The sequence below is a fragment of the Bactrocera tryoni genome, chromosome 1, assembly GCF_016617805.1.
Source record: "Bactrocera tryoni isolate S06 chromosome 1, CSIRO_BtryS06_freeze2, whole genome shotgun sequence".
Classification (NCBI taxonomy): domain Eukaryota; kingdom Metazoa; phylum Arthropoda; class Insecta; order Diptera; family Tephritidae; genus Bactrocera; species Bactrocera tryoni.
The window spans coordinates 75,714,577-75,786,665 of record NC_052499.1 but is presented as its reverse complement, the minus strand read 5'-3'; the positions used below and the strand labels follow the sequence as shown (position 1 = coordinate 75,786,665).

The window sequence follows — 72,089 nt, the reverse complement described above, 5'->3', positions numbered from 1 at the left end:
CAGCTCAACAACAGCAAATAGTTGCCCGGCGGTGAAGATGTTCATGTCGATATCTTGTATTTACAAAAAGTAGGTGTAAAATACGTCCCACAGCAAACATAAATAATAAAGTATAAAGTGAGAAGCAATAAAATAATAAGATGAGTCAGAAAAAATACTGAAAGTTGCAAAACATCAAAAATGTTGTATGAAAAGCTGTGCAAGAATCGCATGCAACATGAAAAATGTATCAGGCACTAAACTCATCACTGCGTACAAAGTTCCATCCTGCTCACGCATACGCCATAGCATGCTCCGCTGTTTCTCTGTCAAGCTGAAAATCGATTCTGCTTTTATTTACAGACTTACTATGCTTCGAATATTCGCTACTCCTGACTGCCTTCGCGCAATTAAGCTGAGCATTGTACTTAAATTTGCAAGGCTAATGAATTATTTATGTCCCTCAACGAGCAATGCTGCAAGCACTAGGATTGTTGCTGAAGCAACAACTTTTAGGGAATGCCCTGAATGGATCGAACACGTCGCGTCATCAGCAAAAATGTGTTTGAAGAATGTAGGAACCTCACATTGATGCTAAAGTCCTTTCCGGTCACGCCACACGACCTTCACTGAAAACTTTGTAAAAATCATTGAACTGGTGATATAAAAACCTTTAAAATCTAGACTTAAATAAAATCCTTAGAAAGTTTTATTGCACACTAGGTTTCCAAGGCAAGAAATTACCTTTGCTCCTACAACTGACTTCTTTAAATTTGGTTGCCTTATTAGCCTTAAATAATTTATACAATAAGCATTAAACTGTGTATACCAACATCAAAATTTCAACACTTGCCTTTAACTCTGAAAGAATTAACCCTATCGAAGCCAAATAGTCTATTAAGCATTTCACCCACATACACACCTCTCATATACGAACTCATGTGCAGAGCAGTTCCGCTCGCGTATTTAATGCAATTACATACATGATAAATGTCAATGTAGGCGCCTGCCAGTGCAACATAGTTACAACAACATCACTTGTCGCTACTGGTCATGCTCGTGGCATTCCGCTGGCATTCGCCAACACAATGGTGCATCCTAGTTGAATTCTATGTACTCCGTGTCTGACTGTGAACGCAGAAAAAACACGCAAAGGCAATTAAAATTATTTAATTGACATTAGTGCACTAGCAACTCCAACAACCACAAAGCGTGCAAAAATAACAAAAAAAACATTTAAAATAAAAGAAATCGCATTTAGGAACATACAGACCGAGTGAAGCCGGATTTGCGATGAGATTATATCGATGCATGCAAGTGGCTGTAAAATGAAGAAGTGCAACCGCTTTGCTGAGCGTACAGACTGTGGTGTAATGGGTTACAACAACGCGGAAAATGTCTAAGACCAACATCGTTGCCTTGGGCAGTGCGAGGCGAGCTGTTATGTGAGGGCGGATTGTATGCGAGTTGTATGTTATCCATTAATTTATATATGTCTGTAAGCAGCAAGTGCGTCTGGGTAGAATTGTTCATAGTTAACTTAAAGGAGGATTTGTTCAAGGAAAGATGTTCTAGACCTATTTTTAATACATCTTTTTTTTTAATAAAGCTCTGTTCTTTTGTTAAGAAATTTTTATACATAAATTAATCTACATCTTGATTCAAATTATCGACTTTACAGCCATTTAGGAGCCATTAGTGCTATTGCATGTGCCCGCTTTTAATGGCTTTTCTTTCTTTAATCTTGCGAAATAATCAATATGTTGTTGTGTTATTGATGGGTTGTAGTGACTGCGACGCTAAGCTATAATTTAGTCAATTAATCGCACATATAGCCACAATTGTATGCCTTTCTAATGTTTCGGTGGAATCTGTAAATGCTAAAACTCCGTAAATATATATACAAATATACTTTTTGCTTTTCTACCACTGGTAGTATACTTCCACCACACATCTATAAAATATTGCCATATTGTATTTGAAGAGACTTTAATTTGCGAACAAAAAAAAACACACATACATATGAACATGCCACTATACTAAATTTTTAACTTAAGGGGTTAAATACCAGTCTGTCGGCGATAAATAAAACTATAAAATTTGCGTAATATACGTCTGATTGCTTTTGCCTGGATGTCCATTACCTGAGTGAATGCTACGGAGTTGAATTGATCCATAAGAAATTTTTCACAACAAAATACAATATTGCTTGAAAACCCAATTTCTTACGACATGACAGTTCTAAATTATCTATTCCTATATTTAAGATAAAAAAAGTAGAAGACCTTCCAAAATATATATTAATAACTGAAATTATTTCTTTGCTTTGTGTTTCAAATACAAACACATATTTAAGCAGGTGATTATATATAAGAAAAATGCATCCAAATTTTTATTTTCGTACAGATTTTACTAAATATAATTACTTAACGAAACTCTCACTTCCTCATTTCGCACTAAATATGCAACTCTGGACTATCAAATACATTGGCTTGCTATAATGTACGGCAGTACTTTTTATCTTACAACATTGTCAAAACAAAGGACTTAAGCGACAAACTCGTTATCCCATATCTATTTTTAAACACCAGATATACAAAGCTCTCTTATACATTTGTATTTTACATTTTTTACAAACAATTGCCAACGCAATTGGATATCATCCTTTCTTATCCATTTACGACTATCGAATCTTCCGGAAATTTTGCACACAATTCTAAAGCATAAAAGGCGCACACCACATTGAGAAATGGACTAAGTGGGGAGCACAATGGACAGCCGACGGCCTGCTAAACGTCATATGCGTGCAATGCGTCACGCATAATAAAATCAAGTAAATATGTGTGGATGTACGTGTGTGGTTTTTACTTTTTAAAATTTTCTGCACTTACATTGATCTGCGGCGTCGATAAACTTGATAAGATCTGTCGCTACGCGTGCAAACTGGCTTCCTGTTGTTATTCGCAGATATTTGTAAATCTGCGTATGTATGTATACATATAAATATTTGTATATGGCTGCGACATTATGCTATCTTATGTGGGTATCTGATGTGTCTTGAAAGTGCGTGCGCATAGCGCTGTACATACACACCTCCCATATATACATTTGATTTCAATTAACAAACAAAGCATGCGAATGTCAATTGCCTGACCTACAAGCACTTCTGCGATCCATGTGAATTATTCAAAATTCCCTTCTATTGGAAGTGCAAGCTGACTGCTTGATTTTTTCTTTGATTATTTTTTTCATTTTTGCAAATTGTGCTTTGAATTACGTCTATTGAAAGAAGACTTTACTTATCTTGCACTTCACTTAGGCTGGAAAATTGTTGATCGCTACTAAATTTATCACAGTTGTTCTGTGCAGATTTTAGGCAATACGCTTGGCAAAGCGTCAAATAATACTAATAATTAAATTAATTATAATTAAAGGAGTTTTGATGTAAAAAGCTCATAAGTAACTTTGGTTTCATTGGAGTCAGTTTAGTTCATATTAAAGTGATCAAAAAGAATAATTAAAATAGATAATATATTTAAATTATATCTCTTATTCTAAATTTATAAGGGAATAAATATTAGAGATACAACTCAACTAAAATATTTTTAGTAATAATAAACCTACGTCTTGCCATTATCAGTTTGTATAAATGTTTATCTTAGAGATTTAATTACTTCAGTCATTGCTTGTTCTCTTGAGATAATTAGAAAGTAATTTTGAAATATCCGTAATAATTATTGACAAAAATAATCACGAAAAGCTTAAAATACTCCACAAAATTATTATAATTGAAAAATATTGGAAACAAATTTTTAATATAAAGCCCTTGGTTAAGAACGAGCCCAGCTATTACGAATACTTACTCCAAAAAAGTAGTGAGCTCACATTTCTCTAAGAAAATTACAGTTTACCATAAAGTTTTGGATAAATACCACTATATGTACACCTGGAATCAGATGGTTATGCTGATTTCCTATGTCTGATAGTAGATATTTAATTGAACTGTCCTTAAACGTAAATACAGTTCCTTGGCATCTTGAGATATTCCTGGACTATAATATTTTACGTACGTGAAATCTGTGAATCAGATCAGAGTTTACTTCTTTTTAGACTTATTAAGTGCAAAAGTATCAACGGCAAGTAAAAGAAATACATGCGTGCATAATAATTGATGGGGTATTTAACCCGAATAACTGATAAAAATTGTAAGATTTTCAAAGGAAAAATTAACTTTCTAAGAGATATCTCCATTCAATGATCATGTCATTGAAGGCGAACAAGTCATCCTAGCCACAACTCCAAAATAATAGAAAGTGAAGAAGTCACAGACGGGCTAGGCTGCGCCCACTATAGTATGTATATGATTTATGCTGGCATAAGTGAGGCCACAGTTAAGAGGAAACCCATCTGAAGGACTATTATATCTCTACGGCTCTAAAGGTACTGATTCTTACCTTCAAAGAAAACAGGTTTATGTAAATTTCTTTATTTCGATGAAATTTATTTTCATTCTCCAATGTCCCTTTAGCTTTTTTAAACCATATTTAAGGAGAATATATGTACTCGTAAAAGACGCTTCTAAAATTTTTTAGACTTTTAACTCTATAGATCATTTATAGATCCTTCATATGAACAGCCTAATATTTGCCCAGTAAGATGACTTCTCTGGTGCCATTGATATTATTTATGTTTCTTGTCATTTGCGTAATATTTTCCCTACTAAATCTTTGCAATAACAAATGTAATAGCACATACATACAAGTGTAATAATTTATGCCTTAAACAGCAGTTACAGCAGGTAACTTTGCTTGTATGATTATTGAATATTTGTGACCTAGTTCTTCGGTACCGTTACATTTTGCACAATAATTTACCGCATGAGAAGTCACAGCAGCCGCCTTACGTCAGCGCAACAACAACAATAATATATTGAAAAATTGATAATCCACACGAGCCGAAGCGAGTGCTACGTGCATTCGTATAAATAAATCGTACGTGCAATATATGCAACATATGCAACTAATTGCGGCATTCATTCATATGCAACCTACGCTGTTTTGCACATATTTCACACTTCTAATGCATGTAAAGCAACAAAAATAAGCAAAAAAGCTCAAGTACAAAAGCACAACAAAGTGGACAAAAAGAAAGAATGAAATGAAAGAGGACAAAAAACAAACATAAGTTCAACTAATCCACACACGACAAAGAACGTCGTGGCATGTTGCAAATGTTACATGTTGCATGCATGCTTATGTTAAGTTTTTCAACCTTTGCTGGATTGCAGAGCATCCCTGTGAATGTATATGTGTGTTTCTGTGTGGTTAGTGATGGCCGCATAACGAATATTTGGCGCCTATTGCAACCAGGCCTTACGCGTTGCTTTAAAGTCATAAGCTTACCGTATACATACAAATATGTATATTCATAAGCTTGTGCCTGCATGCACTTACCTATGCTTGTATGTATGTGTGATAATGGCGGCAGCAAGTGTGAACATAAATCGTTTTGACACGAGCTCTTACTCGCAGCTGTGCAACGTGCAATTCACATAACGCGTTCCTCAGACCTCCCTCTATCTGTTCCCATATCTGCATGTAAGCTGACACGTAGTGTGTACCGTTGTTCATGCAAAGACATGTATGCAATGTTTTCATACTCTGAAGTGGTATTTAAACGCTGGCTATAATTTACACGCTATGAGTGATGTTTCGGTGCTTCATATTAGTTGCCGAAAACGCGTATTTAATAATGTTTAACCATAGATTTTACAGAAAAACGACATTTTAAATGATTTTGTGTATTGCAGCAGTTTGAGAAAACATAATATTTATTGTGCAAAACATACGGTTTTAAAATTTCAAATAAACGGTAAAATTTTTGCGCTAATGTATATGTATAACTATGTACTAACACACACGATATTAGAAGAAAAAGTGTAAGATGTTTTAGTAATGTTTATATTAAGTGTTTGGTTTAAAACTCATTTCTACTGTCAAGTCAAGATGGATTGCAAAAAATAGTAAAAATATTTCCAATACTCGATGTTCCAATAAACATTATAGTAATTGGATCATTCGTCTCCGAGTAATCAATCAATTTTGAGAAATGTAATGTTGAACTGAGCGGCTACACTTCAGAACCCTGTAGCTATCTTAACTAGTTAATTTCACTTTAGGTGTGTTGCTTGAATATATTTTCTATAAATATATGGATACATTTATTTTTGATTTGACTAAAAACAGCAAAACGATAGGTCAGTTTCGTGGCCATCATTACTCAATTGTGATTCTTAGTTTATATTTATTCATATAATATAAAAAAATTCAACAATATTTTACATATGTTTTTGTAATAATGGATTACATTTAATAAAATTATCTTTGGGTGATGAGCAAAAATAAAACGTTCAAATCAACAGAAGCATTAAGCCGCGATCGAACATTTAATCGAATGACACATGTATGGACTACATGTTAGGTTCGATTAGAAATTAAAAGAAAACATTTTTAATATCAAAACTAAAAGAAATCATTATCTAAATAGCACAATGTGGAGGAGTTGAAGTAGTGAACATGTCAAATTCATTACTGCAACGCGAAGAGTTCAAGCTCGTTAATCTTTTAAACAGATTTCTTATACGTCCTTTTTGCAACAATTTTATTTGAAAATGAAAAATAGGCATTTAGTTTTCAGCGTAACCTAATTCCTGAATAGTTAAACTATAGCTCCTCATTGTACTACCAACAATTCATAGGTATATAAATACATATACGTATTTCTACATATCTATATCCATGTACTAACTATTTCAAGGAGCAAGCCAAAACAGTTACTTAAATAATTTGTGTGATTATCTATGGTAAGTAATTTTATCGACTGCAATGGCAGTGTCTTACTTTCGTCGAAAGCAAAATTTACCTGCCAAATGGTTAATGGAATTGCCAAAGCATTGCACCAGTTCCGCACCTACAACAACAAGAAGTATGCGCTATGTATACACACCCACAACTACCTTCCCAACCAGCCAACCGAACGCTATACCGAATGCCATAAAAGGATATTTACGCTCAAGTTATTGTACAAATCTTCAAGCTGCTTTATAGCTGTTGTTGCTGCACTTTGTGGCTCACTTTAACTATTTGCCACAGCTGATAGTCGCAGATAAATTGCTGCCCAATCGCCATATTAGCTACTGTATAATTTTAAAACGCCACACATAAATTCATATATAGTATACCATAGAAAAGCGCATGCGCGTGGTTCGTCGTTGGCGTGGCAAAGTTTCGTAGCCGCACAGTGCTTTGCTGCCAATAAATTTATGTGACAAAATCATTTTCGAACGAGTTTGATTGGTAGTCTTATAGCGCTTGCAGTTAACCTTTTCGCCTTCAGCGGTATTGATGGATGTTTACGTATATATGTTTTTGCGTCGGTGGACCTTATTGCTCTCATTTGTTGCAAGCTGATTACATTGTTAGCAATTAGATTTTAAGTGCACCCACAAGTGTAGCAGCGAACGCTGGTGGGAGATGACATAAGTAATAATGATAGAAGAAGAAATAATTTTTTAACGAAATTATTTTCATAAAATAAGATTGTGTTTACTTGTTTAGTCTTGTATGCACCTGTCTAAGATTGAAAACCATACATAACAATCTTTAGGTTTAGAGTTGAAGCTCCAAACGACCCACACATAACAAGGAGAAATGACAGAAATTATTACATAACATCAGATTTAATAAGTGATAACATTTAGAACACCACTTCCATGTATAATGTTATTGTCTCGTTTAATATTTTTAACCCTTACTTCGACAACAATGCAAGCATATCCTCAAATTAGTGTTCTTAGTACCAAAAAATGATACAGATTTGGAAAGAGTTGTGTAGCAACATCGGTAATTACTTAAAGAATTACGGATATGTATTTATGAACATGTAGTAATTGCATAACAGACAAAAGCAGTTTAAAATGTGGTTTCATTAAGATGACGCCATTCATTAATGAAATCGTAAAACAAAATCATAATCGTTCTTAAAAGACATGTCCAACTTATCAGAATTTTAATTAATTGTTCTAAAGTATTAGATTAAATTCGCACCGTGCCACTAATTCGTATTTATTAGTCTTGTTATGCCTGTAATACAATATAACTTTATATAGCATTGACTGGCAGTTCACTAAGTTCAGGATTTATTAAACACCTCAATTGCCTGCAAGCAAAAGTCCTTAGACTTGAGTTTTTAGATTTTCATTTACAAGATTTTGAGCACTTTATGAAATTTTAATCTATCTCCATCTATCTCGATCGAGTACATTTTGCTTACCAAACCACTTTAATAAAGGTTATTATGATGATTATATGCCCCACGATTCTTATATTGCTTCTGACGGAGTTCGATGGCATTCGATCATCTCAAGGCGCTTTCTGTAATTGGAAACTCAAAATTAAGGCTATATGATTATGATTATATGATTTTAAAATATTTTCAGTAACGCCATGTGGTATTTGTTAAAACAAATACTTTTGTTATATATTGGTAAGTCGTTTCGTATTTCTAATCAAACTTCAACTTATTTTTTATGCATTCTTCCCTTTATTATTTTCACTAATTTTTGAACGCTATAACTTTTTTTTCCACTTCCCCGAACTTAACCTTTATTTTTGGGTAAATGAAGCTTAAAATCTCACCTTTTCAATACTATATGATATGATACAATGTGATCGGCACCACTGCAACGACAACCATTGACGAAATACGAAGAGACTTTTTCGACTATCTTTTTTCAATAAATGAACCAATTTAATTCACGTAAGTGTTTATTTTCTTTTTCAAAAACTTCGCATTGATGCATTTTCACTGTGACGTCGCACAAGTTGACTGCAACACGCGTAGCATGTTTTACGATCATTTATATTTTTCTCACTCAACATAAATTATAGAAAACATTAAAAATCATGTGATTTAAGTTGTTGCTGCAGACATTGGGCGTGGCTTGGGAAAGAAGGGCAGAAGATAGCATAGTAACATCGTTCGAGTGTGAATATAGTTGTGAAAAGTGTGGGAAAATTTAAGTGTATGAGGTCAGAAAGTTTTTGTTGTAATATAAAATATTCTCTAATAGGTCCGTAGTAAAAATAAGTAAATGTACACAGAGTGCTGGTAAACTTATTTTTGAAAAAACAAAGATAGTTTTATAAGTGCTATACAATTTCAGAACTATTTGTTTCACTGATAACTAAATGATTTTGGAATACTTTTTTTTCTTAGTTCAACAACTGTAAGTCAATTAGTGTTCGGAGTTCAAATGGCGCCTTATGTAGACTTTATATGGATTACACTTGCCAACTTTTCAGCACAGATGGCTTTATCTTGCCGAGGCCAGCTCTAACACTTTTGATTATTGATCATTTTATTTCTTAAACAGAAAGACCAGTCTATGATTTTTACAAAACTTAAAGGTAAGATTAATATAAAATTATATATTTTCGATATGGCCAACTCTGAATATTTTTATATATGTATGTATATCCTAAAAATACTGCAAAAATTGTTAAATCTACGAGAAGCCTCCGATCAAGCTGTTATAAGGTGATGTAAATTTAAGCAGAAATAGGGGGAATTTCAAAACAATTTTCTTCAATTATAACTATTTACATTTTGGGTACTTGTAGCGTTTTTTTTATATTATAATCGTATGCTCTTTTCTCAAAATATTTGTTTCCTTCTTGAGAATATAGAATGTTTAATGCGGTCAGACCTCGCTGTAAAATTGCACATAAAATTAACATTAATGAATTGGGCAGAAATTATGAATCAATAAATATGTATACCTCATAAATAAATACAACTGATAAATAAATATCATCACATAAACAACTGTTGAAAATCAGCAAAGCCATATTTTATTTTGTGAGTAAATAAACACAACCATTATACTAATATTTTTTCATATAAGCACATATTTATGTGCGTAATATTTTTCTAGTCTCCGACTTAGTAACAAATCACAGCAGTTTACAGCTTCAACATTTTATGAGTGATTTAGTTTTCAACAGACCCTCGCCTGCAACCTAAGCAACAGACGAAAGACTTACGCTACAAACTTGATGTGATTAATTTATTAAAATGCGCAAACGCTTGCGTTGTCTTACGTTGCACTGCGCAATAATATTATGAGAAAACAACAAAAGCAAGTGTCAGTAAATTTCATACGTAATACAAACCGGTTTCGTTGGCCCCTCAGATGTGTGCCGTACAGATGAGACAACTTGAGCCCCAACACCGTCAACGTAGCATTCTGCATGGACTGGCGTCACATTGTCTCCGCTGCCATCATAATCTCGTCGGCGTCTTGCAAAAAGTCCCACAAACGCAAGAAACTACAGTGCTACGGCCCAACCGCATCTATGTGCTTTTGTGTATGTGTGCGATGTGTCTGCCTTCTAAATTGTATCTGATGTTTGAGTGCCGCTCGTATCAGACGGATTGGCTTGATTTAAGCATAGCTGAAAATGTTGTTTAAAATAAAGAGGGATTCATTACTTATCATAAAGTATATACCATATTCATACCAATTCAGAGTTCCGTTCATATTATGTAAGCAAACGTACATACTTTAAGTTTTATCACATATTTAGTAACCACGATTCGGTTAAGTTTTATAGTGACTCTAAAATAGCCTCCTTCTTAAATTTAATTTCCATCAAAGGGATATTATTATTTTAACAAACAAATAAGTGTGAATAAGGCTGCAAGTATCTACTCAATCTCAGGCATATTTAGCCTTAGCACCGTCGGCATACATTGTCTTGAAGAAAGGGCGCTTTTTTACGATGAATGGGACTATTTTTTCTGACATTCGCATTCGAAACGTCCCCAACATTTTGATAAAAGTACAGATAGTTCAACATACCTCATAAATCTTAGAAAACCATAAGCGTATGGTGGTCACCGGACCGTACCGTAGTAGTGGGTATAGTTTTCTCTAAAAATCACGGGTGTGCCTACATCCACATGTGATCAAAACAAAACTAGTACGCTTTAACCAACATAGAGAGTTGAGTTTTACAGAACTCCGATTTGCTGTTATTCATTTTCGATAGCTTGCCTTATTAGTTCGCATAACCAAATTTCTAAAAAAATTACTTTTTCAACCAGTTGATCGTTTTCAGCATAATTGATATAAAATTCTTATGCATTATAGATAACAATAAAAATCGGGGCATAAACTATTAAATTTGAACAAAATTGTTAGTAACGACTTTTATAGTTAAATTGTTAACAGTTTTCTATCTTGCCAACGAGTTTTCTGTAAATTATCGATAAACACATAATCGATCTTTTAGCTACAGCACATTGTGTTTAAAGTCTATCTGCGCATTCTTTGTAAATTTATTTTGGTTCACCTGTCAGCAGCCCACGCATTTGCATATTTGCACAACAATGCGCCAAAATCGAAAACAAACGGAAAACTGAGCACCGTGTGTAACGTGTCTAAAGGTGTAATGTTGTTGCAATCGCCCATGTTGTCACCTCATTGTTTTCATTACGCAGATTTTCCTAGCTTTTTTGTTTATATCAACTGTTAACGTTAAAAACTGCAGACCGCAACCCCTCCACTGCCTCTGAACAGCGATTGGGCCGAATAGCTGACGAACTGTTGTTTTCACGAAATTTTCCAATTAAGCTAACTTGCACCTGCATAATCATAATTCAAGAGATAAATGAACTCAAATTAGGTAATAATTCGCAGCTATTGACTGTCGACAAAGAAATACTCAGGTATATAAGAGTGTGTATACGAGAGTGGTCAGATAAGTGCTGTGCTTGCAAGAAGGAAAAGTACATTTTTGGAAAAATGTTGATTTATTTCTGAACATAATTTCCATTTAGCGCGGCACAGGTGACCGAGCGATGTTCCAAATTATTTAAGCCGTCCAAGAAATATATTTTCTGATGAACTAAGAAGCTGACCTCCGTGATAAAAGGCGAGTGACTTTTTCACTTTGTAAACAGAAAGAATACGTAAGTGGCTGAATGTAAGGTATACGATGGATATGTCAGCCGTTATGGGACGGTAAGAGTCCGAGCCATACATTGGACTAATCATATTCTGAACAACATTTGAGCGTTTTTCTCTTTTCCAGATAGACGATGCAGAGCAATTCCAGAAATTGTTGTTTCATTACATTTCCAACTGACACAATTCTCTTCCCTTCTTCGAAGAAGGTTTACCGAACGAGTTCCCTGTTCCTTGGACTCTACTGTATACTATTGGTTCAATGTTTCATCGGCGGTTACTAAACGATAAAAGAGCTCAATTTGGATTGAGCTTAAAATCGCTCAAACACTCTTGCAAAGCGTTCTCAGGTATGCGCTTTTGTCCGGGGTAAGCGAACGGAACATCCAACGCGCGACAGCTTCCTCTGGCCCATTATATTATGCAGGATAGGTCAGACGTGAACTCTTGAGTTGCCTAAAATCTCAGCAATCTTGGCCATTTTCAATTGGCGGTCTTATGTATGATACGAAATCATGGGCTCATATCATCATGTCCTTTCTCTCTTTTCCTAAAATCCGCTGTCAAAAATGTAGCTAATCCGATTTGACAAAAACTTTGTCAGCAGCCATCAGCGAAATTATATTATGCGCTGGTAAATTTCCATTGCAATAGTGGTGCCATCGAGCTTTGCAGCTAAGTCATTATCCTCTCGAACCGCCCTCGTGTGGAAATATGTGTTGAGCAGCGCGACACTGCGTCAATTCACTTGCATTACGTATACGTTCCCAGTTATATACTTGAACTGCTGATTGTCAGCGGCTGAAAAAGTCGCGGCGTGTGCAGTTTCTCGTACAATCGTATCGAATGTTTGCTCACAAGGCGCTGACTACCTGTCGTGGTGGTGCGCACGCGTGCAACTTGGGCGCCCTCTGTTGCCGATGTTGATTAGATAAACAACACTCTAGCAAGTGCGCCGATAAAACCAACAACAGCTCGTACCACAAATAATATAAAGCTCATTCAGACACACACACATACGAAATCGTATACGTGCAGCCATTCACAAATTCCACAAACGTTTAGTTGTTTATGGTGATCAAAGATAGAGCCGTGAATTGATTGTAACTTGTACTTGTTTGTTGACGCCACAGCCATGCAACCGTGTCGGTGGTTAGCCCAAGGGGATGGGTGGCGTGCCACGCGTTTCGGATTCCGCTTTACGCGAAATATAATTCTGCTGGTGTAATATTTCCTTATGCCGTTGAATGTGACTACGTGTTTCTCCGCCGTTCCGACTAACTGCATGTGCGACTATTTATTTCCCGCTATTTTGGTATTTCTGCAGTTTTATTGTTGTTGTTTTAGTGATCGCTATTATTTTTTATTGGCGCACGGGGCAATTCATTTGTGTCAACAAATCTTGTCGCATTCACGCCATTTTCGCCGCGAGCGTTGCAGCGAAATCAGTGCACGCAGAATGAAGTTGTTGTCATGTTGCAAGTATTAGTTTCACATTTCTACATATTCTCGCATATATGTGTGCTGACGTTGAAGAAGTGGCGTTAATGGATTTCGCTTTCATTTGGATGTGGTTTCGCTTTGAATGAATGAATTTATTGGCGTATCAATTGTATTTGAATGCTGAGAAATTTGCTTCCATTTATTTGTTTCGCAACGAAAATTTATGAGATGTTGCAAGTAATATATGTAAGTGTTAGTTTTCGTTGGTAATATATGGTGTGAAACTTAGAGTAAAAGGCACCAAAGTGAATTAAAGTAGGTTGCAGAGAGCGACTAGCCTAAGCACAGTAATTATCTCTCCTGCTTAATAAATCCAGCTACTTGATAACACTAAAGCAATCTCTGTTCGTTTCTTCCATTCGTTTCTAATCCATATTCAAATGTGCAGTCTTCGATTGGTATCATACATTTTGAGATTGATTTAATTATTAAAATTTATATTTATCTTATTTTTCGACAATGTCCATTATTTACTACAGAATCACCTTTGGTTAGACGGTTATTTACGATCAAACTTAATTTTATATCGATGCCTACAATTTGTTACTCAAATAAAGTGCCAACCACAAAAGAGAGGTCGGTGTCAAATTCTACTTTTTGATCATTATTTTCTTACATTATCTTGAGCCCTGAGGATGGAGGAGATTTGTGTTAGGATCATATTCTAAGAAACCATTGAATGAGAAACAAAGTCAGAGTTTCAACTTATGCTATTTTAACATCGTTTCATTGATTTGAAAGCTTTTTGCAAAGCTTTTACATTTATTTTATTTCCATAACGACACGATGAACTCATTCTTTTGATGTCCCTTAAGTGACGGCCATACCTAAACTTACAAAAATGCATTATTTGTTTGAGTAACTTTAAGTTAGATTTTACAGATAGGTTCTACAGATTCATATATCATATCATATATATATATATACCATTATTACTTATTTCTATATTCACCCTATCTGTTGACATTTTGATTTTTCACATACTTTCTTGTACGGTAATGTGCATATTTTGACATCTATTTAGTTTTTAAGCTTTCAACTGCTGGGTGTTTGTCAGCTACTCGTACTAGCATTTCTCAATCGGCAGGTTATTCTGGTTCGAGATAAACATAAGTAAGCCCAAAAAGCTCCCCGTTTTCATCTAAACTTGTTTTAAGAACGGCGAAGTATAACCAGTTCTTCTTTTTTGACTTCTCCACATTTACTGGAGTTATGCTGAAGCACGATAGATCTCACACTTAAGTTCATGAAGGTAAAGTAGCATAAAATATATAATACTAAAATGCACACCTGATTCAAGGTAATCTCATCCAAGTGGACATCTCTTTTGCAATACACAAATTCATTTTGGACAAAATTTTGAGCCACCTCTGCAACCGCCACCAAAACTAAATTACAAATTTTTTCTAAAATCCTAATTATTTAGTTTGACAATAATATTTCATAATTAAACAAACTTCTAGTTAACTTAATTTAACACTTATAGGAATAATTTTTTTTAAATCCTTTCAAAAGAAAATTATTAACCACCCAGCACACCTCCAACCGCTGGCATACTTTGCGGAATATGACCTACAGGTGTGAGAACGCCTTGCGCGACGCCGCCGACTACAGGCAAACCCCCGGCGGCACCTGTCAAAGTGCCGGTTGCAGCGTCAAGCGGTAGACCCCCTGGAAGGGGTAATTGTGGTCTACAGTCGCCATGATCGAAAAGCACTAAAAAGGATGCAGAAATTTACAAGGATAGTACTAAGTTATAACGGTTAAGAAATTTATATTATTATTGTATCAGCTTTCTTGTTGGTAACAATAATGCAAAAACTATAGTGCTGCTCCGGAACATGTCTCGCAATTGATTTCTAAAACAAGAATTAGCTAACTAATGTTTCATCATATTTATAGCGAAATTTTATTGACAAAATTTAACAGAAAACAATAATATGCTAACTGCTAGAAAGTCATAACTAGAAAATATTTGGTTTACCATTTAGGCAAATTAGTTATGTATTGAAATGAAAAATTTACTTAAACAAAGCATTGAAGTTATTTCAGTCTTCCGGTAAAGCAAGTACGCATTGCTTTGAAAAGCGCATTTAGGCACGTATATGTGTACCTATGTAATTTGGAGCGTGAAAAAATTACTTTTTTTATTTATACGCAAATTTTTTTTTAAATAGCAATAAACACGCTCCAGTAATTCTGCATCAACCTATGTGGGTCGTAAAACAAATATAGAATCCCACCAACACTCGTTCAAAATTTTCTCAGTATATTTTTGAAAAAATTCTCAAATCAGTTGCCAATTGACATCCATTGACTTCTATACGTGGCATACCTATCCGAAAGATGTACTTTCCAAGCTTAGGGGGGAAATAATTTTGAATTTACCGTTTCCCGAGCGGACGCAAAATCGTTGCTCTAATTGAATTAAAATCTCTTTCAATTGTTCAATTTGACCTGGACTGACAGAACAAAAACAACATTTTTACATATTTTAGCGCACTTCATTATTTTTGTTTTCAAAGTGGACTCCTGTGCCAACACAACGCGGTTAATGCCGTTGGCCATACACCTGTTATAAGCCCTGACTAGTATGGCCTTCAGTGTCTTTAGCGAATTTTGTTTTCGGTCTCGGTTAATATTTTGAGCGCCATTGCCTAGATTGTTTGACAGCTTTAAGGTCATACTCATAAGCTCACGTATTGTTACCTGTTGTCATGTGCTTACTGAACGTGGAATCTTAGCTACGTTGTCAAACATCTTTTTTGCGACTTCTACTCCACTGCACTTTTGCAAAAACTGCAGAAAAGACTCTAGCAATGACACGCCTTATACAAAGAGTGTATAGTGCAGTGATGTTGAGATCTTGCTCACTCTCTGATATCAACACGAATATTTTCAATTATCGTAATTCAAAGAGATGAAAGGTAGAATAACAGAACCAAGTTTTTGATGAATTCGAAAATACTTATGCTCGTAATATAGTAGGCTCCCTAATACATATATATATGCACCGTATTTAACGGTTCTGTAGCTGTAGCTCCAATGAAAAATAAAATTTTTTGTAAATGGTAAAACCGCTTCACAAACAAACAGTTGCCAAACACATTAATATAACCAAACTCTTCACAAGCACAAAAAAGGTTGTGCAAATCGGTTTGCGTGTCGAATCCTAATAGAACAGTTTGAACCGGATTTGATCAGTAGAAAACTCAACACTTCTTAAACTCTGCTAGAAGTTGTTAGTACCACATGCAATAATTTCTTATCGAATACACTCTGACTGTAAATACCATAGGTCCTTGGCGTTGGGCGTAAAATCGTCTCTCGATATTTATATGTATCATTTCCAACTTCATTCAGATCTTCGAAGATATTCTGCGTTTTCAAAAGGAAAACATTTTCGTAATACCTTTTGTTTAAACACCATAAAATATGCACCTCAGAGAGTTTAATTAGATCACTTCAGAAAAGTAAAACGATAAGTGAAGAAATGCTGACTTTCGATGTTTATTTGTGCATTAAATAAAAAAGCCGACGTAATATCATAAAGTAAAAAATCATTTGTTTTAATAAAGATGAGATAGTCATCTGAGAGCCTAAAAATCAGCCACGTCGAACAAAATGATCATTTACAGAACCATTCCTACAACTTAATTAGACCAAAGTATTTTTTACTGATATCCTAGGGAATCCCTCTGTTTTTCAATGAAGACATCTGTGTTGTATCCTTTACATTAAAAGGCGTGAATTTGACTTAAGTATTTGGGCGGTTTTTGAATATTTTAATGATTCTAAAACATATACAAGTGACCACATTGGTATCTAAGTCCAAAAACTTAAAAGTAAATCTTCTGCAGTAACGTAAGCAGTAAATGGTTCCTACAGGTCAGCTTGTAGGCGACTCGAACAGTAAATTGCATGATTTGAATGATTAATCAAGATTCACAAAAGGAAATAAAACAGAAAAAGAACAATTATCAGTGAACAATTGAGACTAGGAATACAGTGACTGTGGAAATGATACACACGTGTGTACATATGAATGTATAGCCAATTATCGTCGTTTAATTGCATTTGATTGCAAGTTGCTGATAATCGAAAAATAATACAGGCTAGTTGACGGTCCAATGCACAAACAAAAACACAAGAAACACATCCGAGTATATTTGCATACATTCACGAAAATAGCCAATGATGCGAAAGCGTAGCGCCGATACAAACGCAGGTGACTATATCACCAGCATTGAATTGATTATTTTCCACAAAGTGCTGGTGGCACTGTGGTGCACCACCCATGGTTTATAAAGCAATTGCTAAACTTTTTAGTCTTCAAATATTTTATTTTGTGCGGTGTTGTGATCACAGACTGCAACATTTCCACTTTCGTGTTTTTCGTTTTTGAGACTGTGTTTTGTCCTTCTCACTCTCAGTTGGCTATCTAATTAATGCACAACATGTTGCCGTTTCGCTTAAATAAGGGCTTAAAGATACTTACTAGCACCAATAGTCCCAGCAACAAAGTATTTAAGTGCCACTTGAAACTTGTGGAATTAACAGCGGCGACAGTGACGGCGACTTCTTCTATCTATAAACATACTACATAATTGAAATTTTTGATTTCCTATTTTTATACTTTTGCAACCAGTTGCTGCAGAGTATTATAGATTTATTCACATAACCGTTACACGTATCACCTTAAGCTAATCGAAATAGATATAGGGTTATATATAAATAAATGAGCGGGATGCCGAGAAAAGTTGAAATCCGGTTGACTGTCCGGACAAAATTCTGCCAGCACGAATATTACAAAAACTACTACCGATTCTGAAAACCCCGTTAACTCCTCATATAACGGTTTTGTTAAAAACAACTAAAAGCACGATAAATCAATAATTAAATGCACTAACTAAATTTGCCGTCGGGATAGTATGACAAGGCTTTTTAGGAGCCGGGGTAAAAATTGGACGATGGGCGTGGCACTGCCCGCTTTTTGGTGAAATCCCATATCTCGGGACCCGACTGAACGATTTCGACAAAATTTGGAACGTGATAGTTTTTTGTACCGCCTATATCGTCCAATATGTATCACATCAGGAAGACACTTATCTGTCGGACAACTCAGGCTTGAATCTGCCATGCAAACTGAACGATCGAACTCAAGTCCTTGTCTGACAAACTTTTTGCGCTTTTTGTTTTCTAATAAAAAATTACAAATGTATTCAAAACTCGTTGATTTCGATTCTAATTTTTGTCAGATTTATGAGACCGGAATCGGATTCGTTTTTATGCTCACTCAAAAACTTTATCCTACTTGGATTCTACAAAATTGTTTCAATCTACTGATACAAGAATACATGTTTTCTTTATCACTCAAATCACTTCTTTCAAATCAAGTTTCATATATAGATATTTCTTTAGACAATATAGTGGTCATTTGAGTCTTATGTTAGCATTGGTTTTTACTCACCTTTTCTTAATTTTTCATTTTCATCCATAAAAAATCAAATAACAACAAAATATATTTTTAAGTAGTTTTAAAGGTTTTTTATTAAATATTATTGAAATGTAGAACGTACAGATTGTAATAGTTAAAAATGGTAAGCCTTAGCAGTGAAACACCTAAAAAATACTTACCTTCTTACATGAGCTCGTATCAATCGACGAAGAAGAATGCTGAGCTGCTAATAACACCAGAAACCAAGAGATGACGGGGCCGTTGATGGTGCGTTGAATATTTGAGTTATGTGAATAGCATGCTCACAACTGTCAATTGTGGTAGCGCTGGCGCTGTTAGGACCATTTGCGCTTCTGCTGCTCCAGCCGCCGCCACACATTGCTGACCGGCATCTACCTCATCAATGGGCCATTGCATTGCTTAGGGTTTCAGCTGTAAATACATAAATGAAAAAAGGTAACTTAACAATTTTCTCTTCAAACATTTCAACAAATTAATGGAGTAGAAAAAGTTTTAAAATAAAATCAGCGTCTGTGCTTTTCCTAATATTCTGCCATTAGTAAAGTTTCAATTCTTTTAAATTTAATTAAGTTAAGCCTGAATGGTGCCAATAACACAATACTTGATTAAACGTTGACGTTTATGACTGAATGTGTTATATATTTTACAAAGAACACTCACTTTGGCAAATAGTAGTTTAGCTGCGATCAGAAGTAAAAAAAAATACATAAGAACATATTTATGTGTAAAAAGTTAAAATTTACAAAAGGCAAACCATAGAACCAATTCTAAGAAAAATCACTTCACACTTATAATAGGAACATATGTATGTTTGTGTGTATATTTCATCATGTGCACCTGCACTTCACACAATTGAAAGCCATCGCCAACACGCATTTGTCAGTCTTACCTTAATGATGCTGCCGCGCTCCTTGGTGGCCGTCACTATATGTGGCTCTGAAGATTAGACAGGTCGCTTCAGTCATTTGCGCTTTTGAAAGCTCTTATAAATGAGCTTGTGGCGAATAGACAGGTGGCGGATGTGGCATTTACTCATTTATAGTCATATATATTTATATGTACTATATGTATATATATTTTTATTTATTTATATATACGCGAGTGCTGTTCTCATGTTTGCATTGTATTGTTTTAATTTCTGAAATTTTTATCTCATTTAAAGCCTTTTCTGTGAGACATGTACATGTGTGTATTCTTGCTTTCTTTATTCACTGCCATACAGGTTTGTGTCTGAAGTCTTTAGAATTTTGTGCTTGACTAGTTTAATGGACACGCGAAACGTGTAATGGTAATGTTATTGTAATAAGAATTGTTTATTAAATATTTTTAATATAATTTTGTAGAGGTTTAAGAACTGCTGAATCAAGATTGTCGATTTTTTCTACATAGATAGCAACAATTGACTGCAGCTGGAGCATTAAACAAGTTAAGTAGATGGTTAAGTGTGGAGCTTGTGTTGCCATTTTTGCAGTTTTGTTCGGTTCTAATATTAAGTAACATTTTGCATTAGTTGCACGAGTTTTTAATGAAAATGAGTAGCTTTTCATGTCAAAAGAAGATGACTTTGATTGGCTACAAATTTCTCTAAGTTTGACTGACTAAAAGTTTTTTATTATTTTGAAGACAAAAATACATAGCAGCAACTAGCTTAACTGTAAGGGGTTGCTATTTTTTTTAGGTTCCCATTCATTCAAACTAAAATTTGACCAATTAATTTTCGTTTCTCAAAAATGCCCTTGACCAATATGAACGCAGCAAAAAATTAAATTTATTTTATCATAATGAATAAAGCTAAAAACTTATTTATTGATTTTGGGTTTTAAAATCCGCAAAACATTTTTAAGTACAAAAAAAAGTTATTTTGTTTATTTAAAATTTATTTAATGTTCGTATACAGACAGACTTATTCACCGGATTCATAATTTATTGTTAGAAATTAAATGAAAATAAAAATTAGAGCATTTTGAGTCAAAATTTGAAATTTTTGTTTAGGTGTAAAATTCACTACATCATTTTACATAAGTAATATCGTTAAATTTCGAGCTTCCGCTTTCAGATATGAACAATACATAACCATTTTATAACCAAAACTCAAATTTTAATACCCAAATTTAACCAATTTATAAGCAATTTATAACCAAAACTGAAATTACGATTCATGGTTTCTATTATATCGCTTTTCCTTCGCCTTTAAACGTATATAAAGTGATATAACATTATTTTATTTTGCATTTTAGGTGACGAAATACACCTCTGTCAACATTCTGCATATAAGATTTTAGCTTTTACGATTATTTGTCAAAATGTTATATTATATGTGATGCCATAAAAATTTACTTTTTCTTTTTACATTTTGAATAGAATAATGAAATGCTGTTAATATTTTTCAAATATTTCGAGCAAAATTTTTAAAAACAAAAGTTTCATCTTCGTATGCAGCAAGTTTTGTTTAATAAATTAATATTACAATTATATTTTATTTCGCTTAAAATCTCAAATTATATGAAAAGAAAATATTGCTCAAAACTGCAGCACAACTTTTGTTTTTATACTGAGTTATTTGGGAAAACTCTGGAATGCTGACTTATTTTCACAAAAAAATAACAAAGACGAAAATGTTAAAAATAACTACTAAATTTATTAAAAATAATTGTATTTACTTTGTTCTGAATCATTACTTTGCTGGTAAATTAGTTAAAAATATTTCATAAACTAAAACATCTCGAAAGATTTTTGTTTGTATATTCAAAACCATAAAATTCCCATTCAACAAATAATAAAATTACTTCATGAATTCCAAATAAAATTATTTTCTTCAAAAAAAAAAATAAATAAATAACTAACTCTAAGCATTGCAAAATTTAATAAATTAAAACAACATAAATTAATTTAAAAATGTAATTAATTGACAATTATTGATTTTTTTTAAATATACAATTCGAATATTTGTTGATTGATGTCAGTAAACATTTATATCATACTAATAATACAATTAGCAATAATTGGCTTTGTAAGCGATTTAAGAAACATATATTAACGCCATAAATACATTTTAAGTGCAAAATAATTGCTTCGCGTAACAAGTCAACCAACTCGGTTCTTTAATTAACGCCCCACGAATGGCACAAGTGTTAACAATGAACACCCACGATTATATAAAAACAACAAAGAAAAATAATATTTTTTTATTTTTTATTCTTCAGTTTTCCAACTTCATATGCACGACGTATTTTCTTTTCTAATTAACACGCAAAATACGCCTACCCAAAAACAACAACGGGCAAACGCCAACGAACGCGCTACAGCAACAACGAATAGGCAGGTACGCACGAAAACATTTTCGCAAATCTCAAATATTAAATGGCAGCTGGAAAAATATAGAAAAATTAAAAAAATATTTGAGCGTAGCGAAAAGTTGCGATTTCAATTTGGCAGGCAGGCAGGCGGCTGCTAAATATTTTTGCCGAAAAAATTTGCATTTTTCATCAGGTGTTGCTCAAAATTATTCATGTGGAATGCCACATGTAGCAAGCACACGAAAATATTTGCCGCCTATTCGCATACCATTTAAGGCAGATTTCTTGAATTCGTGTTGGAGATATGAGCATAATGCGCATGAAAACACACACACTTATACATATGAATATAAATTTATATTCATGTTATTTTATATTATTTTTTTTTTCTACAAAAACTGGTCGTCCCACTATCTCGGAAGTAGGTGTGCGTAAATAATGGCAGATGCGTGTGCCGATAGTGACTTTGTTGCGGCTGTTGTTTGTTGTTGTATTTTATCGCTGCTTGATTTTTCAGCAGCGATTGCATGCTGGGGCAACACTTGTTGGGGGTTTCGCAATTAAAATTCTTTTTAATTATTTTTTGTTTTTGTTGTAAATTTTAAGGTAAAACAGGTTAAATAATTGCGATTTCTTGTATTAATAAAAATATGTTTTTCTTATGCCATGAAAAGCAAAGCTAATGACTTCAGAAGCTGCAATTATCGCAGCGAGCAGTGAACTAGTTTGTTGCTAGAGTATGCATTAGGGTGTTTCAAAATAAATTTTGATTTTTTTTTTTTTAACTTCTACCCCTCAAATGTTAGTGATTGACAAAACAAAAATCCCCCCTCAAGCCAGGCGCTGTAGCTTACAGCTGTAAGTGGTTGCTATCTGTTTTTTGGGCTACCATTCATTTAAAGTAAGAATTTTTGTCTTTTAATTCAAACTAAAATTTCACCAATTAATTTTCGTTTCTCAAAAATAACCATCACACATTCGGAAAGTTGACATTTCAGACTTTAAAAATTTCTGCAAAAGGGTTGAAAAAATTTCAAAATTTCTTTATAAGCACTCTTATGCATATAGCCAAATGCTTAAAAAAAATATGTAAATGTTGCACAGCAGTAATCTTCGAAAACAATTAGCAAAAGTTGGGCGAAAATAAAATAAAATAATTAATAATATTCACCCGATATATGTATTTAAAGGTATGCATGCGGTTTAGTACATATGTATATAGGTACATACTGATATTTATTGTGCTGCCTTAATGTAAGCATTTTGTGAAAAATACTCTTCAAAAAAGTATGTTTTAGCTTCTTAATGTTTGATTAGTTAATTTCGGCTTAGTTGCTATATATTGTGTAGTGTTTTCTAACATTTTCTTAGGTTGCTGGTTTTTTACGAGTTCAGTAAGTGATGTAATGATGACTATAAATAAATATTAAGACTATTCTGCAAATCTCATAGCACTATGTTTATACAAAATACAAATTTACCGAGCTCATATTTCAACTTTAAAAAAGTAATATATTTCATACTGCGTGCAACGGGTGGTATGATTAACTATTGAATGTATACCAACTAACTTAAGGGGTTATATATTGTTAAAATTTTCAAAAAATCTATTTTTTTAATTTATCTCTTTAATGTACATATATTAGAAATACACTCAGTATATTTCATATTGCTCCGGTGATTATTTTCGAAGTTACACACAAATTTGGAAAAGCGTTTCAGAATGCTTGGAAGTACAAGGCCAAACTTTAAACGCGTTTTTCTCAAAATGGACCAACATTACTTAAAAACGGCTGAACCGATCAGTCTCAAATTTTAAAACGAGCTTCTTAAGTATGTTTTTAAACTACCTAATCGATACTTTTTTCCTATCGATAAACGTTTTTTTTTATAAACAATTAAATCCGAAATTTTTGGCAAAAATTGATTTTTTTTCAGAAATTTTGATAAAAAATTTATTATTTTGTATATTTCTTCGATTAATTACTTGATTTTACATTATTTTAACAAAATCGGTTTGGTTTTTTAACTTCAAAGGATCCAGTTCAGAGATATAGTGGTCACCGCAAAACGTGTTTTTTGAGTGAAGCTCCCGTAGATCAGAAGTAGTTCCTTTTCAAATAAATATTTTTACTAATAATAAGTCTTGAAATACAGTTCAAAGATACCTTAATGTGTGTAAAAAAATTTTTCATTAATAAATTTAAAAGTTTTTTCAGGAAAAAGTCTGGAAAAATCGCTTTTTCGGCCTTCTAATTTTATATAGCCCCTTAATATGTTCTAGAAAAACTGAATATAACGATTTTTTCGGATTAAAAATTTTATTAGTATTAAAAAATGAACTGCTAAATGTTTTTATAATTTATTTAACAAGTGACAAATAAAGTTCACTAATAATACGATATACAAAGTTCGAACTATAGGGCATTAGTCCTCATTTTGGCACTTTTATTGGGTATTTTTCCCACTAAATCATCTTACTCTCATAATATAAGACTTAATATTGCTTCTAATACGCCCATCATCAGGTGTTTCAGCTAAATTATCAGTAAAGTTTCACTTTTAATAAAAGAGTGACATGTTTTCAACCATCGTTATCATCGATTACAAAACACAATTTTAGAAATTTAAAAATTCTTTTCAACTTTAACATGAGACCGCTTGCAGTAGTTGCAGTTTATAGAAGTTCATTCGAAAACACATCGCAAATGCCGTAACTTGTTTGGCTACATTTCGTACTGAGACGTACTTGAGGCACACGATTTCAGTATAAAAATCGCAAAGTAGTGCTTAAGGTCCAATAAGGCAAAGAAATCATACATTAGACTAAAAACATTACAGGAACAGCACCAGAGACGCTTGAAACGTATAAAGACAACACAAAAATCAAATGCAGCGAAATAACATTACCAAAACTCAGCGAAGTACTCACGCGCAGCGGCAGCAATAATGATTGTCACATAAAATATGTTATTATTGTTGATATTGGCAATATCTGATCAATAAATTTGCGGCGATAAATAATAAAAATTCTGGAAAATCAAAAAATATTGCGCAGTTCGCCCGCAAAAGAGACACTTCCACGGTCGAGTGGCAAGCGAGACTCAACGACAACAACAGGCAAGTGGACTATGAAAATCCACAAAGAATTTTATTTTTTCGCCCATATTTTGTACGAGTGGAATGTTGCGCAAAAATATGCGCCGTGCCACACAAGTTATGAGTACCTGCCGCAATGCGCGAGCAACTTGTGTGTATGTGTATGTGTACGTGAGTGCGGCGCACGTACTTAGTCGCCGTGTTATGATTGCAACATGACCCACAGCAAAACTTGATGAGTGCCACAATGTGGCATAGAAGGTGGTGGTATTTTTCTGTTGCAAGCATGTGTGTATGTGGTTGCAAACGCTGACTGGTAGGTCCACGGTCTTTGGTGCTTGGCTCTGTTGTGATGGTGATAGCGATGACGCTGCTGATGTTTAGCGCGAACTACTCAAGTAGCAATGCAACACAGCCACACAGCAGCGCAGAAAGCAAGAGTGCCAACTCGGCAATTGGTGTTGCGCACCCGCTGGCGACGCGTTGCGCAACGAAGCTTCAATGTGGCAGTTATCGACACGCTGCGCATCTTGTTGTTCGGCGTCCGGGCCGCTCGGGGCGATGATATTGGATAGCTGCCGCGCTGACTGACAGGTTGGACGCTTTGCCGTGCGAATGCTGTTGGCACGTCGTTTGGCCATTTGCAACTTGCAAATTGGCGTGTGGCAGGCAGTGAACTATTTCACTACTTATTCTTTGGTTTTCTTTTATCTACTTTATGGTTTGCCGGCACTTGGCAGTTTTTACTTATTTAAGTTTAATGAAGTCGCAAAGCGTTTCGGAGCAGATCTTATCATTTTGCCACTTGCTACTGGCGCTTTTGCAAAATGTGAAATTTTTATGCAACAATTTTGCAGATTATTATGTAAGTGTTGCATTTGCCGCGGCGATGCATTGAACAAACGCATGTGTGGTCCATGAGCACACCAAAAAGCGATACAAAAATGTCAGCATGAAAAATACTTGTACTTTGCAGCAAAATAAAATAAAATAAAAAACAGTTTACAATTTCAACTGTGGAAAATTGTTAAGCAACCAACAATCAGACAATACGACGAGGTCTACCGCACTCCACCAGCAACAACGACAAAAATTTCGTGCAACAAATATACAAACAACGGCGAGGAATTTTGTTTGCCCTTCGCAAATGTTGTGGCACAGCTGAGGTAGCGAAGTAGTAGTTGGCTATGAGCAGCAAAAAGTAGTCTCAACAACTCGCCTTCCTGCCACAAAAATGCCATTCCATTTCAAGCATGCAAACAACAAAGTTTATAAACAAATATTGAATTATGAAGGCGAGAAATCAAAGATATTGTTGTAGTGCAACACATGTCCTCCTCTTTTGTTAGATGTGCTTTGTTGTCTTATTATGTTGGCAAAGTTTGCTGTTGCTTTTGTGGCATTGTTTAGTACTCTGCTACATTAACAATAAAAAGAAATATACATTTACAACTTACAAAATGTAGCAACCAAAAATTGTACTCGTTACAACAACTGCCACACACTCAGCTTCACGTTCAGCGGCAGCAACAGCAGCAGCACGTGAATTAAATCAAAAATTGTTGAACATTAAAACTGGAGTCACAGGTCAGAGCGGACACAATGGCTGGTACACCTGGTAGACATGACAAACATATGAAGCGACGAGGAGTATGTGGAAAAATAAAAACACAACATATTTTGTCAAGAAAAATACAAACACATTTATTACACACTATTTCTTCTGATGCCTCATATCAAAAAAAAATATATACACATACCTTCAAAATATCTATTATTTATCCTGTCTAAGATGATAGTTTCAATATCGTTCTAACTGTCGTTGGAATTTGGATTAGAATTCGAATACCAAAAAAAAAATTGCATATCTTTAGGCAGCGTTTTGATAGTAAAAAAGCGGACGCACACCTAATACTGAGAAAAGAGGATTATCAAACATAGGGTTCTAGTAGAAATTGAAGGGTAACGGAACAATAGGGCAAATAGGCACGAAACCACTTTCCGCTATATGTAATATAGACTATAAGGGTTGATAATTTTTCTTTACTTAGGTTAGATGGCTAATTCGAAAGATCGCACGTGGACTGCTATATGTCATCGAGTCCATTGTGAGGCCATAGAATTGAGGAATTCCTGTGTTCGAACTTGGTGGATGGTCACTTCTCTGAAGGCGGCTGTACTCTGGAGCAATATATTTACTACTACTTTAATCGCTGCTACGGCTCGTCTTCGAAGACACTACAACAGTCCGGAAGTCTGAAATTGGAGTTGATAGAAGGCTCCTGACAGTAAACCGCTCCACCAACGTTCCCCCATGCTTTGACCCATCCGTAAAGAAGCTCACGGCACCTTTACTCCAACAAAAAAGAGCCGCCAGAATTTGGTTTGGCGACTCCATGGTCCAATTAATTCGATATGAAGTCAAAGTGTGTGAGGATATCCGAGTGTTTTGACTCTTGTTCTTTTATGCACCCAGAGAGTCTGATAACAACTTTTGCAGTCACACCACTTCCGACGATGCCACGCTTGAAGTGGACCTTAGTGCCACATGCTGATGAGCGCCGACCGTTAAACGCTCTTGAGTTTCTTTGCAGGTGTGGTATTTTCTAAAGCTTTTCACTATATAAAGATTCCAATGATCATAATAAGCTTGATTATGGTATCGGCGAGAGACCCCAACTTTCGCGAATGGCTCCTCTACAGTAGTATAAGGCTATTGATTCTTTTTTTCCCTCTCTTAGATATTTGGCTTCCCTCCAGTATGAGCCCTAGATATTTCACTATATCCGCCGGTTGAAGACGTATGTCTCCCATTTGCGGCTGCGGTGGTACAGGGATCTTGTATCTTCGAGTAAAAATACCATCTCGGCAATCACGCGGAAGCTAAGATCCTCAAGTTTAAGCAGGTCGCTAACGACCAGAATCTATAGAAAAAGGGACAGAACTCCAATTTACTAACTACTTTAGGGAGCAAATATTTTTTCATATTATATATGTATGTATGTATTATATTTTAAGCCATCTCAAAGTGGCTGATGAGTTATTATGTAAAGACTTTCCATCTTAGAAATACAGGGCTTTAAGAGCGCACTTTGTTAGAGCGACGGCTAGTTTGTAATTTTAATTGCAAAAGAACTTATATGTCTAAAATTTTAGTTTATAACAGAGCTACATAAATTTCAAGAAATATCTCAAAAACCACGCCACCGAGAGAGAACTTCTAAAATTTTGTTCTTAAGGACCAGAAGACCAATGTTTTTGAAGAATTTTACTATAAATGTAAAAACTATCGGTTTTTCTATAAAAATAGAAAAATTTCTTTTTTTTCTAATTGCATTAAGAATACTATATATAAGGATATAAACACCATTCGAAAATTCCCATCTTTCCATTTTCACAGATATCCATGTATGTATGTGATGTGAAAGTATTACAAATATTCCAATAAAACCACTGTGCACCGAATTGTATCTTTAAACGCCAGAGAGTACACAGTCCACAAAACCGATAGGCTTATACGTGTACACGCCATGTATCGATTGAATATTAAGTCAAACTCGTTTGAGAATTAGCAACACTTGTAAATTAAAACCACAATCTATCAAACAGGAAGATATAAGATACAGTTAGCGCGAATGAAGTTGCCTATTGCTCATCACAGCGGCACAAACTTATGAGCAACGGCAGAAACTTGTTTTATCAACATAACTTTATAAACATAAATACCCAAATATGTTTACACCGATGTTTAATAGTCAATAATAATACATAGAAAAACCGAAAATCTATGCCAGCATACAATTATTGACAAATTGACAGTCCGAGATTCGTTTATCGGAAATTTGGCACGCTACGGCCCACTTGGCCCGAGCGCTGAAGTGCGATGCGAAGCCCACATATGAAATTTGACATTTTCCTTTGTATCACGCTGTACTTGTAGTAAAAGGAAAACAAAATATAATACTTGTATTGTATTTTACCGGCATTAAAGATAGAAAATATCTAGCTTTCTGCGCCCCTCCTATCTAAAATTTGACATTTACTTGAACACGCTGTAATGCACGCTGATTTTGTAGTTGATGATATGCTCACAGCGTCACATTATCAGCATCAGCAGGAAAACAAAATACAAAAAACAAAATAGTGCCAACATAATCATTAGCGGTGACACTAAGCAGCCAACACGCCTGAGCATTCGCTCAATTTCGCAGGCCTTTCACGACGCTTGCGATTTTGACGCTTGACATTCGTCGCTCCATGCTTTGGTAAATAATGGCAAATACTTTTCAAACAGATCTCAATTATGCCATCATTAAAACAAATAATGATAGTCACTAGTGTTACAGGCAGTTTTAACAAGTGAGAGGCATTCGTTCGTTAACAAGCAAATGGAGCAGTCGCAAACAGGTGTATAAAAACTACTTAATTTCTTTTCAATATATTTTGATATTCGTTCAATAATAATTTAAAAAAAAAATTAACTATGCATGTATTCGGTTGATAATAACTTGAGATAAACAATTTGGGCATTCTTGACACTAGGCAGTGTCAGTTCCATGGATAATGGGCTTGTGAATGCAGGGTTGCCAATGTGTGTACATGTGTTTCGCACTTTTGTTGCTCTTTTATTTTTTTTGGTTTGTCTCTTCGAGTATTTGGTAGTTCAATTACCTTCTATGCCTCTGGACCAACACGTATTTGCACTAATGAAGCGTAATTCGTTTGCTTTTTTGGAGACAATCGAAAGTCTAAGCATACATACATAAATATGTATGTATTGAACTGAGTTGAAGTCAAATAATTGAGTCCTATTTGAGATTGGAGTTCTTCGAGAAGAGTAAATTTGAGAATAAATTTTAAGTGTGAATAATTTTTTTGAGGGTTTGTAATAACATTAAGTATTAATTAGCTAATCCCAAATGAATGCAGTTGAGCGATTAAATTATGCCCAATGAAATATGTGTGTATCATATTACTTGAATATACTGAGTTTTCAACAAAATGAACAAAAGTTAGTAAAATCAGCAAGATTGATATTAGGTTCCATTCCCAGGATTGTTGACTTGTTTGCATATCAAACTCATACACCCTTGTCTCATGGGCAGTTATAATGCTCTCCATGAATGTGGAATGGGAATTCGCACGATCAATCATGTCCAAATGGACTCGCGAAAAATTTCGAGCCCTCTTGCCATCTCTCTAACACTTGCCTGATGATTTTCATGCACCATATTATTAGTCTTTTTAATATTTTCATCAGTTGAAGAGGTCTTCTAGAACCAAGTATGTCTTCAACGATTTCTCGACCATCTTTGAAGGCTCGTAGACTTGTGCTGATAAAACAGAATTCTTTTTTCGATATTTTTATCCATTATAAAAATCGCAACGCATTACTGAGGTGTACCGACATAAGCAGTTGCTGTACACAAACTGGTTGAGAGATCGCGCTTATATTTGGCATAATTACTGAAAACACTCTTGCAAATATAGCAAAACAATTTTTTGAAATATCAATTATCCGGGTAATTTTATTAAAATTGACGAGTTATTTTTTGTTTTTTCTATATTGCTTAATTATATTTTTAAAATTAAGTTTTTCACTAAGAAAAATTTACTTCAGTTTCTAAGATTTATGAAATGCGAAAAAAACTTCAACACAATGCTACATTTATTACAGGTTTTCAAATTAATCTAATAATTCTATTATGCCAGCTACACATGTTAGACTAGATATGCATGCAAGTTTTCGCAGTTAGACATGCGCACATGTAGCTCCATATCTATTGAGCGATCGAGAAACTTTTTTAAATATATTCTTTTGGCATATTGTACTAGTCTTTGCAGAAAATCTAGCTAAAACCTGAAAAGTAAAGCCAAACTCAAACGCTTATCTGCTATTTGAAAAAAAAAAGGTATTCGTATTTTACAGTTGTTGCTTTCAAATATTGTGCGGTTATCATACACCCACCGAGTGGAATTTACAATGAGCGGAACACGACTACCATAACTTATTGACTGATAGCAACAAGCTTTGTGTAAATATGCGAAGATAAAATTTAATAAAAATAAAGAATAAGCTTGAAGTCGCTGCTAAAGTGGAAATATGTATATTTTGTGTATACATATGTGTTTGTATGTATGCATGTGAGCTTCGTTATATTTCTTTACCATAGCTGGCATGTGTTATTAAGACTAATCCAATTGCCAAATTTTTTACTTCTTTTATAAACGGGATAAGTTTTCGAAATTTTTTTATTATGCCCATTGAGTCAAGCCGACCGCTTATCGATCTCGGGTGCTGTAAATACTCACAGCAGAGCGAACGCGCCGGCTACTGAAATTGTAAAAAATATAAAAATACAAGAACTGCAAGACAAAAATATTACAATGTTTCTACACATTAGATCTAGATTGCGATTAAGACCTCTCCGCTTCAAAAGGCGAAAAAAAGTTTTCAATACACGCAAAGTTGCGCCAGCCAACAACACCAAGTACTCGTACTCATTTGATTGCCAAAAAAATGTGCATAAATTAGCAAATAATTTTTTTTACAATTCTGGCAACGCCACTACAAACGTTTTCTATCTGTATGTTCGACATTTAAGTCATATAATTTTTGTTAATTTCGTTTCTAAATCCAAAAATGCAAATTTTCCAATTATTCACACACAGAGTTGCCAAAAATATGGCAAGCAACCACATGAAAAATTTTTGTGATGCCGCTTAGAAGAAATAAAATCGCGCACAGACAATAACATAATTTGTTGTAATTAATGTGATTTTATACGCCCGAAAAGCGCAATTTATCGCTGCTCTAATTGCCGATTTTTAATGCAAAGTTTGTGTGTTAGTTTTTTGAAAATAAAAATTTTTCAACAAAGAATGTATTGAGTAGCTAATATCTTATAGACAGCCAGCAGTTGTGCAATTGCAGGAAAATAATTGCATCGGCAGTTATTTGCAAGTATTTTTGGTAGCATTGAACATTCAGCAATATCGGTAAATTATACCCAATGCCTGTGTTGCAAGGTAATTATAACATTTTTTTGATGCGAAATGATGAGAAAAGAACTTGGCCAGGTTTTGTCTTAGTTAGCTCGCATACTCTTCAAAATCTTAAACTTAAGCTTGTGGGAACTTAACTACGGTCTGGACCGATTCGACACATTTTGATGATTCACTAAAAATAATAATTGAAATATCCTTTATTTTGATCAATTTGGTATAAAAACAATCAAATTATCGAAAATTATGTATCAGGTATATGGGGGTTAGAGGGAGTTTAGAACCAATCATTTTTTATACCATACGCCAAATCAGCAGAAAAATAGCCCTGCAAATGTCTTTGAGATATCTTACAGATTAACCGATATTTTCGGTATAAAGTTAGCCATAGACATTGAGGTCCTCATAATCGGTTTCTGGAGACTTCATAAAGTCAAAGACTATTTCAGACCACTGTTAGCCGAGAATTATCGCTTAAAGTACTATTCACAATGATTCATATTTTGATAAATATTTTCATTGAGTTTGTTTAGTTATTATAAAAAGGAAATGTGTAAAATATTTTATAAAATTCGTATTATGCGAAGTAAGTAGACCTGGATGCTATCCGATAATTTTTTTCATGTACAAAGTTTAGTCAGTAGTTGTCGAGTTATGAGATTTCACTTAAGGATAGGCGGTACCGTGCCATTATTCAAAATAAATTTTCCAGATGCGATCAGCATAGTATATTGCTACAACACGACAAACTACAATACTAACTTCCATATAAACTGATTTATCAAAATCAAGTTCTGATTCTTATTTATTTACCACTTATGTCCATAGAAGCGCTGCGGCTCTGACGTGCACATCCAAGATTTCCTCTAACGTTTTGTAGCCGAAGTTAAAATTTTTCTAATTTTTATTGAAACATTTAACTTTACTTCACTCAGAAAACTTCTCACTGTTGTTGTTTCTATACAAACTTGTCATGAAATATCAATTAAATACGTAAACAAGTTGGCATGCGGAAGCAAAATACTTTATTCTAATTATTTCAACATTCACATAATCATAGTCAGAATAATACACCGTGCGCTACCACAGAACAACTGTTTTGTGCACAAAGTCATTATCTAACTACATATGCAAGCGTGGCGATAATTTAATTTCAGAATTAAATAAAAAATATATAATAACCAGTCAATAAACTTGGAAAACCGAGCACTAGTTTGCCAAACATACAGTTATTCAGTCGTTATACCATATAATATAGAACCAAACATACAAGTATGTATATGTATGTATATATAAGTATATATGGTGCATAGAGATAAATAAACCCACTCGTTCGCTAGTTGGCAGTCTGTTTGAGCAAGTGGGATGCGACCGTCGGCCCACAATGCTATTGATTTTCACACAGACACATGATTATTCTAAACTTTCTTATATATATTTGTAAATAGCATGCATATATGTACGTTATGCATTCGTCTAACCAAGCGTCCTATTCTTACGGCAACTCGCACCATTTTAATTGGATTTTAATAGACTCGCGCCTTTTCCACTGAAATGGCCGCATACCTCTGTCATTCGAAGCACGCTGCACTTGCCACTGATTTTCGTTACAAGTAGCAGTTTTCATAAAACGACTGCCACATGACTCTCGAGTGGAATGGTATTCCGCTCCTCTACTCGTAATAGGCTCTGAAGTTACTTGTACTTGTAGAAAAAATAATAAATTGAATTGAATTCCGTTCGTTCCTGTCATTCAAATTCCTTCGACATCATAAAATGCGGCGTTGCCATCGCCGCTAACGCCTTGCTGTCACATACTCATATAAGGCGTCTTAGTCGGTGATATTGGCAGATTAGTTTTCCATTTTTGTCGATCTTTGCCACTTAAGTGTTGATACTGTTTGAGGCTCCAAATAATTACCGAATGTTTGTATGTCGGGTTTCTTTATAGGCGGAGAATTTCAGCAGATTATGGTTTAGTGTCGTTAATAAAATTATTAATTAACTAGTTGCAAATGTTGATAGAGAAAATTATTTAATTTAAGAGATGCATTAAATTCATAAAAAATTGTTTTTATTTCCAATGGAAAACTTTTGAATATTTGGAATTTTGTATGATTAGCAGTGCTTGGTACAGTACAAATAATAATGATTATCAAATACAGTGAGGGAGATTACTTTAAAGGTGACAAAAATTGGTGAGATAGTTTTTCATTCTGCGATATTCATTCATAATCATTTATAAATTCCTCCCAAATGTAGGCAACATTTTTCATTACTGAGAGACACATAAATCTTAGGCATTCAATTAGGAGCTGCCATTAAAATAATTTCGTATTTACGGCGTATTAAGACTTTTAGAGAAGAATACTTGTTAAATTTAACATTTAATTTTTGAATTTGAGAAGAGAGCTGATAAGATTTTTGTTTGAGAAAACTCATGTAGGCATATTTACTTATCTTCCATAAAGTGCCGAAAAGTTCACAGCCATCGATGTTGTGCATTTGAGTTCAATTGTAGCTTCGGCACATTTTAATATACTTCGGAAAGTTTCCTTTGAGGCAAACGAAAGGAAAATAGTTCTCATAACAGCCGCCGAAAATTGCTTAACTCTTATTGGTCATGTGTATAATTGAGGCGCTCGCCGCAAAAGAAATCAGAAGCTAAGTCAAAAGATGTTGGGAGGGAATTGCTAAATGGGTTGTTACTCGTAAATCTTATATCTTACATATTTCATATAATGCAATTTCCTCAAAAGTAACTAGCCTTTAAATATTTCTTCTCAGATTTCTTCTAATAAATTTTTTAAATCTCCAATGTTGATGATTCTCCATAAAACGAAAAAGCAGCTTGCATTCTACATGATTATGTTATGCTGTAAGACATTAACAATAGTGCCATGTTAAAGTTTCCAAAGATATGAAAAAGGGCTTGTAAAATTACAAGTATCTGCACAGAGACTTCACTGCACTCTTCCATGTACTTTTATGTGATATTGTAAAATATTATGTTTGGTTCACTGGCTCACCATTGACTTGACAGTCTAAGCTGTCGCTATCAAGTTACAAAAGCCTCAACAGCGACATGGTGTCACATACAATGTGCTGCAAGGCGGTGCAGTGAAGCGCTAACATTCCAACAGCCAGCGATTTATGAATTTCTGCTGCAAGCGCGCAGCATGGCTGTCTCCGTGTGCAATACAGACTTACAGCGAAAATAGAAAGAGGTGAAAAATCTTTGAATGCCAGCAAGGAGTGCAGGAAGTGAATGCTTAAGCTGGAGACCGAGGAAAGAATGGCGGAAAAAGAAAGTTGCGCGGTGGCTTTAGTTGCGTAGGTATGTTTGTAAGGAGAAATGATAGTCATAAGAAAATATTTGGCTTCAAAAGCTCTGAGATAGCTTTTTTCTAGGTATCGCTAAGTATATATCTACATCCGTGCGTTCCTCTGCTATGTCAGTTGTGTATCAACACCAATGTTTCGTCGTTAGTATTTTACGAATTGAACTTAACCTAACTGTCTACAAGTTTGTATCAATATTTATAGCACAATGTTTATAGAAGTATTATGCGCGCTGATCACACGCTTTTATTTACCGCTGCGATGATTGTTAGACAATAACGTTGCACCTTCTCATAATCCAGCGTTTTGGCCACAGTCACCTGCAAATATAAATATGTAGTTGTGTATTTGTTATTTTTACATATCACACATTATTTGGTTTAGATACCTTTTTATTGATAATGTAAATTAAAGGCTAACGACTGAAGATTTTTTCAATCTTAGCGTTTGAGGTGTGTACACGGTGTATAACCCATATTTAATTTGCCTTAAATAAATATCTGCGTTTATATACATATCTCTAAGTAATTTTGGTATGCAATTTGATTGATTACATCGATTACTGACAAAGAATGACAGTGGAAGGCCAACATACATACATATATTATATATGCATGATGGCACAGACAAGTATAGAATATGCAGCAGCATATGCAAAACAACATGCGCATATCAGAGTTGTAGATAAATTTGCCAATGACTGAGCCCACCAACGCAACCCGACTCTTAAAAGGATGTACGATACATGCACACATATGTGCATATATTATTATTTCTATAGTAATTTTTTCTATGTATACATGTTGTTTTATTTTTATTTGTTGCTGTTTACTTTTGCTTTTTGTTCAAGAATTCATCGATACAAATGTGACAAGATTTATTGCCTGCATTTACATGGTATTACCCACCACAGTGCTGCAGTTGGGCTTATCTCAGATGGGTTTGGTATTTAGTTTGAAATAATTTGGACTTAATATGATTTTATTGATCACAAATATTCGAAATCTTTATATTTGCTTCATATTACATAATTACCAGTTGGTTGATTTGATTTGAATTTGGAAATTTCGAAAATGATTCGAAGACAATATCTATTAACATGGAGGAAATGATTGCCTGAAAAATTGATTTGTTTTTTGTAGAATAAATAAATGAATTTACATAAAGGTAAGCAGCGTTTGTCTGTAGGTAATTTAGATAGAATTTTTTTTTTATGGTAATAGAGTTTTTTTCCAAAAGTTATAATTGAATGTCCAACGACACTTTTTAAAATTAAGCACAAAATTAGCTTAATATTAATCCACAATTTCTTGATTAGTGTTTTATGTAAACTAGTTTTGTAATCATTTTGTATCAAATAAAGCGGCTATTTCTTATGGGGACTAGCTTAGCGAAAAAATTGTATCATGAACGTAAACCATTTTTTTTTGTTATAAATTACACTAGTATCTAGATCAGTTTTGTCAACAGTGGCAAGACGCAATATGAAATTTTGTTATTGAAAGACATGACTAAGTATGTAGAGTACTTGCCATTCAATTTAGGGATATAATTTTGTATTATTTTTATTTTATTATTCATTATTCTTTCTTAAATCAGAAAATAATCGAAATTAAATTTGCTTTTATCAAACACCTATTTTTGAAATTTTTTTTTACAGTGATACAGTTCATGAATATTTGGAGTTGAGAGGCAACACTTTCGCATCCACTGTAGTTTGAAGAAGCATCTGACCGAAGTGACATTTTCTTCTTTCTATATCTATGAGGAATGGTCTCTGAACGAAAACAAATGAAGTGAAAAGAAAAGTAGCATTGAAACCGATTTCTGCGCTTGTATCATTCGTAACGAACCCCAAGTGAGTTTTCCTTTTTTAAAAGCTTGAAAGAATGAAGGCTATAAAGACATTTTAATAAGGTATCACAACCAAAGCTATGCCAATAATATCAGAATTTTCTGAAAATTTTTATTAAGAAGATCTCTAGGATTCAAAAAAGAATTTCTATGTTATGATATATGCATACAACTTGGAGATGTACATTTTAAATTATAAATTCAGGTCATTTCTACAGCAAACGTATGTACATACATGCATAGCAAATAAATGCTTGCTTCCTTAAAAGACAACTAGAGGAGCATACGAGTATGCATATTAATTTGCACATCCGACTTGTATAATTGCCTAACACTCACCTGCCCTTGATGGGGAAAGGAAATTGCAAACCATCCGCAATTGTCATTGTCTCATCTTCCGTTGTGTTTGTGCTGCCCTCAACAATAAAATACTCGACGAGTCCATTAACACCGGCATCCTTGTCCAACGCCTGAATGCGGCGGAAGATCGTCGTGCCAACCGGAATGCTCTACAAAGAAACAACAACAATAATAAAAAAGTTAATGAAAGGAATTAAAAAACCGTAAAAATGGAAGAAATGGAAGAAATGTTAGAAATAGAAATAATGCCATAAAAACAAATATGTATGTATATGTGTATTTGTTGGTGTGTGGTTGCAAGGGAAAAATGCTGGGCAAATAAAAACGATTTTACTTAAGAAAATCACAGTGAATGCAATAAACGAGATGCTGACAGGAAAATGACTGTTGTACATACGCACCAGCGGCACTAGCAACATTCACCAAGTTACAACAATAGCAATATATAGGCATTGTAGCTGAAGGCATATGGCGCAGTGGCTCGCAAGCTTAAGACATTACTATGCATTGCAGGTGGAGCAGTTGTAGGAAAATTACATGTTGCCATTGCAGCAATTAACATAAATTTACTCGGCTTGAATGGCAAGTGAAATGTGCGTGGCTGGCCATATTTGTAAACGAGAGCAGTGCAGCAAAGTGTCGGCTATTCAAAGACACAAACGAGTGGAGATTGAGTAAAAATCACTTGAGGAGTGCACAAGAAGGGCCGTAGATACTTAAGTGGGGAGAATAAATATTGAGCTTTTGCAGTGCGAAGTGGCAAAGTGCTGGCACATGTTTGGACTTTGGAACTTTAAACGGATAAGTTATGCTAAAGTTTGTGCGACGCAGTTTTCGAGATGCTGGCAATGAAGTCAGCGAATATGTGTTGTTTGCGAAAGCTGGCTGCATATGTATATAGATAGATACGTACACACTTAAAGCCATTGCGTAACTGATGTTGATATATTATATGGTAAGTATAGAGGAAGTCTGATAAGCCAGTGTCCTTTTTGATATTTTGGTGGAGGACATTGCAAGGCGATTACGATATTTTAGCGGTTATATTCACTTTTGAAATTAAAATTCAATAAATTGTGTTTTTCTAACTTGGAAGTGAATATAAATCATAAAACGCTAGGCGAATGGATGTTCCTGTCAATTATGGCATGCTAACACATATAATAATTTAACTCTCATATTGATTAGGTGCAAAAGCTCTGATCAGAAATATTTTCGAATATTGAAGATACCAATGCTTAATATTCGTCTCTTTACAGTCACAGCGAACACACGAACCAACGATCGATCGAATTGGTTATTGCATAAAATTACCCAATCGCGTAAAAATAAAAACCAATTTCAAAAATATTTATACGACTATTTTACCTCCTAAAACATTCCATTAAATAAGGCATTTACATTCGAAGAGAAAATAAAAAGTCCATAGACACATGGACTTATCACACCAACCTCGTATTTCACTACACAGATACGAGTTGGTGGAGCCATTGCCAAAGTATTCTCCACCTTTCTTCACTGCTTGCTTTAGTTTTAGACCACAACACTCGACGCACATCAAACCACAAACCAAGTCATAGCCATAAAGCCGCTTGGAAGAATGTAGGCAAATGCCAATACGCACAGCAAATGTGCCAAAGGCAAGCTGAATGGATGACGATTGCAGTAAGCTTTATTTGGCTGAACGCTGCATTTAAGGTAGAAGACTACTTAGCTGCTAAGACCCCAAAGCGTTGGGTGTAGAAAAAAAGTTAAAGTGAAAGGAAAGAACTTGCCTATGTACTATTCTTTCTAAGCCCTTGAAAAGGGCTAAGTATTTACAATTTCAATGATGCTTCGCAGGCTTCTAGGAATATTTGTATATGCACACATACATATATGTATGTATATATATACATAGTATACATACAAAGACAGAAGATACAAACACACACACAAGCCCATGGCCTCACAAACTGCCTACTTTAACCCATTTCTAGTTGCCGCAGACGATAAAAATAAAGCAAGTGGGTGTAAACAACAAAAAATTAAGAGTAACTTCAACATACAAACAAACAACAACGCCAACACAGGCAAACAAGTCGCTTCTGGTATTAGCAGCGACAGGATTTAAATTGGCAGCGAAACGTGCTACAATTTCCAGGAACGCCGGTACCATTAAGCCACACAGAAATATTGGAAAAAGCAGCGAACTTTCAAAACAAAAAAGAAATAAACATTGCCTCAGGGGATATTTGGCAACAATTACTTGCCCAACTGACATACACAGGCGCATGCGCATAGAATTGAGCCCGCATTCGCTTTGGGCTGCCAGCAGCTTTCTCGTTTAACTTTGATTTACTGTTTTTGTCACTGTGCCACTTTGTTGTTGTCATTGTTGTTGTGTGTTGACAATGTGCGTGTTGTTATGACGTTGTTGCTGTTGTTGTCTCCGCCGTCGACTTGGTGGCGCGACACAACAATATGGTCAGTGGTAGCAATAATGTCGGTAGCAATAACAACGCCAGTTACAACAACATTGGTGGCTTTAACATCATCAGTGAAAAAAACAACGTCGGTGTCAACAATAACGTCAGTGACAACAACAATGTCAGTAGCAACAACAACAGCGCCAGACAGACAGGAATTGCTAACTTTAGCGCGACCGCATTTGGTGCGTGTTGTTTATTTACGTATTTATTAATTGGAATCTTGTGGCGTAACACATCTACCAACGCACATGCATACTTATATGTATGTGTCTGCAAATATTTGATTATTTTGTTTTGCTGTTTGCTCCCATTTTTGGTTGTTTGCTCTCTGCTTCTGCGCGTGTGTGATGATTTAGTTTCTATTCCGCTGTGGTTATTAGTGGCTTATTTAACACACAATTAGCCGAACGAGTTTGCTTTGGTTTAATAGTGTAGACATTCTTCGCTATCACTTGGCCGGTCCGTTATCGTTTGCTATGTTAGAAGACTTATCAGTGGGTTGTTAGAACCTCCTTTAGGTCTTAAGTGGCCACATGAGTCGATTAGTAGTTATTATTGCACTTTTTTTTCAAAGCTTGGCAAGTTGCAAGAAAAAGTGTTAAATTTGTTATGAGAAGCAAATACAGAAGTAATGCATTATTTGTTTGGCTTTGATGGTTCTTAGAATTCCGTATTAAGTATTATAGGGGTTAATGTGCTAATTTTCAGCTTTTGAATTTTTTTTACTTGTGTATATATTTATAATTATTTTTTAAGGACTTTAATGGGCAATGCTTTACTTATTAATATGTACTACCATTTATTAAGTAGTTTTAGTGAACTGCTTAGATTAAGCCTAAATAAGTAGATATACTACTACAGAATAGAAGGAGAAACAACAAATGTGTGTCAGGTGATAACATTTAAAGAAATTTTTTTTATAAATGCTTAGTATGATATATATATTTGGTGACTAGAGACGATTATTCTGAGAAAAGTGTCATAATTCATTGCGATTTCAAAATTGACAGAACGGCCAAGGGAAGATTTTGATCTCCATCAGAGAGGGTTTGAACAACATGGATATACCCAAACGAATTTTTAGGAATGCGATATTCCGATATTCCGCCCAGAATAAAATGCTTCTCTTTAGAAAAGACTTTATGGAGAATATTGACTTTTTACTATCAAAATGCTTATAATTTTTATTTGGCTGTTTGCATTCCACTTTTTTAAGTGCCCACTAATTTGCATTTTGTTCGAAGTATTATGTGTGGAATGCCGCACTTCCCGCATGACTGCACGTGCAAAAAAGGCACTTTATGCTAATAAAGGCAGCAACTACTTAGTATAAAAGATATATAGAGATATTTCCCATATTTATGTAAATTCACATAAAACATTTACGGAAATCAATGCCTTTTTGTAAGCAAGTTTGGCGCTTGAGTCTTTTGTGCATGCGACTTGATCCATTGTCTTACTCTACATACAAGCGTACTTATATAAGAACAGATACTTGTAAAGTTCGTTCCTAAATAACATATTTCGAATACACGCATAAATCATATACCTATGCAAACCAGTTGACAAGTGTTAAATATGAATTCATAAATAAAAAATAGCGTTTGGTAATTACTACACTATGTGTAACAAAAATCAGAAACGATTGAAAACATATATGCTAAATAACCTGAATTTCCACTGAAATTGCATACTGAACGGCAACGCCAATCGCTCTTAATAGTTCTTGCCACCGTATCATTTACAAAATATTTGCCTTTAATTATGATTTATTCGAAAATACACGCTTAAACATCAATGCTAAAATACTTTGGTAAAAAACTAATAAAAATTAAAAAATTTAACAAATATTTAAAAAAATATTTAAGAAAAATACTAAAAAAATCGAAAATGCAAATGCGTTTTAGAACCCACATTTCAATGCGCTTGCTACAACATACATTTGTTGTTGCTGTATGCAGTTTTTTGCATTTTAAGTATCAGTTACAAGTTATGGTGTTTTTCAACTAAAATCTTTGCCTATGAAGAAAAAATATAAATATGTACATAAAGAACATGCTGTAATACCAAACAGGCAAATTCTCAGCTGTACCATACAACAGGTTGTAAACTACAACATACATATATGCCGAAAAAAAACATTTTATTTTTTATTAATTACTTATTAAAAACTAAAATATTTGAAATTCACACGCATTGGCGGCAAGCCTCCATAATTGGTGCTGCTGAGAGGAAAATCTCTCAAAATTCATAGAATTGTTAATCAATAAATTATTATTTATACATATTGATATCTCTGTGCTACAGCGTGTGAGTGTGCAGTACAGCGAGGCATGTTGCTGCAGGAAAGCTACGTAAGCCACGTATGGTATGACCGCTTGCTGATTTCGGGCATGCTGGGCTTGTCAAACAACGCAAAAGTACGGCAATTTGTCAGTTAAGCAATTTATTTGAGATGCTAAGGATTTTGCGAATTTAGTTAGAACATTTTTTTAAGTATATGAATAAAAAAAATAATAGGAGTTCTAACTCATATTTACTCAAAAAGCTGCTGAGAGTGGTTTGGCTGCAAAAGACTTAAGACACGAACTTCTTGCAAGCAAACAGTTTTACAGTGGCTCACACACATTACCGCGTTTGTTAAGAATTATGAGTGCGATAGACTAAAGCAATTGATAATCGAATAGTTGCTGCTGCATTAAGAAGGCAATTTTAGTTAAGATTATTGCTTATAAAGCACAAAAGCTGGCGAATTGCAGCTGAGTAGAAGTATAAAAGCAATCTCAGGTACAAAAGCAAGACTAATTAGCTTTCTTTATGGATAAAAACGAGAATGTTGCACGCACTTGTCCAGTCAGTTGTTTTTGGCTTATCTGGTATTTCATTTTTTTATTAATACCAAGTGCCGCCACTCGGTAGTTAACAACACCTCATAAAAAAAAATTAAAATAAGTACCGCTTACAAGATTGCTAATTTGTATTTTTACTTACCGCTTTGCATATTAACTAACGAAAAAAAAAAAGTATGAAAAACCAAAGCGAGAATTTAAACAACAACGCACAATATGGGAAACTAATATTTCTAGACACAAGCGGAGCGCGTGAGCTGCAGCCGTCTACAAAACCCACATGCCGCCGCGTATAATTAGAAACACTAAAATGCACAGTTACTCGCCGCAAACTGAAGTCAGAGCGAAAATATTACGCAAACTAAGTAGCATGTTTGTTGTACTAAACGAAAGTGAGTACACGGTTAGTAATTTTTTTACGTTTCTGCGACCACTTTGAACAATTTATTAGAGCGTTTGGGTTTATATGTCTGCTCTGGCTGCGCTAAAGTACCCAAAACGCATAAAAAATGGAATATTTAATATGTAAAAACCATAAACTGGGTAACTGTGTGAATTATGTACACAGGAAATGACTAAGTAGGCTGCAGTTCGGTTTGAGGTAAAAAACTATGTAGTATGTATTATAACAAGAAATAAGCGAACTAAAAGTCAGTATTAGGGCATACATATATATATATATATATATATATATATGATATAGACATATATGTATAGTATGTATAGAATCTCCCACATGCTTAAACGAATCTTTACGATTGGGTCTGTGTCACTTTTCGTGTGCTGCATGACAAGCACAAATCAAAGCGAGTGCGAGTGTTGGTCATGTGCATACAATGACTTTGAAAAATAAAAAAAAAAACTTTTCTTAGAGACACTGCAGCGTTTTTGAAGGTTAAAATTGAAAGTGGTTTAGGCAGCTATAATATTTTTATAAGACGAAAAATAAAACATTTTACTTATTCTACGATCAGCAGGAGTTCAAGTGCATAAACAGGTGTATCTGTTTATTATTACTACAGTAAATTGGCATTCGCGGCTTCTTGGCTTTTGGTGACGATGAAGAAAACTGCTAGAATTAAAACTAAGAACATAAGTAGATTGATCTTGCCACCACTGGCAATAAAAAAGTAATGAGTCACAAGTTAGAACACCTAAAATTATGCTACAAAAACCTTTGTTAAAATCAGGTGACAAGAAAAATCTTTTATTTTTCTGTTTATTGTTTATATATAAAATTTACATAAAGCGCAAGCATTCTAAAGGATGACCTCTCCTCATGGACTTAGTAACGGAACTCCATCTTGTATCGCAAAGAACCAAAAATGGTCTAAGCGTGGGTTATTGGGCCTACCAATTTAACCTCACCTATATGAAGACTAGACTACTTCAGACAATTTATGTTAAATTGTATTTATCTGGTACTAACTGCTTATAGTTAGTAGACAAAACAAAAAGGAAAAACTTAAAAAAAAAAAGTTTAAAAAATAAATTAAAAAAATGTATAAAAATTATTTTATCTTGAATTTTTTAGTTTAGCTTTTTATGTTAAATGGTTGAAAAAATACTTAAAGTTTAAAATTTCTGAGTTGTCTTTATCATGCAATAAACTTTTGACTTGAATACAGCATTATTTTATGACAGCTATTGCCGCTAGCATTTACAATGCTGAATGCGAATATTTTTGGCTTTTGACAATAGCGGATGTCGGTCGTAAAAGCATTGCCTGCAAATTGTAGCAAAACGACAGGTTGTGCCTCAGCCAAAGTGACATTCTCAATTTAGTGGAGGTATTATTTATTAATTAAGAGGCAATTATGAGCTAAATTAGTTAACTGCAACATGGGTTATAAAACCATAAAAGAGTAGTTAATACAAATTGATCACGTTGCTTTGGAGTTATCGAAGATTTATTATGAATAAATGATACACGTATGAAACTAAAATTACAGCGGAGTTAAGAAATGTAGTCTGGTCTTTGGAGAGATTATGAAATTTGTTAGATATTGTTAGAAATATTTGCTATTTCAAATTGTAATATTTATATTTGTTTCTAAAATCTTGGAATTTGGGCAAGCTTTCTGTCAACTCTTTATTGAAAGCTACATTGCAGTTTATTTTGAACCCGCACAATATTAAACGTAACTAATATTTTAGATCTATTTTTACTCATTTTACTAAAAATTGGTCATTAGATATTATTGCACAGTACTTATAACGGTGCTTTGCATAGTATTGTATAATTCCATAATAAAACGTAAGTAGTGTGCATATGTATGCATATATTAAGACGTGCTTCGAAATTATCTCATCAAAATCAATTGCAGCTAATGGTAACATGAGAACTAATATCAGCCAATCAGGCAAGCTTCTTTTTTGTAAGCCAAGCAACGCTGTAGACTTCAAGAACCTGACTCTCTTTCTCTTCCTCGCTTGCCAAGTTAATGAAACTTGACACAAACGACTGCCGTTATTATGCAAATATTTAAATCTCAAACGCCAACCGCGCAATTTATGAATTAAAGCAATTGCACTCAGTAAATAACTCACAACGACAGCTGGTGTCATCAACGCTAAGCCTTTGTGCTGTGTGGCTTGGAATTTTATGGGTGTGTGCTCGTGGTGAATAGCGGTACATGTCATTGCCGAGGTAATAACTTAATTTGATTTCTCTAATGTCTTTATGAATTGCGCAGATTCCTTACAAATGGCGCAATTAAGATGGCAGCCGCAAGACAAAAGAACAAACCGACAAAAGGAGAAAAATATAATGAATACAAGAAGAGCAACAGAGATCTTTCAAACGACGCCCAACTTGTAATAATCAATTTCTGCATGCTTCAACGCATGCAACACGGACGTGGAGCGCGAGGAATGGCTAAGCGGTTAACAGGCGCTAGTCAAATGCGTTCACTGAGTGATATATTTGCGGCCAAGTCTTTCTTGTTGAACTGGATTTGTGTTGGCAGCAAGCGAGCAACTTAAAAACTTAAAGTGGCTATGGAGAGGGGGAGCGCGGTTGGGAAGGTTGAAAGTAATGTAAGCGCATTTGATAGACAGCTCTTTGAAACGGTGCCAACAGGTGCTGCTGCCAACAGCCGATTGAGGTAAAGCAGTGTAGCGTGTTGCAAGTTTGAGGCAACAAACATACATACATACTGCGAGTGAGTGTATATGAGTGTGTAGGCCAAGTATTTGTGCAAGAATGCAATGTGCAGTTTGCGCCTGTAGGAAATCAGTTTGCAATATGCCACCAAAAAATTAATTTCTTTAGACGGTGGCGATTTTTCCGCATCGAAAATTGGCTGGCAACAGAATAACTGTGAAGAAAAAAACAAAATTTTATAAAAAAACTATAACTAATAACTCAGCCACCATTAGCGGTTGTCGCTCGTGTAGACTTGCGTGTCGTGCGACATGCTTCGTTAGCAACACGTTGCGCATTGGCTTCATTAAAAGCAACATGATGCTAAGTACTTGCGCCGACTAACCGCCAAAGCAACTATTCAAATCAACTTTAAAGTGCGCCAATTGACAACTGTCCAAGCGACTGAGCGACCAAGCGGCGAAGCGAAATTTAGATGATTTTTTTCTTTTAATTTTTGCGTATGAACTTTGTTTATGTCGCAGCGTGCTTTGTTTTGATTTTTTCGCTTTTGACTGCTGTCCGTCGAGCGAACAACTTGTATATATACGAGTAATTGATTACTCTGGCTGTGTTGCCGGATTTTAACGTTTGCTTATTTTTAACGTGATTTACTTGTTGTTCGTTGTGGCAATTGACAGTTGCTGCGGACTACGCTTAATTGTGGCAAGCAACTAGTGATCGACTGAAAAGTGGTTGACAACATTAAAGTTGCAATTGCCGCCCAACAAGCAGGTGTAACATATTTATTTGTGTTCAGATAGTATAATGTCTGTAGATGTATATTATATATATGTCTTGACATACTTGTAGTACGACAATATACAAGACCCAGTCATCGATTTGTTTCAAAATATTATGTTTAAAGGAAATACAAATCTTTTGTAATAACCGTGGCAATTTCTTAACGATATTGATGAACATAACTCACACAATGAATCACATTTTACCTTGAACTAAAATTTGATGAATATTTTGGTGTTCAACATTAAACCCAACCTCTAAATGTAGGGTGTATCATACAAAAACTTAACCTTCTTTTTGCATTTGAAACAAAGAGCAAATATCATTATATATTTGTTTTAAACTTGGGAAAACGTTAACTGAAACATTTCACATATTGAGAAAAGTTTATGGTGATCAGTGACTATCCCGTAGTAATGTGCATGAGTAGTTTAAGTGATTCCAAGAAGGTCGTGAGGACCTCTGCGCCGATAAGAAGTCGGACGTCTTCAGAAGTCAAAAATAAAGACAATGCTGATATGTTTTTATGATTCCGAGGGTACTGTACACCGAGAGTTCGTCCCACCTAGCCAAACGATTAATGCTGTATTTTACCTTGGCGTTATGAAGCGTCTTTTGTCACGCATTCGTCGTGCTCGACCACAATACCGTGAGGTAGGGTCCTGGCGCTTGTTGCACGATAATGCGCCGTGTCATCGGTCGACGCTTGTCACTGATTTTTTGACAAAAAACTCCATATTAACCATTAATCACTCACCCTACTCACCTGATCTGGCACCCTGTGATTTTTACCTATTTGGAAAACTTCATTTGCCCATGAAAGGACACTGGTTTCAGGACATTTCAGCTATCCAAAAGCCGACGACCGATATTCTCAAGAGCATTCCGAAAAATGACCTTAAACACACATTTGAAATGCTAATTGGCCCGGCTAAACGCTGTATCGAAGCACAAGGAAACTACTTTGAATAAAAAAGTATAACATTTTGTTATTTTTTTAACAGTCCTGTTTCTTTTGCGACAGACCTTGTATATTTGAAAATATATTGGAAATTGGATTTTTCTACAAAAAATTTGATTTGCATCATAAATACATATGTTAGAAATGTCTTTAATCTGTAATCCTATATGATAAATAATAATTATTCCTTTTGCTTGTTGACAACAAAATATAAAATAGTTGTCTGACGCCGTAGAAAATTCAGTAAAGCACAGGTTGCGTGGAACGTGTCACTAAAATCACAAAAATTTAAATTATCTCCAACACTCAACACACACGAAATAACACAGCCCACACTAGAATTTTTTTTTGTTGCATTTAAGTATGTAAGTAAGTGCACATGCAAAATAATTGCCAGGGGCAATGCACTGTGCAGATGGTCGCTTAATAACCGCAACAAAAAGAAGAATTAACACAAAAGAAAAAATAAAACAAATCAAAAAAAAAAAAAAAAATACAAGAAGAAGGAACTGAAATGACTTAGCACGTGAAATTTCTGACAACTGAGGCGCTCGTTTTGATGTTGCTTTCCGTTCATGTCAGTCAATCTGGCAGCCGTTCTATTGCACGCACCAAAGCAGCTGTAGTTGCAAACGCATTATTAAATGCAGTCGTGTGTATGGCTGTGAGGAATTATAAATTTAGTGGTCAGAGCAGCCAGTGAATTTATGTTTTGGTGTATATTTGAAAGTTTATAATTTGCAATTTTTATGCAGATCATTGATAATTAAAAATAACATTTAAAAATATCTTAAGAAATGTGAGGATGTTTAAAAACATAATGTTCAAAAAATTTAATATTGCAATCTCAGCCAAATCCATTAAGATGTCTAAAATTGGAGCTCGTGATCACGGCGACATTTGGATTCAACAAGAAAGCGCCACTTTCCACACATTGCATCAATCAATTGATTTTTTGAGAGTACACTTCGGTGACCAGACAGTTTCACGTTTTGGGCCGGTCTATTGGCCACCAAGATCGTGTGATATCACACCGCTAGACTTTTTACATAAATCTGGGAAACCTTTACTACCATAATACGATTTATGAAGTATACGTTTATACGCTACAATCAGGCGGACTCTCATTAAAAATTTCAAGGTTATCTATTGTTAAGTGCATTGTAATACGAAAGTTTATAATGCGAATTAAAGGGCAGAAAATGAATAAATAATAAAAATATAAGGAAATAATTAATATTTGTAGCCTACCTTTACTCGCGACACTCAACAAATTCAATTCTATGCATATTTCCTCATTTCTAAGGAACAGTGAAAAATAATTTTGTATTTTTTTATTCAGCCTTGAGTTCATAAAACTATTCAACTTTTCTTTTTAACATATTTAAGATTTGTGATCTAACGGCATTTGAGGAACGTTCTTACAAATATAGTAATAAAACGCAATAAATAAGTATAAAATAATTGAAAACACTTTTGCTACTAGACTTTTACTATCACTTACTTTATTTTAAACCAAAGCCATAATATATCATATTATGTTGAACTACAATACTTTATTAAAGCGAGTTTTCCGCTTAAGTCCTTTGATTTTTCTGAGCAAAGCAAGCAATATTGCACGCAGTACAGTTAACGTCAATGCTAACAGAAATAAACTGAGAGCTGTTTGAAATCGGTTTAGTAACAACAACAGTGTTAACGGTAGCACCACTCATAAATGTTTGCGAGCAACTTTTGTTTGCATTATTTGCAGTTTAGAAGAAATAAAAGTGTGTGTGGGCGCGAAAAACCAGTCGCGATCAATGAGAACCACCCACCAGGTTGCTGAACTTGGCTGGTGCGCGCATCGCAAAACTGTTTAGCAAAGGGAAGGGGTTTCGACTGGCAACCAAACGTCCAAACGGGCGATACAGTGCCTTAGAATTAAAAGCATTTAATTGTTTTTCTTGCCACGGCGATTGTAGTTAAAAAAAAAGTAATTAAATTGTCGTTGCCATCAGATATGCGCACAAGAATCGGAATTCTGCGTCGCTTGTTGGTTGCGTTGCGAATCGAACAGGAAACCTGTGGCGCAGCGAAATGAGAAAAACAAATTAAAATAAATTTGAAAAACCAAAAATATATAAACACAAATGAAAGCGCTCAATAGTTTTAAATAAACAAACTAGCTAGACATAATAACGCACACACTCAGAAACAGGAAAGCACATCGTTGGTGGTTTGCATAAACAAGAGATGTGCTTAAGAAATTGCTTCGCTGCACGCCAAATGGCACAAGTAAGTAAAGCAACGGTAAAACGCTTGCATATTTATGTTTATCAGTTAAGCGTACTCCATACTTTTGTTGGCCGGCCGGCACATTTTGTGGGGTGCAACTGTAAAATTTCGCCATAAAAAATTTGCATTTCACCAAATCTCACAGCGGCAAGCCACTGCGTGCTTTTCTCGTCCACATACACATTTGTATTTATCTTTGTTGTACTTGCAAGCGTTTTGCACATCCCACTTTGTTGTATATATTTCACCGCTAGCTAGCCGCCGTCAGCGCGTTGCAACGCATGCATTCACACACACATACATATGTATATTCATTTTAGAAAACCCTCGCATTCGCACACGCTGCTTCACTTTATTTTCAGCCCAGATTTGTTTTTATTGTTCTAACTTGTGATCGCCTTCGTGCACTTACCTGAAAGATATTGTGACTCAGATTTTCTTCATCGCGATCGAGCGGCTACAGCAGCTGCAAGTTTTTTCTTTCCAGCAGGAATGTCGGATTCCCCTTTGGGAAGACTAGATCCAGTGCAATTTCCGTGTAGGGATCACCGCAAATTTCCAACTCTGTCGGCGTGGTTTGTTGGCCAATAACTGTAAATACACAAATAAACGGTACAGTAGCAGTTAGTGAATAAACAGCAAGCGATAATATAAAACAAAAAGGCATTTAAAACGAAGGGAAATATTAATTTCCGTTGTACCGACTCTATAATGCACTTCATAGGGTAATTTTTTAAAAGACAAAAATATATATATTGTACATATATATATTCGTCCAGCACACAGTGAAGAGAATATAGCAGCCGTAGCTGAGAGTGCACATGAACACCGTGGGAAGTCGATTCGGCGCAGCAACTCGGACTGACATATGGAACGACTAAGTGCATTTTACATCGAGATCTTAAATCGAAAGCATAAAAAGTACAGCTAGTGCAAGAACTCTAGACACTCGACCTTCCCAAGCGAAACTTCAAGCTGTCGGAGAATATTTTATTTAAAAATATTGGAATATGACACAATTTAGATGGCATTCTTCTTCTTCTTAATTGGCGTAGACACCGCTTACGCGATTATAGCCGAGTTAACAACAGCGCGCCAGTCGTTTCTTTTTTTCGCTACGTGGCGCCAATTGCATATTCCAAGCGTAGCCAGGTCCTTCTCCACTTGGTCCTTCCAACGGAGTGGAGGTCTTCCTCTTCCTCTGCTTCCCCCGGCGGTTACAGCGTCGAATACTTTCAGGGCTGGAGTGTTTCCGTCCATTCGGACAACATGACCTAGCCAGCGTAGCCGCTGTCTTTTAATTCGCTGAACTATGTCAATGTCGTCATATATCTCGTACAGCTCGTCGTTCCATCGAATGCGAATGAGGAAAGTTCTCTGATCGCCATTCACTTGGGAGTGGCCAGAAGCGATTCTTTTACACCTGGCTCAAGCAGCTCACTACTTCCGGTCTTTGACCAAGTATCCTCTGGGTAGTCTAAGAACATCCGTTCGAAGGCGAGCTAAAGTGAGAAGGCGAAACATCCCCTACATAGGGTTGTGCGCTGGGTTTGGGACCCGCCACGTAAAAGGCTCACCCCAATGAAAAACCAACAGCAGCCTCGGATGAGAGACCCCCCTTTTGATGACGACCATGGCAAACGAAATAAGGACGACGAATTAAGGGCATGCACCTGGAATGTCCGGTCCCTTAATTGAGATGGCATTACTGTCAGCTAAAGGTAATTGCGTTGCTCTTAAATTCCAGTTCTCAGGTAGCATTTCGAGTAACCACATTTAAACTCTGAACACAGCATTTCACTTTATGTAAGGTATAACGGTATAAAGCCATCCACAACCATAAAAAACTTCTAACAAAGTTAACCATTTATTTGAAGATTCGTTTATGATTTGTATAGATTGAGCGTGGTATTAATAGAACTGGGTAACTCATTTACACCTGTTTGTTAAGTTTCAAAGTCGAACTTCAGCGAATGATCGACATACATTTTCAGCGAAAAATGAAGCGGCATACTTGGTTTTGTGTACACACGGGTATTTGATGGTCAATAAATTATGCGAAAGCATCGGGAACATTGAGTTATTTAATTCGGGTACATGTACTAGTACATAATACGTGGTGTTACCGGGTTATTCGCCAGCTTAACAAGCTGTGTGCCATGCTGTGAATATATGCGGAAGTTAATAAAGTCCGGAAAAATTCTTGTCTCATGTTGAGTTTACTTGATTAAATTTTACCACTGTTGAGCATATATTTTCAAGCCAACAACGGAATTGTTAACAAGATAAGTATCATGTTTAGTACTAAAGCAACTCATTAACTCTTTTGTAAGGTTCTTAATAGCTATTAAGCCAAGCAAAGAAATGTTACGTATAGAAAGAGATATTTTAAAAGTACTTGACTTTTCAAGATCTACTTTCTTTTTCATCAATACTGAGCGAAGTGTTTTTATAGGTTATGATGGTCAGCTTAAAGCTTAGCGGTTTTCTCCTTCTTCCTAAGAATACATATATCCATTTAAAAACTTAATTGTCCTATTTGATTACCACTAAATAATTTATGGATTCTTATATTTGATTTTGTGAATTTAGATGTAATTACTTGAATAATTCCTGTGAATACTTTCGCTCTTAAAATATAAAAAAAAACTACTTTTAACATTTTTTAGAGATATTTATATGAACATAAGTTGTTTCTCTTTAATTTATTTTTTACAATTTACCAAACGTCGTTTGTCTTGACAATCAAGATAACGATCTTTTGATACATTTTAATGCTATAAAAAATGCACCTGCGTATGGTATTATAGCCTTTTTATCCTTCAACCCAAAATGAATACAAGTAATTTGAAATTCCATATCCTTAAGGTGTGTTTCGGACTCTCCGTACATGTTAATGCCTCCTGCTTTAATTTCCCATTACCTCCTAATGTTGTGCTTAATTTCATTTATCAACTATCTAACGAATTCCTCCTTTCTTTCTGCTTTCCAAGGCAAGGCAACTTCCCATTCGTGCCACAGAATTATAATCATTATATCAGACACTTAAACTAAAGCTAAAATCACAAGCTGTAACAAGTAGCAAAAGGGGTAAAAGTGAATGTAACATAAAACAACAACTGCAAAAACAAATGAGAAGCCAACGGCAATGCACAGATACACACATAAAAACACGAAAAAACAGACTGCGGAGCGTTAGAACACAATAATATTCGATTCGTAAGAACTGCAGAGAATCTAAGGTAGCACTCTGACTTCAGAAAGGGAGCTAATATAATAAAACCAAGAACAGCAAATACAACACCAAACAAGTAAGAAAAGCGAGAGATGCAAAAGAGCAATCAAACACCAACGACGAGTGCTGCCGCTGAGGCAGGAAGAGGTGTCCGAGACGTGTGCCGCCACAAAGTGGCGTATGAAAACCAAAAACAACAACAACGACAAATGTAATATGTGTCCAAAAATGCATAAAATAAGAAATTGTGGCACTGAATACTAAAGAGCAAATGAAATATAATGACGGTGAAGCTTTGGAGGGAGGGTTGTGAGTGAACACATGCAAGTAGTTTTGTGCAAGGGCGCGCTGGCTAGCAGAGTAGTAGCTGTGTCAGCGCAGTTGCAAGCATTGTTGTGGCATGTAAAATGTGTTGCGCGCTTATTGTTGCGACTGCTATGTATGCTTTTTGTTCTCATACAATTGTTATTGCTTTGGTTTAACTTCGCTCAGTTCTTGACTTTTTCTGCCTCACTTTGGCTGCCTGCAACCGAATGCGGTTTTTAATGCTTTGTTGCAACTTGCGCGATGCAGATGTTGCACTTGGTTTGTGTAAAGGGCACCTTTGTGGCAAGAGCGGCGACGGCAGCAGTCATGGTGGTGAGACACACACCGAAGCTGCAACAAGGCGTTGCAACTGTAATTACCAGAGGAAAAAGGCAGTGAGCAAAATGTAACAGGCAGTGGACGGACGGCAATGGGGAGCTGCTTGGTGGCGTTTAAATGGCGGTTGGCGTACAGTGCAAGGGCGGTCCCGACATTCTAACTTCGGACAGTTTGATCGGAATGTTAGTAGTCGCGGATGTCTTAAGGAATGACTGTCGCAATCAGAAAGTAGTTGTTGTATTTTTATTTGTGTATGTTAATGCGCTTCGATGCCACAAAGATTATTATTTCGCGTAGCATGCTGCCTTTGCGCCGTCACAGCGCCACTATTAACTGCTCTTTGTTGGTTACAAGCTTTGTTTTTGCCATTTCTGTTTCACGTTGCACTTGCCACGCTTGTGTTGCACAATTCATTTAATACAATTACGCGACGAGTTGTGTTTCCGTTGGTGGAAATTTAGCTGCCTCGCTGCCTTGCTGCATGCAAAATTGCCTTACTGATGCCTCGGTAGTCAGCGTCGAGTGTATATTTATGTTTTTGGCAAGTATAAAATCAAATTTGAATGCTTTGGAATGATGGAGACGTTGAGACAGTTTTATGAAGCGCAAATCGCAGCAAAAGGTAAACATGGACACGCACACATACACACATGATAATTGTAAGCACCTTGTATGTTGCAGGAGATATGAATGCCGGTATGTTGGAATGCATGCAACATGTCATTATTCACCACATACGTAAGTGCATATGTATTGTGCATACGTTCAAAACACTCACACACGTATTCATACATATACATAAAACATAAATTTCTACTTGAACTCACATTTCACACGCCGAAGCGTTGCAGCATACAGCAAAAATCAAAAAAGTGTTCGCACAAATGTTACAAGTTAGTTGTTAGCAGCGTCTGCGAGCAGCAAGAGTGTCTTTTAAATGCGACATAACTATTTTATCGCAAGCACTGCAGTTTCCTCGTATTAAAAGGAAAACGCAGTACACTTACACATATATATATATACAGCTCGATTATATTTATAGTAAAACTGCTTGCAGCACGTTGCAGCAGCATTCTCTTACGTGGCAAAGTAAATTACGCCACAGATCTCAAATTAACGATCTTAATGAAAGCTCGTCAATCGGCCGAAGGGTGGTGCCTGCTAGAGGTGCGAGTATTGCAAACGCTATTTAGTTTAAATACGAAAGTGATTGTTGGTGCTTACAACAATGCCTGTAATGCAAAAAATTGCTGCTTTCCGCGCAGGCGAGCTGATTGAAAAGAGAGCAGCGAGTGAATGCAGATATTTGTATGTGAGTATGTGTCCATTTTCCTTAAAATATGTTATTAATCGCTTTAACGAATTGTATCAAATTTCTAGTGAATCGCATAAAAATGAGACTCAGAAGAAAACGACTGTTGAGGCTTTGAATAAAGATGCAAGTGCGATTTCAAAGGTAATAAAGGTCGTTAGAGGAACCTAACTTTTATAAAACTATTAGTAAAGCAACTGAATTTTTTAATATTTTTTAAACTGAGAAATCAAAATAAAAGCTTAATAAATTATAGGAAAAGCTAAATAATCTACAAAAGAGATCTTTATGTAACAAGAAAAGCTCAGTAAATTACAGAGAAAGCTCAATAAGCTACAAAAAGCTCTTTGTGCTACAAGGAAAGCTCAAACAATTATAGTAAAAGCTCAATAAGCTACAAAAGATCTCTTTATGTTACAAGGCGAGCTCAATAAATTATAGTGGAAGCTCAATACGGTGCAAAAAAGCTCTTTGTGCTGAAAATAGCTTTTTATGCCGCAAGGAAGCCGCAATAAAGTTTAATAAAACCTTAATGAGCTACTAAAACACTCTTTATGCCACAAAGAAAGCTCAATAAATTATGGTGAAAGCTTAAAAGCTACAACGAAAGCTCAATAAGGTACAATTTTTTTTCTGCTAGAAGGCATGTTTAATAAATTAAGATGAAATTTGAATAGCTACAATGAAAGCTTAAAACGCTCCCATAAAAGCTCAAAAACTTGAATGAAAGCTTATAAGCAACAACAACATCGCTAAGCTGGGTCAAAATGTGGGTTTTTCGACTCTTACCTCACCCGCCCAGAAAGCACTACCTATGAAATTTGATTGTACTTACACAAAATGATATCAGTGGGTCTGAAAACTGATTAATTAATGGCTGCGAGTAAGCCAACAAAAATACAATCTTATGCAGCCTATAAAGAACCTTATAGATTTAGTGAAGTTTAAAAAATAATATGAATCAACTAACCCACTTTTAACGTGTCGGTGAGAAGAGATTTATAATCTGTTCAATGCAAAAAACAAATAAATTCTCCAAGAAAGGAAGAAAATATGTGTTAACTGAATGCTCGAGGATGCTTAATAAAATTAGGTTACATTTATTTAACCAAATAATAAGTTCATAACAACCGAGAATTCAAATACTATAGAATGTTGATTTAGCCAACTATTTTGAAATATATAAATAGAGATGGTTCTTGTTAGACTTGGCTATACTCAGAACAGGTAGGTACTAATCATTTAAAAATGGGCAGAGCCAGTGGACGGCGAGGACAAAACCTGGCTGCTCAACAGAGGTCCAGCACTGATTCGCAGCATAGAATAGCACAGCACATCGTAACACGTCTTGACATGTACATCGTGTGCGAAAGTGTTTAATGATAATGACGTTAGCAAAGTTCAGTCAGCGCGGTAGTCATTAACTGACACTGCCGTAGCTTGCATTTGTAATAAGAACCGACAAGAAATAATTTTTCTACTTTGCTTTTATATCATGAATGTGTAGTTTTCTCTCGGTTTCGATGAGCACATGTTGGGTTGTGTAGTATGAAGCAATACAAAAGAAGCGACAGTTAGTGGATGAAGGTGGAAGTCTACTGTATCTTGCCATGGGGCTACGGAACATTAGTTTTCTGACGAAAGTAAGTAGTCTAAAAAAGATTTTGGTGCCGGCGTGAGTTAGTAGTAACTTGCTACTCAACATGGCGACAGGGGAATCATGACAGTTTTTATGACGCTCGAGATGGGCAGGCTTAGTGATGGCGACAAATGAAATTTTGTGTTTTAACTAGTGTACATTAAAAAATACTTGCAAGTGAAGGGTGTTTAATATCAAAAAAAAAGTAAAACAAAAGTTGAAAGAGATTTTAATTAAAGACTTGAGACTTATTAGAAAAATGTGCTTGAAAATTTCCTGTAATTCTTCCGAGAAAGAAGAGAGAAATAGGCAACAAAATATAAAATAACTTCACCATGCTACTAACTACCAAATATCCACAACTTACAGCACACTGACCACTTGCAACTTGATAATAGTCACATTACAATTATTTGCAACCGCGAACGATTTTGTACTTTAGAAGTTCGTGTCGTACTCTTGGCACTTTGGAATGCCTTATTTATGCATTTCGCCGATACTTTCTATATATTTGTGTGTACGTCCAGATAACTGTGTCTGGCTGTAATGCGAGACACTCCACCATTTGTTGCAACAATAACTTCTATGCTGGCAAAACCTCTTGGAGTCGTTGGCGCACAACGTGTAATTTAATGCGCCACATTCGCTGCCACTGCAACGCACTGAGTTTGCTTTCATGTGCAGTAGTCCGCCACGTGTGTGCGACCAGGACACTCTTGCCGTCGACGAGCAATGCATATTTATTGGCCCACAAATGACAATGTCAGCGCATAATCGAACGGCGAAACGAAGAAATGCGTTCGACGTATTTATTACATGAACATTTGTGGTAGTTCGTAGATAGCTACTTTTATTATATTCGCGTAAGATTATAGCAAAAAGTTTGTTGCTATCGAAAATGGAAATAAAACGAATACAGTAATGTATATATGTCTAGTACATGTGAACTTGTGAAACACAAACTGACTACTGGGTTTTATGATTTACTACATACTTTTATATTTTTTGAACGCTACATGCAGTCCTGCATAAATTTATCAAATAGTTAAATTTAATCTAATTAAAGTAATCACAGAACAGCATTTAAATTTATCCAAGAATATAGAGAGAATAATTTTAACAATTTTTTTATGTTTCAGAGACCAAGAAACGCTAGAAAAATTGGCTTTTGTAATGATAGGTGTCGAGAATTTTGAATGTTGCTTTCGAACATTTGGTGCATAGTACCAGTAGAAATGTGAGACAGTTAGTACTTTAACTGGAGAGCCGCTTCACCAGTGTGAAGTAGAGGACTCTTTGTATTAAGGAAAGTTCTTTTCAAACCATTTAGAAGAAAGTAGATTGTGGCTAAGCTATTATGCCCGTGTGGGCATAATAAAACTGTATAACGATAATTACAATACCATCAGTTCATTCTCAAAACCAAAATTTGTGTATTTTTTTCATTTTTCAATTTGCAGTTGAAGTACGCTTATCAAAGTCTTTCATTGAAAATCTTTTAACGTACACATTTACATCTTCGAAAGCAATGCGAAAGAGCTAGTTCCACGATAGGTAAATAGCGAATGCAATAGTATAAGCAAAAAGTGAAAAATGGTATCAATTTCCCGCAGCAAACAATTAAAAAGTAAATACCTCCCAGTTTGTGGCACGTTTGTTTAAAATAGCCTGCGGCAATGTATGTAGCGCAGGGCGCCAATAAGCGGCGGAGAGTGATCTCAAAGTAGTTTCCATGCAACTAACTAAATGGAAAACTAGAAACATATCAATATGTGGTGATATGTTTATACTACATACATATAAATGGTTATATGTGTGGCTGTTGGTGCAGCAAATGGCAATTGCAACGTTCATCCATTATCACAATTGTTTTCGCTTGCAACAAATAACTATTGCTATGGCTCCGGCCATCGAACCATATGCAGAGCAACAACATGTGCGTGTACATATGCTGACTTATATAAACAAGAACGTGCATACATATATGGTATATATATGCGTGTGAGTGTGTTCGCAAACCCTATAAAAGCAATTGTTAATTTAACTGCGAATTGCACCAATATTTTTCATTTCATCGCCGACGGCTTATTCAATTGTCCATTGTAATTGTTAAAAGGAAGGCAACAGTATAGAAATAATATCACTGATGCAAAACGCTTTATATGTGTACGCGTTTGTGTGCACACAACTAATACTTGTAATAAATTTGAAGATCTCCGCGTTGATGCGTTGGTTTGGCAGAAGATTGGTGCCTGCTAGGACTTTGCGTACTAGCTAGCAGCTTTCGTTGTTGTTGTAGTTGGTTTCACTTGTTGCCGATATCTACTTGTAGCACTCAACAATGGCATAACAATCAAAGTATTGTTTAAAAACGATTTCTCTTTGTTAATATAGGCGGCAAACTGCAATAGTTGGTGTGCTTGACAAGTAAAAAACCAACAAAATGCAAGGAAAAGGAGACGAACCAGGCGAAGCAGAGCCTGTGCACTGTGGTTTAATCAGGTGAATCGAAAGTGAATTGCAATTGAGGAGTGTTAGCAGGAAAGAGTGAGTTGTTTAAGCTCGTCATGAGAGATTAAGGATCACCAACGATTTTGATGTTCATGATACAAACTTTAATACATTGAAATATTAAACCTTATTATCTATTGAAATAAATAAAGTTAAAAAGTAAATAAAATGTATGGTGTTTTAAAAGGCCTACTTTTAGGAGCGGATAGTTTTTAAATCTCCATAAATTTAGTATTACACATTATAATTCGTTTGCGCACCCATATCAGTTTCTACCTTCTAGGGCTTGCAATCTCCATAATTATGTAACAGGTTGGTAACTTTGCTAAATAATATAGTATTTATTAGGTAATGTTGAACCGTACTCCAACATGTAGGCAACAAATATTTCGTTTATTTTTTATGGTAACTAGAAAGAGCGAAGCAGCAATAATAGAATTAAAAATCGTCGAAAGTAATATCCTCAGGGCCAGCGTAATAGTAAAATTTGTATTGAATTATATTGCTGCGAAAAACTGAATTTTTATCTTTGCTTATATTTTCATTTGAGATTTTACTTCACGATAGTTTTTGTTCTCCCTTTAGATTAAGGAATAAACCTTTCCACTTTATTTAAGGTGCGTCTTCGCTAAAAACGGCTTACACCTCAAAAAACTTCTCAGTTATGTTTTGAGATTTCGAATGAGATTTTGTGATAATTTCTTAATTAAAATATTTGTGACATTTTTCAATCCGAACATACTTGTTTCTTCTGAAAAAAAAAATGTTTAAGGCCAAAAAAATATTAAGGACAAAAATCGATATATAATGATGAGCGTAACACACAGTGTCACAGTGCTACAAAGGCAACAACCTTCAATGCTGAAATTGCTGCAGGATATGAAAGCATTAGCGAGAATAGCTAAGAAAAATAACACTTCACTAGATGCATTAAATGAGTTTTATTTTTATTCGCCTTCAACTGCAACAGTGAAGGGCAGGCGCCTAAAAGGAAATTGATCTGCTTTTGCTATCGCAACACAATCGCTGCAGCGAAACAACAAACAATAACAGCAACACCAACAACGAACAACCAGAGCAATTTAATAATAGTGGCAGCAGTGGCGCGCACGTAATCTGCAACATACGAGTCATAGCTTGAACATGCAGTACTTGGCAACTTGCAAGGCGATATGCAGACAATAAGCAACACAAGAAAGGGTCCACGTAGATAGATGTGAATGTGAGAGTATGTGTGTGCTTACGTTTGCAAATGCAATTGCAGCCAATTGCAGCCAATTGGTAGACGCCTTTAAACGGCGTCACGTGCAATCTAATGTGAACAGCACTCCAGCGCCGCTATCACTTTTTGTTGTATTATAGCCAACAACTGGCAACGCATCATCATCATCAGCGTATATAAACATTTATGTTGCCATATTTTGCCACGCTCTTATGCGTTCGCCTTGCACATTGTTGTTTTTGTTCGTTTTGTTGTTTTACCTGTTGAAATAGCAATGAAACTGATTCATTTATTGGGACTAATATAGTGGCAAGGCGGTTGGCGCAGCTCAGCAGCAGCTCATTCAACCAACTTATGAAATGGACCGACTAGTAGCTGTTGCTATAGTTATTGTTGTTATTGCTGCACCTTGTTGCAAATGAAAAATGTGCGTTAAGTTCATTTGCTGCATGGAATTGCTCCAAATGAAATGGCTGCGTTCATTTTGTGCGATAATTTTTGAGACTGGCCTTTTGCCGTGCGTTGGTCAGGGCGGATACTTAACTTTCCTCCAATTATTAAATGTAGAGTTAAATTCGCGTTGCCGGAAAATTATACACCTTTTACGATTATGTACTAGATTATAACTATTATGAAAAGTGTTGTTTGACCACAACTTGCCACTAAGTAAATATGTACGTAGCTTCTTCAACATAGATGCAAATTTTTCTGGCTGCTGCACACGTGTGCTGTTATCGACCCACACATGTGCTACACTTCTATGTCATTTTGATTAATGATGCTTGTTAGCTCTACTTAACATGTGGCGTTGTGCGCTGCCAAGCAAGAACAATGCGCGCGAAAAGTGATGAAGAAAAATGGCATTCATTTAATTATATTACTAAAGGAGTTGGCTCATCAGCGCGGACACAGCAGGCCGTGGCTTGCGAAAGTAGCCTTCGGCTGGTGGTGGGTAGAATTCGCCGATAAATTTAATTAACTCTGCAAATCGGTAGAAAAAAATGAAAGTGTAGAAAATACACTTGCTGAAAACCGCAACTGGTATATGATCATATCTATATTTATAGCAAAAACTTCTAAAAATTTGCCGAAGTTGTGCAAATGAGAAAGCACAGCACTTTGTTAAGTTTGTTTTTGACAAGAAATGAAGAGAGTAGTGACACATTTCAGATGTGAATATATTGCTTGATAAAGGAAATCGTGCGGGATCAGAACAGCTATTTAAGACCAAAAAAGTAAATATTTTTGTTTGCTAAATAAGTGCAAAATATATTTCATAAAATTAGCTGTGCCTTATAGATCTACTACTAAGAGCTTTCCAGAGGAATCGTTGAGAGAATAATAAGTTGTTGAGTGCTTTAAGTCACTCCGAAAAGACCGTTAAGAATAATAAAAATTGATAGGGATAATAAATTATATTTGAGAATCGTCAATACAGCAATATAGTATAAAATTGGCAAGTGCTGTCAAAAAAAAAATTTTTTAAATAAATTTTTTTCTGTTTGAAATTAATGTGAGTAGAACCAAAATATCTGAATATATTCAACGATAATAACGAGTGGCGTATAAGGTGGAATCATGTGTTAGACAAACTTATAGAAAGTGAAAATAGTTGCATCTTTATTCTAATTGATTTCATATTTCTCTACTTACAATCACCACGACTCTCTTCGTTATCCAATATAATATTAGTTTGTCTCGTTTCAATTTCGCACAGCTGTTATTTGCTCAAAATACCCGCAATACGTTGACAACTAAGCAACAACAAGAACAATAACAAACGCGCTGTGCTTGCTGCTGCACTTCGACTCAAAGTGTGTGGCGCTGACATTGTACGGCTAAAATGCAAAGGAAAATAAAAACAAATAAATTATATATATTATACATATTTTTATAAAAGAAATATATTAAATTAAATAACATAAATGGCGAGAACTGTAAAAACTAATATGTGTACGTAATGTGAAAAAATTTAGAAGCAATGTCTAGACGAAATAATCAAAGAATTTTAGGCGAGTTGGAGGCTGCGGCAAGAGTAGATGAATTTTTACGAAAATCTAACCCACATTTTTGGTTATAAAGTACTACATCAAATTTCTTCGAAATACTATAGCTTTCATTATCATTACAGGGTCTACAAATGCGTCTTTACGTAGGTCACGCGGCAAAATTATATTTTTACTATCTTTGTTCATTTACACAAATCTTTGTCTATTAATTAATTCCGGTTAATTTTCAAAAGTATTGGGGTAAAATTATTTTTGAGTTAAAAAAAGAAAAAAAGAGCCTTACCGAACTGTTTGGTGCGATAGTAGAATCATATGTAGAATTTCTATTATAAGCTGTTTGGTCTTAAAGGTCATATTATAGTCCGAATTAGAATCTTTTAAATTGAAACTGCTTTGTATAAACTAAATTTCCATCGAAAAGTAGGAAAGAGTGAGGCATAGATTAATTTTGAATCCTCTTAGAAAAATATTTTCAAAACTGTCTGAATTTATTTTTTTTTCTTTTTTTATATCGAAGAAATGGATAAGTTTTTAAGCATGCTACTCTAAATAAAATATATAGTATAATATATGTTAAACGATTAAGAGTTATGTCTTTGTAGATAATTCAAGTATTTCCTGAATTTCATTATAATTTAGAAACAATTCATTTTATTGCCCCAATTTCTCACAATTTAAACACTTCTTTATGAGATAAAGTAAAATGAGATATCACTAATATATCAACCTGTTTATCTTGTTAGCACGTTTACGTCTTGAAAATTCTTGCCCTAGAAAATATACAAAGAATGTTGAAAAAATATTGTTTATCGTTTTCGTGAGTGTTTTATGGAACATTTTCATGCACTTTCAAGGACTATGCAACTGAAGTTTAACTGCGGTTGCGCATTGAGTGAATTTTCAAGTACAAATCAACAAAGCAAGTTGCCATATGCCTAAATTCCAGCTGAAATGCTTGACACATTTTTATTTTTCTTATGTTTTGTTTTTTTGGCATTTTTTGAGTAAATATTAAACATGCACACTTACATGGTTAACTATCTAATGCTGGAAACTATTTACAGACTATTAAAAACATGTTGCACGAATTACTTACGACAATTACGTAAAGTACAAACCCTGTCACCGGCAATAAACTGCCCGAAATAAAGCATAACAAACACTTTGCACGACCATCAACAATTAAACCACTTTTAGATTATGCTAACCATTTGAGTATCTAAATAAATATGCATTGTTGGTATATATATACATATATGTAAATACGTAAACATTCACAAAGTAAAATAATAGAAACAGAATATTTTAAAAACAAAAAAACAAATTAAATCAATTTCAAATATGTTGTCGACGGGTGCTTTTATCATTTTTATTAAAATAAGTAAGCGTGTTTTTTTTAAGGAAAATAAATTTTGAACACCCTGTATTTGAGCACTTGTTAATTATAATTTTAAATTTTGCAGGTTGTTCATTTAAGATTTTTAAAAATTTTTGTTAATTTTTTTATTTTTTTTTTTCAAAGGCAATATTTTTCGAGCACCCTGTATTGGATACTTATAATTTTAGATTTTGCTGTTGTTCTTTTTCTTTATATATATTTTTCTGTTTCTGTTTTATTTTTTTATTGTTTTTTTCCTATTCTACCCCACTACGTCTCTCCATATTATTTTCCAGCTATTATGCAGCAAATCGTTATTTCCAGCTACTTCGTATTTGCATTTATGTAACTTCACCCATGAAACGGGGAATTCAAAGGCATTTTTTGCGCTGTTCAACCCGTTCATAGCGGCAACAACGCTGCGTCGCTAATCGTTAATGCCACTCAACGCGCGCATTGTAATGTCAAGGCTGCTTTTTTGTTGTTATTTGGTATGTGTTTTTGTTGTTGCTGTTGCATGTCCGAACGTGCGGCAAAACTTATTTGTATTCAAAGATATGCCACACCGAATATGGTCAGGAGTGGTAACCCATTTTGGGTGCATAAATCCGACTGTGGTGTATGAGCGGCGACACGTAGAATGTTATGGTAAAGCAATTGAAACAAAATAATCAAGGTAATAGTGATATAAATTTAATATCTATATGAGCGGAGCTAGAAGTGTGTGTTGGTGCAGAAAGGCTTCAATATGTGGCAGGGCGGAAAGAAAGAAAGTGAAAAAAATTCTTGCAAATAAGATTTTTTAAACCTTTTATTAGGAATTCATTCAAACTACACGCAACTAAAATTAATGATGTAGTTTTTCACATTATTTATTTTTTGTAGATGCACGCAACGATTTAAATTTTTAAAAATTTACTTACACAAGAAGTGAATCCGTGTACGTTAAATAGAACGTCACAGGATGATGCGACGCCTAATTTGAGAAATAGTTACTTTTAAACTAATTACAAACTAGAAATACAAGAATCTATTTGGGACTAAGCACTTTTGGATCAATTGAAAACAAGTTGCATAAAAAAATCTAAACATATTTTATGTTTATTCCACTGGAAGACCGCTTCATACTTAACTATGCGCACACACATCCAAAGGTATAAATTAAGACCCTGTGCTTCCTTTCTTTACGAGCGTCAAATAGAAAAGCATTACGTTGGCAACCAACTGCAGTTATCCACAAAAAGCAAAGCAAGCAGCCTACCGAAGTTGCCACAAATACATTGTTGCTTTCGCGCATTTACTATGGCAATTACGGTATATGCTGCAAAATCAAGCAGAATCAGGAAGGAGAGCAAGGAAGATAGAGGAGAGTCAAGAACAACACAAACAACATTAACAACAATTTAAGGCAACAAAAGATAAAAAAGCTAACAAGCATGTGCAGCCAAAGTGCCACAAAAATGAAGGGCGCGAGATACAACAAATGCGGCGGCCTGTTTTGGCCGACAGCAGAGCCGACGAGCGCTAAAGAGCAGCCCGCCAACGGCAGTCATTGCCACTGTTTCACTTACTGTTACTTCTTTTTATCGTATGCTTTTTTGCCTGCCTCCTTTTCGCATCGCTTCGCCTGTGCATATAACAGTGCAAAAGCGCACATAACGGTCTCCAGCGACATCACTGACTCCTGCTTTGCCACTGTCTTGTTCTAAGTGATGATATTGTTGTTGTAGTGACGGTGGCTTGACTGCTATCTAATGTCTGCTGCACCTGACCAATCGACACTCACTCGTGTAGCTGTGCATGCCGTTGCATGTAGGAGAATGTGAAAGGAAGCGTTCGAAAGTGCGCTGAAGCTGTCTTGCAACAGCAAGACTATCGGAAAATGAAAAGAAAACAACGGAATGAAGTTGGGCATAGAGTGTGACTAACGCGCGGAGAGTTGCAGCTGCTGCTGCTGCGGCGATATTCACCTTCGGTGGTGGCGAAGTGTGTCAAGCGGCATGCAACACGTAATGTGCAAACGAGGCAGCGCGATAATGTTGCACCTTGATTGAAATCTTAAAAATGCAGATTTAATTTAATTGAAGGCGTAAAATGCCTAGAAAGTTTTTAATGGGCTGAGAGTTATAGAGCATATTTGTATGTAACTTTTTTGAGAAGTGTCTGGTAAAAATATTCCTCGTCTACCAGAGTGTTTAAGTAGCTGGTATAATTTATTCGATTCTCTAATGCTTGTTAGACAGTTATTGAACAACAAAGAGGGACGAGAATTTTAGAAAATCGCCTTTTTATTGACATTTTAAAATCAGAACCCATCAATTGATTTTATTTAAAATTTCATTGAACCTTTTCATTGTGCTAAAAGGTGGTGTTAATATATTTCTACTGATTTTTTTAAGATCTAAAAAAAAACAGTTTTCGTTTTATCTAGACCTAATTTTTTCTACCTTTGAATTATGTTAAAAGAACTCCCAAATGAAGTCTCCTCACCCATAAATATTATCGACATACTTAGTCACCATATTTCTTATCAAAATTTTGTTTATAATATCACGCACTTAAGTTCTTAGCTGATGTGCCACTTCTGCTGTTCACCGTTGACTTATGAAAAATTGCTTAAGGCTAAAGGGCAGACACTTACCGTTCGAGCGCAATAAAGAAGATAGTTTGTATGTAAGTTATTGTTCTTGTTGTTTGTTTTCATGTTAAGTTCTACGGTTTTGTCTTGTAATTAAATGGCGCGGTCTGCTAGAAATTATTTAACATTGGATGATTGTAAAGATAGTGTGCTTTTATGAGTCGTGCTGCAATTGTGTGCGTGGAAGCTGCAACCATTTGGCATGAAAAAAGAATATTGAAAATAAAATGAATTGGGAAAAGAAACTCATGTTACGCTGAGGCAGAGAATAAGTAGATGGCGGATCTTCTCTACCCGCTCGTGTACTTATATGCATGTATATATGTAAGTGTTTAGCAACTTGCAACCAATTTTAGCACCTTAAATTGTTTTTAAGCCTAAGCTATGAGGATGCCACATACAGCTTGTAATTACAAAACTGTAAGCGAGGTGTTGAAGCTGCACTTTGCTACAAGAACTACAGTTATTTAGTAGAAGAGAAGTGATAGCAAGTGATGTTGTTTGTCACTAGGAAAAGATTTTGTTGAAGAAGACTTGTTGTGGTTGTGGTTAAAAATTTGCGCTCAGCGAATATGTAGTAAATTGTTTAATGTCGCTTGACATTCTTTTTCTGCTTCCTCCATTCTTTCAAGTATTTTGCGCTCCTTATGCTTTCAACACACGACAGCTCATCAGTTAACAACTTTGTTGTTATTATTTTTCTGCGTGCGTGGTCAACGTTGAACAGCTCACACTATGAGCTTGAAGAATTTATTTCAAGCTAAACCGGCCTATCAGTCAGACTTTCTTTCGATTCTGTCGCTGTTGTTGCTGCTTTGATTTGTGAGCTGTGCATATGCATATGTGTTTGTTGGACACTATTAGCGCTGAGTACAGCCGCATTTTGTCTTTGTATTATTCTTGGGGCAGCACAACCTGTAATGAGTAAGTTTTGGCTGTTTTTTATTCTCCTTGTTCGCATCAATTTTTTGTTTGCCATTTATTAACGCCTAAGTGTTGCATTAGTGCCATCAACGCTGACAATTTAGTCGCGATCAGTTGGGTTCGGTTAGTGCTGATGGCTTTAGTGGCAAAGTTTGGCTAATAATGAACAGTTATTTCTTGAAAGAGGCATGTGCTTATATGCTTGTTATTATTATAGACAGCTTTTATTGGAAAAAATGTACGCAGAAACGCAAAAAATATCTAACCAAAACCTAATTTAAAATATAAGTTAGCAACACTAAAGTTAACTGCCATAAGCAGAATAATGCTGGATAAGCAATTAGCCAATTAACGTCCGGCACGCGCAGTGTAACTACAGCCAGGCTGACCAACAATAATGCAAGCATTGCAACAATTCAAAACCAACATGCAGCATACGCGGAATAACGCGACACAAGTAAATAAGTCAATAGTGCTAGCGTAAGTAATTTTTAAGTTATAAATAATGGATAAATCAAAATTGTAATTAGTCTAAGAAGAACATTTGACAATAAAGCTCATTTTGACCAAAAAATAAATTTTTTTAGCCGTTTTAATGTAACCGGCAATAATTTATATGAATTAACATAGCATATTTCAACTCTACTTTACTCAGCTTAACTTAACTTAACATAACTTAACTTAGCTTAACTTAATTGAACTTAACCTGACTCAACTTAACTTAGTTTCAACATTTCGAAAAAATACTTTCGACATTGCTACATACTAATTAATATGTTTTAACAAAACAGCACAACATACCACTCACATATTGAGAACACATAGATATTTAATATACTATAGGTACTAATAATTTTCAAAGCCATCTTTTGGATTCGACCTACTAAACCAGTTTTTTTGAAAGTAGATCTTTAGAGAATAAATTTTGCCAACAATTTACGTAATTTCTAACTGCGACGAAAACAACGCTGCAGTCACTTCACACTGCTTATTAGTTAATTCAGTTACTGCAACAAACCATAATTCCCCATATTATAAGCGAAATTGTTTTTGCAACACCGAAAGCATAACAGAACAACACTTATAGCAGCTACTTGCAACACGGAAACGGTGTCCAAAGAACTCATTGTTAAAATCAAAATAATAGGGTTAAGCGTCTTGAATGATCGTTATAGGGGCAGCAACACCAACAACATGCCACCAACAAGAACACCCAGCAAAACAAAGAACAATATTAATAAAGCATGTTGCAAAATCTTTTTTTATACTCTAAAAAGATCAGTTGAAAAAAAGAAATAGAAGGAAAAAATTTGAAATAATGCAGGAACAGTAAGAAAAGCTGTAGAAACAATAATAACAACACCAATAATGAAAATAGCAAACGAAGTCTTTTAAGCCACGGCGAGCGCATTCCTTGTAATTGAACCTTAACGAGAACAACTCAACTCAGATCTACAACTACAACAATAACTTCACAATAACAACACCAACTCAGCTGAGAGCAAGGCATTGCACTGAGGTGAACTTTGAACAGAGCAAAAGAGTTGCCATGCGGGTTGCAAGCTGAAGCTTTGTGGCAGCAAGAATGCAATCATAATATAACGGGTCATAATCAGCCGAGAACCACTAGCAGCCAGCCAGGCAGTCAGCATCTTGCAACAACACCGCGACAGCCAGTAAATAGTGCAACCGACGTGTAATAACAGCAATAAAAAAGACTTTGAAAGAAGAAAATTGCAAACGGCAAAAATGTGAATAACACCAGCAAAAACAAAATAAAAGATAAATTGTGTGTGGCAATGCAAACTCCACCCAGCGCTGCGCTGCAGCTTCATGCGCTCGCATGGCGGAGTGGCATGAGCTTAGCACTTTTGCCGCCCTCTCCCGCTCTAGGCGAGCAGCGCAATTTTGTACTGGTTGTGCGTATGCTTGTTGTTTTTGGGAGCCACTGTCATAATTTTTTCCCCATTTTCATTCTAGCTGGTTGTTCAGTGTTGCTGGAGGCCGCGCGTTAGCTGGAAGGCTGGTAGCTGCTTGGCAGCTGCCACTCAATAATGTTGTTGGCATTGGCGATTCAACTACAAGCCAGATCATATTACTGCAGCTTGCACTGAATTGGCTTGCAATCTTGCAAAAGCCGCAATCGACTCAGCATACCCGCAGTAACACATTAAGACACGCATACATATATACACACAGAGTTCGTTACAGAGAAGAAACTCAAGTTGTTGCCATCTCTGGAAGATGTAAGCGATACGAATATTTACACACATGCAAATACACCTGTTTCTATTTGTTTTGTAAGTTGCTAGTTATGTGAACCCAAGTTGTTGAACTACTTTCGCAAAATAACGGATATTATCTTCGACTGGCTAATGAAGACCCAGCGACCTAAATATTTGTCTAGCTGATGTGTGGAAAATTGTGTTAGGAATTCACTGCATTTAATTAAATACATACATACATGCAATGCACATGAAGGAAAGATGGAAGCCGTCTTAGCTTAGTTCATCAAAACCTGTTTTCTTTGTAATTGGTTCCACTGTAATTTAGTGTCATTAAATTAATTAGTAATTGTATGGCAAATGATGCAATTAAGTATATACTACATATAGACAGGTTTTCATATAGAGTTTAATATAATGAAAGCGGGCGAATTTTTGTAATTCAAAAGAAATGTGTTCAATTGAGCTGCAGTTGAATCGTATGAATGTTGGAAAATAAGACTATTTATGTTATAAATTGGGTTATTCCACCAAATTACTTTAAGCGCCCGACTGTAGGCTATACTTTGCGAATAACTCTTTATATTTGTTATGGAAAAACCTCATTAGGAGAACAAAAATTGCTTCTTTGTATAACTTAACTTAATATAACACAAACACAACATAACATAACATAAATATAACATAAACATAAAAAATAACATAGCATAACATAACATAAATATCATAACATAACTTTAACTGATCTCAACTTAACGTAACTTAGCTTGAAATAATTGAATATATCATAATCCTTTACTTTACTTGCTTGCACTGCAAATCTAAAATTTTCAATGATTTTTCCAACGATCAGAGTTCAAGCCCCGTGTATTTATGTATATATAATAAACAAGTAAGTGAAGAGCTAAGTTCGGGTGTCACCGAACATTTTATACTCTCGCATGATAAAGTGATAATAATTTATATATTTTTTATTTTGCTGTAAAACGAATTAGATTAGATCAATTTGTGTACTTTGAGTATTGAATTGTATTTTCATTTCCTAATGTACATATTATACAGAGAAGGTATCAGATGGAATTCAAAATAGCGTTATATTGGAAGAAGGCGTGGTTGTGAACCGATTACACCCATATTTCGTACATATCATCAGGGTGTTAAGAAAATATTATATACCGAATTTCATTGAAATCGGTTTAGTAGTTCCTGAGATATGGTTTTTGGTCCATAAGTGGGCGACGCCACACCCATTTTAAATTTTTAAAAAAAGCCTGGGTGTAGCTTCCTTCTGCCATTTCTTCCGTAAAATTTAATGTTTTTGACGTTTTTTGTTAGTCGGTTAACGCACTTTTAGTGATTTTCAACATAACCTTTGTATGGGAGGTGGGCGTGGTTATTATCCGATTTCTTCCATTTTTGAACTGTATATGGAAATGCCTGAAGAAAACGACTCTGTTTGAGAGTTTGGTTGACATAGCTATAGTAGTTTCCGAGATATGTACAAAAAACTTAGTAGGGGGCGGGACCACGCCCACTTTTCCAAAAAAATTACGTCCACATATGCCCCTCCCTAATGCGATCCTTTGTGCCAAATTTCACTTTAATATCTTTATTTATGGCGTAGTTATGACACTTTATAGGTTTTCGGTTTCCGCCATTTTGTGGGCGTGGCAGTGGGCCGATTTTGCCCATCTTCGAACTTAACCTTCTTATGGAGCCAAGAAATACGTGTACCAAGTTTCATCATGATATCTCAATTTTTACTCAAGCTACAGCTTTCTGTACCGGACGGACGGAATACGCAGACATCCGGATTTCAACTTTACTCGTCAAATTCTGATCACTTGTGGTATATATAACTCCTGTATTTATCTGGAGCAGCCGGAATTAAAGCATCCCAAACATGTTTCATGGTCCTGTGATCAGCCATACAGGGCCAATGTTTCTGCTTGAAATATT

At 35.1% G+C, this 72,089-nt stretch overlaps 1 long non-coding RNA gene across 1 annotated transcript; it reads right to left on the bottom strand.

Annotated features, from left to right (window-relative positions):
* Window positions 1–19,125: 19,125 nt before the first annotated feature.
* Window positions 19,126–62,778, bottom strand: LOC120766276. The gene is made up of 5 exons (XR_005704590.1): window positions 62,610–62,778; window positions 50,805–50,983; window positions 37,925–38,094; window positions 35,986–36,051; window positions 19,126–19,400 (listed from the first exon to the last, which is right to left on the bottom strand). It is a non-coding gene; the product is annotated as an uncharacterized LOC120766276 (long non-coding RNA).
* Between the last annotated feature and the right edge of the window lie 9,311 nt (window positions 62,779–72,089).